Source organism: Phyllobates terribilis, unplaced genomic scaffold (genome assembly GCF_046119375.1).
Source record: "Phyllobates terribilis strain yellow unplaced genomic scaffold, ASM4611937v1 Scaffold_5293__1_contigs__length_52715, whole genome shotgun sequence".
NCBI classification, from domain to species: domain Eukaryota; kingdom Metazoa; phylum Chordata; class Amphibia; order Anura; family Dendrobatidae; genus Phyllobates; species Phyllobates terribilis.
The window spans coordinates 1-52,716 of record NW_027368041.1 but is presented as its reverse complement, the minus strand read 5'-3'; the positions used below and the strand labels follow the sequence as shown (position 1 = coordinate 52,716).

General features: G+C 37.5%; 1 protein-coding gene across 1 annotated transcript; it reads left to right on the top strand.

Annotated features, from left to right (window-relative positions):
* The first annotated feature begins 20,843 nt into the window (after nucleotides 1-20,843).
* LOC141249962 (uncharacterized) lies at nucleotides 20,844-21,248 on the top strand. Its single transcript, XM_073669841.1, has one exon. It carries the CDS (start codon nucleotides 20,844-20,846, stop codon nucleotides 21,246-21,248), a length of 405 nt encoding a protein of 134 aa, XP_073525942.1.
* The last annotated feature ends 31,468 nt before the right edge of the window (nucleotides 21,249-52,716 follow it).

Sequence of the window (52,716 nt, the reverse complement as noted above, 5' to 3'; positions counted from 1 at the left end):
ATACACAGAACACAATATCTGGTCTACGTGTAGTGAGATACATGAAAGACCATATCATTCCATGATAGATTTTCTCCCAATCTTGTTCTCTTCAGGATCTAGAGCAAGTTGAATTGTTGGAGAGATGGGAGTGTTGATTAGCTTGTACTTTTGTTGGGGAATGAGTGTTCCTTCCTTCTTTTGAGGGATTTGAAGACCAGAGAAGTACAAAAGTTCTCGAATCATACTCATCTAAAAATTGTTTCTCCTAAGCTTCTTAAAGCTTTCAACAAATGCAAGATTTATGGATACAAAGATGATATCATCCGCATACACTTGTACCACCAAAACACTATCATTCTTCTTATAAAGGAACAGCTTCTTGTCAGTCAAACCTCTCTTGTACTCGTTCTGTATAAGAAAGTTACCGAAACATTCATACCATGCTCTAGGATCTTGCTTGAGTCCATAAAGCACCTTGTCTAGCTTGTAAACGTGATTCAGATTGGAGGGTTCTTCAAAGCATGGGGGTTGCTTGACATATACTTCTTCATTGATTTTACTATTAAAGAACGTTGTTTTCATATACATTTGATAGAGAATGAAATATTGATGTGAAGCGTATGTGATTGGAGGCATTTCACACATCATAAAGAGTGGGAATTAACATCAACTACATGCCTAAAAGTCCACAAATGGAGCATATTTTCGTAATCCCGACTTCATGAAGCAAAGTGTCTAAATACAAGGATTACGTGCACAAGGGAGAAGACGGGGAAGGCGAGGAGCAAGTGCGCGCTAAGAAGAGAAGAGAAGAGAAGAGAAGGGGCAACTTTGCCTTGGGCGCGACCGTGCCCTAGCTCGCTGACGAGGCCAAAAAGGTCGTTATATCTATCAAAATAATCTTTATAAAACCTCACTAACACCTCTACAAATAGAGTGGAAAGCAAGAGTCAATACCACAAGGAGTCAGGTATTCGATTCTTGTGAAATTAATAAGATCAACTTTATTAATGATAAAAAGGGGGGAAAGTGGATTGATGCTAAGTTACTAACTTAATCTAGGAAAGCAATAGAGAAAATACCTTATTCAGCGGGTATCCACATTACGGAATGGTTGGTTTGATCATAGACTTCCTAACTAATAATCGGGTTCATCTTATCAATTTATATATTACGATTGTCCTAATCCATATAATAGAGTTGCTAATTAAGTCAACTAGTCCTAATAGCACCTTACCTACCAACCTAGCCCTGAAACTATCAAGACTAACTCCTAGGCATTAAGTTCATGAATAGATAGGAAAGTGTATTGCCCTTGGCTCCTATACCTCATTAATCTTCCCCATCCCACAAGTCCAACTAGTCCAAGTAGATATTTGTGCCACTAAGTAGGCAAGGTCTCTAACTAGGATAAACCAGGCCCTGGCTATATGAGAGAAACATGTAAACCTAGGTATCTAAGCTAGATAAACACATTGCAATCAATAACTTAAACAAACAAGAGATTAAAACAATTCAAATAGTATATCTATATTATAACCAAGGAAGAATGACTATAGACCAACCATCCGCATGCTTCAACCTGGAGAACAATAAGAACTCTCTCTACAAACTCTCTAAATTAACTAGAACTAAGCATGAGAATAGGCAAAGCTCAATCCCTTATTTACAGAAGAAGGAAACCCTAGAAATAACCTAAAGAGGCCCAAGCCCGAAGCTACATCAGAAAATAGGTAAAAGGCACAAAGAAAGCCCGCAAATGATAGTTGATCCGCTACTGAAATCCTACGGGGCATGGGTGCTCTTCTGTCGACACGGGCGTGTCCGCCGCTTGTGAACTTGGCACGGTCGTGCCAATGTGGACGCGGTCACGTCCCACATTTTGGAGCCCCGACGCGGTCGCGTCTAAGTGTGCGCGGTGGCATGACTGTTACGTCGCCTTGGCGCGGTCGCGCCATGGCCCATGTGCTCCTACGCGGCTTGTGTGCATTACTTTACTTCGTCCTTTGGCCAACTTCTCTTACGGTAATATGCTTCAAAACATGGCCAGTTCACCTATAAACGATTCTAACGACCACTATTTATTCGTAATAAACGTCGGTTATCAGACCCCCACACTTAAACCTTGCTCGTCCTCGAGTAAGCTGCAGCTAACTCTTGTGCTATCTCAACGAGTTTGGATGTCGTAAATGTGGTGGTCGTCAAATCAACACTTAAGCTATTATGTACCTACAATCATCAAAGGATACGAACGTAACTCTGACTCTACTAAAAATAATGCAAGACTCGATAAAATTGTAAGCTGACTCAACAATAGCATCAATCACCCACCCCCCCCCCCCCCCCTCTAAATTTGAGCTACGCTTAATCCTACGCAAGTGCATGAAAATTGATCCCTAAACTATGCAAAATATGTCTTTATCCAGATAATATATGAAGGATGATAACACAAGATCAAAAATAGGACAAATTCTCAAGTGACATGCTCAAATCCATGAAAAGAATGCAAGATTTCCCACACCACATGAAAGCAAATAAACGAAGTCTTAACTCTAATAAGTCCAATTGTATTCTTATAATGTCCCTTTTCATCCTACTCACACAACGTATTACGCACCGAATTATTCTTTTTAGGTAGAACCTGTCCATTTTATGGTCCATGCTACTATGAAACTCTTTGCTTAATAGGCGTTGGAGGATCGATCCCTTGGTTCTATTTCACACCTTGGGCACCACGTGCTCTTTTGACTTTCTTTTACTTGGAGCTCACTACCTTATTTCTTTCTTTATATTTTTTAATTTTCTATTGTAATGAAGAAGGACGGGAACAAACTCTCAAATTGATATGGTAAAAATTAAAGAAAAGAGGGTAATCATGCAAACTTGGTTTTTGACCTAGTGCATCCTAATCATAAACTACATGCTCGAGTCAAAGTCCTAAAGTTGATCAATTATATCATCATCATATGCAATTGTAATATCAAAGATCAAAGGCATAATAAAAAGATCCAAACTCAACGCACCATTATAGAACTTCACAAAGCATCAAATAAGGGGAAATATGATAACCGACTCCAAAAAATGCAAATAAGGGGAAAACTGAATCAAAAATTTCAAATAAGGATAGGTAAGATGTAATCTCCTTCCCCCGCACTTAAAGTACACCATGTCCCTATTGTGAAGTAGAGGACAAGGATAAAAGGTAGATGTAAGTGGAAAAATACCTCTTTTCTTGGGTTGCCTCCCTAGCCGTGCCTTGATTAAAGTCGTAGGCTCGACTTCATCCGTATCCCCAGAAAATTCAGCAGGTAAAAGATTAATAGCATGGGTTTTGACCATAAATGTTCAACACCAAAGTCAATCAAATTAAAAACACAAGATAAGAAGTTTAGACTCCCCGACAACGGCGCCAAATTTGACGAGGCCAAAATGGTCGTTATGCCTGTCAAAATAATATTTGATTCTTGTAAAATTAATAAGATCAACTTTATTACTGATAAAAAAAGGGGGGAAAGTGGATTGATGCTAAGTTACTAACTTAATCTAGGAAAGCAATAGAGAAAATACCTTATTCAGCGGATATCCACACAACGGAATGGTCGGTTTGATCATAGACCTCCTAATTAGTAATCGGTTTCATCCTATCAATTTATATATTATGATTGTCCTAGTCCATGTACTAGAGTTGATAATTAAGTCAACTAGTCCTAGTATCGCCTTAACTACCAACCTAGCCCTGAAACTATCAAGACTAACTCCTAGGCAGCATTAAGTTTATGAATAGATAGGAAAGTTTATTGCCCTTGGTTCCTACAAGTCATTAATCTCCCCATTCTACAAGTCCAACTAGTCCAAGTAGAGATCTGTGCCACTAATGAGGCAAGGTTCTCCAACTAGGATAAACCAGACCCTAGCTATATGAGAGAAACATGTAAACCTAGGTAGCTAAGCCAGATAAACATATTGCAATCAATAACTTAAACAAACAAGACATTAGAACAATTTAAATAATATATCTATATTAGAACAAAGGAAGAAAGACTACAAAGCAACCATCCACAGGCTTCAACCTGGAGAGCAATAAGAACTCTCTCTACAAACTCTCTAAATTAACTAGAACTAAGAATGAGAATGAGGCGAAGCTCAATCCATTATTTATAGAAGAAGAAAACCCTAGAAATAACCTAAAAAGGCCCAAGCACGAAGCTACATCAGAAAATAGGTAAAAGTCCCAAAGAAAGCCCGCAAAAGATAATTGATCCGCGGATGAAACCATACGGGGCGCGGGCACGTCCGTCGCTTGTTACCTTGGCGCGGTCACGCCAATGTGGGTGCAGTCGCGTCCCACATCCTAGAGCCTCGGCGCGGTCGTGTCTAAGTGTGCGCGGTGGCGCCACTGTTACGTCACCTTGGTGCGATCGCGCCCTGACCCAAGTGCTGCTGCGTAGCTTGTGTGTGTGTGACTTTACTTCTTCCTTTGGTCAAATTCTCTTCGGTCTTCTTCCGAAGCATCGTAATCCTTGTATTTAACCACTTTGCTCTGTGAAGTCCAGATCACGGTAACATGCTCCAAATCATGGCTAATTCGTCTATAAACGATTCTAACGACTACTATTTACGTTGTAATAAACGTCGCTCATCACTCGTGTGGACAAGAAGTGCAAGACGCACAGTGGCACGACCGTGCCTAACAAGACGCGCTTCGCCATTGTCATTGGTGGACGGCGCGACCGCGCCGATAGGCGCAATCCCGATGGCACCAACAGTGGTTTTTAGGTGACTTTAGAGACATTTTGGAAGCACTTAGTCGTTTAATTAAGCATATGAGGCATCGGGACCAAAGGCGACGAAGTGAAGACAAATACGCTTAAGAATGAAGTGCTGAGGATTTAATCTGAGTTCAAATGTATCTTTCTCCCTAATCCTATATCCGATTAAGGTGATTCCAATTCGAGGAGTTAGACCTTGAAGTCTACTACGTCCCCTCCCAATTTGGGCGCAATCGGAGTTGTGAGTCAAAAGTTATGGCCATTTTACTGAACTGTCTCCAGAGAACACAGAGACCGATCCGCGACCGCGGCTCCCTGCCGCGCCCGCGGATCTCCCGGATTAATTATTCCATTTTGACCATATTTTGTAACTCTTTTTCTCTAGATAGTCAATTTGGAGTAAATTAGTATTTGGACCATTCTTATGTAACTCCTAGCTCTTAATGGGTCAAAGAGGGAGTTTAGAAAAGTCCATTTTAGGGAGGAGGTATTTAAGGGGTTCTTAGGTTGATTATCTATGATCTCATCTCATAATCTATTATTTTGTAACTCTCAAGAAAACTCTCTATTGTATTTTGTTTTCTCTCAAATTATGAAGAACTAAAGATCTTTTTGAGTTCACTTTGAAGTTCTAAGTGTTGGTTTTGGCTCTTTGTGGTAAGATTCTCAACCCTCTTGTTCTAATTTGATTGTGGAATTGTTTCTTGATCTCTTGTGCTTTTATCTTGCATTGGTTTTTATTGATTTTTCTAGAGTCATGAACTAGGTTAATTGATAATGATCATATTGCTTGGTTTAGACAATTCTATTTGAAAAGTCTTTCCTTTCGGTAGCAAACTCTATTTGCATGAACTGTTTGCTAGTGCTTATAGGGTAGAGATCTTGAATTCATGTCAAGTATCGACTATTTGTCAATGGTATTGCATGAACCTACTTATCTTTTAGCTTTATGCAATTGTGTTATTAAATCTAGGTATTTCCTAGGTTGTAACTTACAATTAGGGTTTCTAGGACTATTTGGACTAGTTACTAGCTATGAATAAAGAGTAGGACAATCCAATCAAATATTATTAGAACAATTGTTATTAGGAATCTATGATCCACTAACCATGCCAATTGCTTAGAATGGATAGGTGAACCGTTTTAATCTCTACTTCTTCTTCATTACTTGTGTTACTTGTGTTTTCATATTACCAACCTTCCCCCCCCCCCCCCCCTCCCTTTTGCTACGTGAAAATCACATAATAACTTAGCAAGGAAAGCTTGCTCCCTTGGGTTCGACTCCTACTTACCGCTATACTCTATAGTGGGTAGTTTGGATTTCTTTGATAAGGCGAGGCGACTTTAGCCTTTGTCACTTATGAATAATTTTTTTGGAGCATACTCGCAGCAGAACAACCTCGCCTAAAACAGGACGCTGCAGGAGCGTACTACTCCCAACCTGATGCAGCTGCCTCAAGCGGTGATTCTACCACCACTTGCGCAAGGAGTGACCTTCGAACTCAAGCCCGGAGTGATCAAATTACTCCCCACATTCCATGGGATGCCCAGAGAAGACCCCATTATGCATCTAAAGCAATTCCATGACATTTGTATGACGATGAAGCCAGGCAATGTGTTGGAGGAGCAAATCAAGATGAGGGCATTCGGCTTCACCTTGAAGGATACGGCTAGAGCATGGTACTACCACCTCCCTATGGGCAGTATTGACAGCTAGGAGAAATTGCACCGAGAGTTTCTCAATCGCTACTTTCTGGTGAAGAAGGAAACGCGCTGAAGAGGGAGATCGCGCAGGCTGAACAAAAGGAGGGAGAGTCGTTGTACGACTATTTAGAGAGATTCAAAGGGTTGTGCACAAGTTTCCCTTTCCCATGGCTATGAACAGCAGGACCTGGTGTTGTTTCTTACTCAAGGGTTGCTATCTAATGAGAGAAGGATTGTAGACGCAACATGTGGAGGAAGTGTTCTTAATATGACCTTAGAGGACGTGATGGATAAGTTGCAAGACATAGTCGAAAGCACAAGAAGCTTCGGAAGGACGTACACCACAAGGGCTGTCAATGCCGCAAACTCGAGCATAGAAGTATCAAGCTTGGTTGTAGACTTAGCCGAGATCAAGAGAATGCTCGCCAAGTTGGTGCCCACCGGAGAGCAACGCCCACGCGTCTTTGCGGTATTTGTGAAAGTACATGCCACCATTCAGAGGCATGTCCCGAGCTTATGGATGATACAATCGCGGAAGTGAACGCAACAGGAGGATATGGACCTCCTCAAACATGGGAGAATCAGCAGAATTTCCAACCACATTATCGAGACCATTAGGATCAACAAAGGTGGAGGCCTCGTGAACAGCATCAAAAGAATCAAGGAGCTCCGACTATGGAGATGCTCAAAGACTTGTCGAAGATCGTCGCCACTCTCGCTTCAACTGCCCAAAACTCCGACTCAAGGCTGAAGAATCTAGAAGTTCAAATGGGGTAGATTGCGCAGAACCGTCTCGACGTTAGCACAAAACAACTTTAATTCACTACCGGCCCAAACGGTGGTGAATCCAAACCAAAACGTGGCGAGCACGAGTCAGAATCTGAAGAATGTTAGCGCGATGGCGATTAGAAATGTTAAAAACTCCGAAAAGAAGGCGAGACAAGAGGAAGAAGCATTATAAGACCCGACAGAGGCGCATCCGCACGTGGAAATGCACGACTACGCACGCCTTACAGAAGCCGACCGCTATCGCGCATAGAAACACGCGCCCACGCACTCCCTACTGGAGGACCACGCGACAGCGCCACCCAGACACATGACCGCATGTTGACAAAGCCAGTTTCTGAAAGTTTGACGCGACCATGCCCTGACTACAGAAACAGAGACGCGACCGCGTCTTTCTGAGCGCGCCCGTGCCATACCCCCTGCTAGAGAAGAAACAACCAGGAAGGAGAAAAGCAAAGAGGAAGGCCAGATGGAGGAAGAGGAAGAGCTAGACAATCCAAGAGGCGATTTCAAGCTCCGTCGGAGCAACTATGTTCATCCGAATTTCTCTCTTCTCTATTAGGAGAAACCTCAGGCCCCATTCCCTGAAGCATTGAAAGATACTAGGAGGCCAACTGACGATAAAGAGCTATTTGAAATCTTCAATAAATGTTCCATGAACGTCCCATTACTCAAGCTGGTCCTAAGCATACCGCGGTACGCGAAGTTCCTCAAGGAGCTTTGCACAGTAAAAAGGAAGAAAAGGAAGAAAGAAACCAGCATAGTAGCAGCCGGGGAAAGAATGTCTGCAATCTACCAGCAACGCTTGCCTTATAAGTTCAACGATCCAGGTATGGTCATTGTCCCTTGCCAAATTGACAATACTAATTTTGACCGAGCTATGTTAGATCTAGGAGTTGCTATTAATGTCTTCCCATATTCCCTCTGCTAGCAATTGGGACTTGGACCCCTAAATGAAACAAATATTCTAGTCCAATTAGCTAATGGTCGATTATTCGCCCCAGGGGAGTGGTAGAGAACGTGCTATTTAAGGTAGATAGGCTTTTCTTCCCTACAGACTTTTATGTGTTGGACATGGAGAATGATAGAGAGGGTGTACCTATACTGTTAGGGAGACCATTTATGAGAATAGCTTGCACTAAAGTGGACTTATGGAGAGGGACATTATCATTAGAGTTTGATGGAGATGTAGTTAGCTTCAATATTGGCAGTGACGAGGAGTCTGGAGATGAAGCAGCGAGTGTTTTTTGCTATTCAGATAGTGGATCCCGAGAGTGATGTTGACGGGTTAGAGATAGCATTGGCCGATAAGCCCCCCATGCTAATTTTGGAAGGAGAAATGCCTCTTTTTCTTCCACACATATTTCAGGTACTCAAAGTGACGTCTGAGTTACCACCGGGACACTACGTGGAGAAGAAGAAGGATGTGATAGAGATTTTACTAAGAAGATAACATGAATTAAGCAATACTGGATACGGAAGGATGAGATGGCCAAGAGATTGGTCGAAGCAGTTTGAGAGAGAGGTACGTCGAACCAACGACGTTAAACAAAGGCGTTGACCGGGAGGCAATCCGGCGAAGAGGTAATTCATCTTTTTCCCACTTGATTTATATGTGCCCTTGTTTGACAATGAGGACATTGTGTAGTTTAAGTGTGGGGAGAGGGAATTAGCCTCGCATATCCGTGCATTTAAGATTTTGAGTCTGTTTTCCCCTTTTTGTTTAATTTTGAATTTTCAAGAGTCGGTATCCTTAGTTTTTCCCTTGTTTGTGACGGTGTGAACTTCGAAAAAGATGCATGATCTTTAAACTTTTTTACTATGCCTTAGATGTTAATATTTCAAGTATGTGTAGTGAGGATATGTTGGATTAAGTAGAGGACTTAGGCTCGAGCATGTGGAGTATGATTAATATGCACTAGAACCTTATTTAGATTACATAATCACCACCTTTTCTCTAAATTTATCATTATGTCATAATAAATTACTCTCGTCCTTTTTACAAGAAAAAGAAAACACAAAAAGTATAAAGGTAGTGAATTCCAAGTAAAAGAAAATCGAAAGAGCACGCGGTACCCAAGATGTGAAATAGAACCAAGGGATCGATCCTCCATGATCTATTAAGCAAAGAGTCTCATAGCAGCATGGACCATAAAATGGATAGGTTCTACCTAGAAAAACAATAATTTGGTATGGACCATAAAGTGAACGGACCCTACATCCAAAATGTAAAGGTGTAAAAAGTGTATTAGGATAAAGGGAGCAAGAGAAAATGCATGTGGTATAACTTGAGTGAAATGTGTTTGATGGTTGTTTTCAACAATTTTGGAACTTGTGCAGAATTATCATAAGTAGGAAGCATGTTAGGACAAGCTCTAGTTGCTTATTTAATACTTCGTTATTTACATTTATATCTCACTTGGGTAGAAACATCTTCGGTATAGTGTGGAGATTTAGGTGATTGTATTTACATTGAGTTAAACATAGTTCAAATCTTGGGGAATACTCGGTGCCATCGTTAGAGTCTAGCTAGTTAAATTGCATTGCTTTGAATTTTTTGTCTAGAGTCGGAATCTACACCCATTATTCTTTGATTCTAGGTACCATGAGCTAGAAGTTGATCAAGGACCACTCTGGTTGTACCATCCGTACTTACTGAGCCTGCCAAGAGTTAGTTGCAGATTACTCGAGGACGAGAAATACTTCAAGTGTGGGGGTATGATTGGCGGCATTTTGCACATCATAAAGAGTGGGAATTAGCATCAACAACAGGCGTAAAAGGCCAAATATGGAGCATATTGCTGTAATCCCAACTTCGTGAAGCAAAGTGTCTAAATACGAGGATTACGTGCACAAGGGAGATGACGCGAAACGCGAGGAGCAAGTGCGCCCCAAGAAGAGAAGAGAAGGGGAAAATTTGCCCTGGGCACGACCGCGCCCTAGCTCGCGTGGCCAAGAAGTGCAAGGGGCACAGTGGCGCGACTGCGCCTAACAAGACGTGCTCGTGCCCTTGTCACTGGTGGATGGCGCGACCACGCCGACAGAAGCGCGCACGCATCTTCAGCCTTTCCAGCGCCGCGAGAAGTCCTAGTTCTGGAGATTAGTTGGGATTTTTACCTAGTTTTCATATTTCGGGTTGGGATTCCACACACTTATTCTAGGGATTTTCATTTATGTTTAGCTTTGTCATTTTTTATAAATAGGGAAAGCATTGCCTCCTCCCTAATCATCACATTTTCCAATAAACATTTAATATTACGTTATTAGCAATGAGCCATGAGTAATCTCCTAATACTTTGTATGGATGGTTTGAGCCTATTAGTTGATTTAATGTGAGGTTCCTATCCTTGGCTCTAAATATTATAATGTCTCTATTGCTTTAATCTATTGAATTGAATGTACTTTATAGATTCATCACCTAGGATGTTTAGTTCGATTTAATATAACTAGGGCCTGGTTTATCCTAGTTGGAGAACCTTGCCTGCTTAGTGGCACAAATCTCTACTTGGACTAGTTGGACTTGTAGGATGTGGAGATTAATGAGGTATAGGTGTCAAGGGAAATATACTTTCCTATATATTCATGAACTTAATGTTGCCTAGGAGTTAGTCGTGACAGTTTCAAGGCTAGGTTGGTAGGCAAGACGCTATTAGGACTAGTTGACCTAACTAGCAATATTAGTACATGGATTAGGGCAATTTAGAGGACATATAGAAATCAGGAATAGAGATAGAACCCAAATAGAAGGAACCTAGTACCATTGAATCATGCTAATAGGTGACGAGGCTAAAGTCGTTATACTTATCAAAGAAAATCCCAAACTCGAATCCACTAGTAAAGTGGGAAGTAAAGGGTCGAACCCTAGAGAGCCAGAAAGATAGTTTATTTCTAATGATGCAACCAAGTAGTAACCAAATGGGTTTTTTTTATTCTAATAACTACACAATCCAATAAGTAAGCAAGAAAGATGATCGTTGGTTTGTAAACAATTATGGGGAAAAGCTCACTCCTTTAATATCAGCGCATTATTCAAATGGAATGTTGATCATCGAATCCTAATAACTTATATTCTGAATTGGTTAATCCGGTTGTCCTAATCTTTGTTCGTAATAAGCAACTAGTCCAAATAGTCCTAGAAACCCTTATTATGCAATAACCATGGAAATCCCAAGATTCAAAAGCACAATAGCATGAAGATCAAAGATAAGTAGGCTTGTGCAATACCATTGGCAAATCGCCGATACTCGACACAAGTTCACAATCTCTACACAATAAGCACTCCCAAGTAGTCTATGCAAATCATACTCGCTACCTAAAGACAAGACTTTTCAAATCGAATTATCTAGCCTAGCAATATGAAAGATAATAATCAACCTAGTTGGACACCTAGATGAAATCAAGATCAATCAATGATAAACTAAAGCACAAGAGATTGTGAAACAATCCTCAAATTAAACTAAAACATAAGCGTTTGAATTCTCACAACAACCCTAGAACAATGGCTTCAACCTTAGAAGTGAAATACGATGTGTTTATCTAGACATAGCCATAGAAAGCAATGAATAACAATGGAAGATGGTGGGAAAACGAACTAGGGGAGATGAACGAACGATGGAACAAAGGTGAAGCTTCGTCTTGGCTGCGTGCTAAATGTCTACATAGAAGAATCACCCTAAAAACCTAATTTTCTCTACCTTATATAGTCTCCTAATAAAAGGAATAAAAATAACTGAAAACAAATCAAAAGATGTGGAAATAACTAATAAAATACAAGATAACATCTTCAAATCTGAGCATCCGTGTCCGTGTCGCGGTCGAGACCAAGTTGTCGCAGTCAAGATAATGAACCAGTTTTCATGGGTCACGATCGTGACAGATCATATCGGTCGTGTCCACCTTCTCTGAGCCTGAATCACGGTCGTGACATATGGTCTCGGTCGTGACTGTGCATCTCGGTCAAACTTTTGGCTTCTAAAGAAAGTGACGTTCGTAAAATCGTCATAAAGTTTGAATCACAACTCCGATTGCGCTCATACTTTTAGTTCTTCAAGTAGACTTCAATATCTAACTCCTAGAATTGGAATCAACTCAATCGGACATCGGATCAGGTAGAACGAGCCATCTTAACTCAGCTCAACATATCAGCACTTCTTTTCGGCACTTCTTCGGTCTAGCTCCATCCCGATTGCACCAATGATGGATATAAACGGAATCTCCATGGTTGTGCCACTAAAAAACGCTTACGAGCATCCCACGAATCCATAAATGATCTCCAAACCGAATTCCGGGCATACCACTCGCCAAGCACCGAAACACCACTAAACCTAGTCTAATAGTCGCTAGTTAACACCATATAACAAGCTCCGAGCAATAGGTTAGACCAATCATATGAATTTTTCGTCCCATTTAATCAAAGCAAACAAAACAGTTTTCATAATCCCCCAATTAGTTACTTTTCATTAGTTAGTCTTTCCAATATCATAAGAATTGATTACCTTCGGTTCCTTGTAGGATTTGACCCCTACTTGCTACTCTAATTTAGTAGAGGAGTAACGACACATCCTATTAGTAGGCAATGAGCAGTCTAATAGCCTTCATGTGAGAAACTGGTGTGAAGGTCTCGTCATAATCAATGCCTTCTTGTTGATTGTACCTTGAGCAACCAGTCGAGCCTTGTTCCTTGACACAACTCCAGAGTCATATAGCTTATTATGGAGAACCCACCTTGTGCTAATTACAGAATGATCTGAGGGATAAGGAATGGGTCTTCATACCTTGTTCCTTTCAAACTCTAACAACCCTTCTTGCATAGTATCACCCAGTCTACATCCTTAAATGCTTCGTTGATGTACTTGGGTTCCACGAGAGATAAGAAAGCGTTGTTGGAATAGTTGCATTGTGCATCATAATATGAGCCTTGGTAGTTCTCTTTTCTCTGTTGGGAACAAGTCATGTAGTGGAGGTAGACCTGGCAATCGGGTTAATCAGGCCGAGTTTGGGTTAGAGAGTATCGGGTTGGGGTCATTTTGGGTCAGTTAATTTCAAGTCGAACTTTTACCGGGTCAGAAGGGGTCAAGTTATAACAGGTTTAATGTCATGTCGGTTTGGGTTAACAGGTTGGTTAACGTAAAACGATTTCACTTTTTTGTAAGTTTTTTTAAAAAAATTAGGTAAAAAAGATTTTAAATAAAGTAAAATATTTATATAATAAAAGTAAAATAAAATAATATCTAAATTAGTTTTATATTTTTATGCTTATATTCTTGACCAACAGATCGGGTCATAACCCACCAGGTCGGGTCATACTCTGAACCAGAAATTTCTCGGGTCGGGTCAAAACCGGGTTCATGTAAAAATAGGTCGGGTTTATATAACATAAAAACAGGTCATGTCGGCTTTGTGGGTCGGGTCAATTTTTCCAGGTCTAAGTGAAGGGAGCTGGATGAGGAGCAATGTTCTCTTTGATAGGAACACCAGTAAATGGATTAATGATCTTGTCGTCTTCTGTTGAATCTACCAAGTGATCAAAATTAACACTTGGAGAATCTGCATTAGAATCTTCATTAAAGGGAGGGATCAACACATGATTAGTAATAGGAAACTCATTGAACTCCATGTGCACACTCTCGACGATCTTCTTGGTATGGATATTGAGCACCTTCTACGCACTACTCTTAGGTGTATAACCCAAGAAGATTCCTTCATCACTTTGTGCATCAAACTTCCCTAGCTTGTTTCCTCCTACATTAAGAATAAAACACTAGCAACCAAAAGTTCTTAAGTGAGAAATATTAAGAGTTTTGCGTTTGAACAACTCATTGGGAGTTTTCCCTATCAAACGAAAAAGCATCACCCTATTGAGGATGCAACATGCCGTTTTGATAGCTTCAGCCCAGGACCCTTGACGGAGATTACTAGATAAAAGCATGGTTCTTTCCATCTATTCAAGTTTTGTTTTTTCTTTCCACGACCCCGTTCTACTGAGGAGGGTAAGGAGCAGAGATTATGCTCAATTCGGCATTCTTCACAGAATGTAAGAAACTCCTTGTTGTCAAATTCAGTGTCATGATCTGAGTCAAAGGACTTGATAGGAAGATATTTTCCCTTCTCAAACAAGAGAACAAGTTCTTTGAATTGACAGAACACCTCAGTCTTGGATTTGATAAAGATAGTCCATGTGAAGCAAGAGAAGTCGTCGATGAGTACTATTATGACCTTGCTTCCACCAATAATTTGGACATTCATAGGACCACATAAATCCATGTGAATCAACTCAAGGGGTTGGGACGTTGAAACTTGATTCTTGGATGTGAATGATGTTCTGACCTGCTTCCCTCTTACACAATGAGAATAGAGTTATGATCTCTCTTTGTTGATATGTGGAAGACCTCTCACCAACTCCTTGTTTTGTAGCTTATGAATGAGCTCTAGACTAGCATGATCTTGTCTCTTGTGCTAAAGAGAAGAGTTGTCTTTGATAAAGGAGAGGCACGGTTTCTTCTCAAGGTTCAAGAACATAGATGTTTTTGAGCCTCTTCCCTTTAAGAATCAAGTTCCCTTCATCATTGAGAACTTTGCAGTATGATGTGGTGCACCTAACCTCATTCATACCTTGGTCACACAACTGGGAAACACTAAGCAAGTTGAATGCCATTGAGCTCACTAGATTAACATTCTAAACTTTGGCATGGTCATTGAGATTGACATTTCCGATGACAGTAATAGATCTAGTGCTCTTCTTACCAAAGAAAATGTTTCCTCCCTAGAGATGTTGAAGTGAAGACATATCTTTCTTGTTTCCATTCATGTGGCACAAACATCCATTATCAAAATACCACATGTTCTCCTTCTTCACTTCAACCTGGACATGCAAAAATCAAGTCTTTTGAACCTAGACAAGCTTATCTTTTCTAGGTGGAGCACTAGAAGAAGCAATATTAGTGTTCTTATTAGGATTTTCCTACAGAGAGCAAGGATTAGAAATAACAGTTTTAGTAGATTCAACACTATTCTTCTTCTTAGATGAGTTGAGACTCTTCTTCTTCTCATTAGTCATGTGACCACAACGCCATCATACTCTATTATACATAACATGTCCATACTTCCCTTTTCTAGGTCTAAAGGGTTCTTGTTTCCTTAGCTTGCTTCCTTCTCTAGTGTCTCCACTTCGTGATTTCTTGGTATACATAGAAAGAGCATGCTATCCATCGAACCACTTATTTGCCTTTTGGAGCCTTTTGAAGTGCTTGTAGTTAATGAAAAAGAGTTATTCTCCTGGGGGCTCTTTTCAAGAACCTTGATCTTCTCTTCTGGGGACATTGTTCTGTCTTTAAAGGTATGGAGATCTAGGCTTAAACTCTCATTCTTACATGCCATCTCTTCATGAATTTTCTCATGCTCACTCTGTTCTTCACAGGTGTTCTCACGAAGACCATTATAACCCAAACCATATCATGGTTTGACAAAGACAGTTAATTCGCAGTTTTCTTATTTATAGAGAACGGCAGATCTTTAAGTTTACATATAATACCTTCAACCAAATTCTTTGAAGAACTAGAGTCAATATCATGTATAAGAGCCTTAACCTTATAAATTTCACAAGGAATAGAGGTCTTTGAGAACAATTTTTCCTTTTATACAAGTGTTCTCTTAGAATCAGACAAGTCTATTTCTAAATGTTCCACATGCTTACTCAAGTGAGCATTCTCATCATTAAGACATCCAGTACATCTACACAATCGGCTAATCTTTCTTGAAGTTCACCATTATCTTTTCCATATTGCTTAATGATTTTAATTAGCTATTTCTAATCGCAATCATTGAGATGTTCAAGGCGATCATTGGAATCTACCTCAGAAGTTGAATACTTAGCATCCGATCCTCTTGCCATGATGTAGTTTCCAAGTCCAGATCCATTCAAATTGATGTCTTCCTAAGAATCAGAACAGCAAGTAGCAAGTAGGGTCTTCATTTTCTGAAACTTTACTCTAGAAAACGTTTTCCTTGAGGATTTTTGCTCTCTATCTTCTCATCTTCTAAAGAGTTGGGACAGTTCCTTGCTAGATATCCCTTCTCCTTGCATTGGAAACAGATGAATCCTTCGAATCTTTCTTGGAGAAACTTGTTCCGAACTTACTCTTGTAGAACTGCTTTTTGATGTGTTTCGTGAACAAAGTAGTCATCTTGTCCTCATCTTCCTCCTCATCAGAACAGTCATCTTCTATCTCAAGCTTAGCAAAAGCTTTGGAAATACCAGCCTCGATCTTCAGCTCAACTCCTTTTTCATTCTCTTTGGAGAGATTGACCTTGTTCTGTTCTGTTTCGTCGACCACAAGCTTGCCGATGATTTGTGTGGGAGAGACGTTGAGGGATCCGAAGGTGTTTCTCATTACTCCTTTTACTAAGGACAACTTCTTGGCCAGGCCATTGACAATAACAAGGGCCTTGGAGTTCTCTTCAAGCATGACCGTAGTGCTGATGAGTTTAGAACACATCCTCTAAAACCTTGAGAAATACTCTAAGAAGTCTTTGTTTCCTCCATCTTAAAGGAATGATAATCACTCTAAAGTTGAAAATTCTTGCTCGCTTTGAGTTCAGTGTTTCCTTCATGCATTTCCTTTAGAGCATTCCACATGTCATGAGTGTTGTTGATGTGAAGCACCTTGCCCATGTTTTCTCTGGTTAGACCATTGAGAATGTACTGCCTCGCCTCTCCATCGTGGTGTAGTCGGCTGGAGTCCATTGAGCTTCTGGTTTTATAAGATCCACCACACCGTTTCCATTGAGAAAGATGTGTCAGCATTGGTAGTCGTTGGTGCTGATGTAGCTTTCCATTTTTCTCTCCCAAAATTCTTCTTCTCCGGCATTCCTTAGGTGAGCCTTGTTGGTTAAGATACCAAGGAGAACTCGTTTGTGTTTTGGACATCTCTTGTGAGTAGAAACACAATTAGAGCCTTTCTCTTATATCAATTTTTAGATTGGATGTGTCTAACTAAATCTAAGAAACAAATGCTTGTTCCTTAGATGCGGAAAATACAAAGAAACTCACTATCTTTGTCTCGAAAGGATTTTGAAATGCTACGACAAAAAATTTATTTTTCTTTTTTTACAACAAAAAAATTTGTCTGTGATGAACTGGATAAATTCTTCTATGATGAACTGCATAATTATTATTGTTGGATTTATACCAATGAAAAAAAATGGAGGAGCCTAAGGAACGAGTTTAGAGATAGAATTGAAGCCCTAGACAGAGGATCTCCTTATCTGGATGTACTCGAAAAAAAGACTCGATTATGCACGATTACAATAATTAGGAGCACACACAACTTAAATCTAACCCTTAGACTTCCTAATTTTCTATCTCTCTCAATAATATCTCTCATAGGTTTTCACCATTCTCTAAACCAAGAACACTCGATCCATTCTCAGTTTCTCTCTCTTTTACTATTACAATTCGATAAACTGAAATGAAGGATCATGAGACTTATTTAAACGTTCCAAGAATTGTCTTGTAATGTCTAATTTGGGCTCCATGAATTACGCCCTTGATTTGATCTGCCTCCATAAATGGATCAAATCAAAGATGCATAATTAATCATACATGGAAACTATAGGATTATACACATGTTATATAATTTGTTCTTATCCTAAAGCTTTCCTTAAACATAGTGCATTGAAACTCCTTCAGAAATCAAAATACTCAATTGTAACGGCTGAGAGAAGGCCTTCTATTATGTTGACATTTCGTCTTCACTTGGATGGAGGTGTTATTTAGAATCCACTTGATCATTACTTCATGCAATGCACGTGGATGGAAACACTAATGAAGCACGATGCTTGACTTGGTACCTTTGGAGACGTGTTTTGTTCTCTCTAACAGAACATGTTCTCTAACACTTGAACAAGGTGGAATACCATGTTTTCTTCAATCTCCGCATGTGATCTCAATTAATATGCCTGCAAGATAAACTTGACAAACCATGAGATAACAATTTTTTTATCATAATCAAAACACGAAAAAAAAAAGTATTTCTCAATAAGAGGAATGAAACACTGTTCTCTAGTATCACAATGCTAACACGTTCATATTAAGGGTTTATATATGTACATAATGATATTGATTATAAACAACCTAATGAACAGACCAATTACAAACCCCAAATTTTGGCTAAAATCTTTCTAACGACAACTCAAACCCCTAATTTTAGATCATTGTGATCCTTTGGCATGATCCTTGATCATCCTAATGGAAATTTGAACGCCTAATTTTAGCTATTCGAATCATGATTTTATACAAACACCAAATGTCTGCACCAAACTTATAGAAACACCAAATACTTACCTTCTTTGAGTTCGTTTTGTTCTTCTCCAGATTTTGTACCTTATTTTTCGTCTGTGATTCTCCTTTTCACCATATTTTGTACCATCTTCTTTGTCTTTGGTTTAGTTTGCTTTTATTGTCGACTTCTCAGTTTCTTCAGCTTCAGTGTCTTTGATTTCTTCACCTTACTTTGCTCTAGATCTTGTCTGTTCTGTTATATATATAATCCTAAATTCTGTATGTACATTTAAGTGTATGTTAGACTTTGGATTAATGTAAATGGATTGAGGCCCAATAGGGAAACACATGGCTCGACCCACTAGAGAAAAAAACAAATATTCTCCACTTGAGCTCCGCTTGCTTGGACGCAGCATTTGGTGCTGAGTTGACCTAAGTATATAAGCTTGCCTCCATGTGAGATAACCCTAACTCGATCAGTTTACCACCTGCCTCTTCATCATCTGAGAGAGAAACCTTTGAGAGAGAAGACGAAGACATCAACGTCTCTGGTGGACCTCCATTGACATTTCTAGTGGTGACCAGCTTGGTCTCCATTGATAGAAGCTTCTTTGTTGTGAAGCTTCGTGCCTTGAAAGGTGTCTGCATCTCTTTATTTTTTCTTCTGATATCTTTCTCTCTCGATTGTATCTCTATGGTTGATTCTAAAGTACCTAGGGATTAGTTACATTGCTCTCCATTGTAACCTACACTTCTATCCTTTGAGTTTATAGTGGATTGGGCTGAATCTCCTCTCCAGAGACTCTGCAAACATAGGAAGAAATTCTGAACTGCGTGACCAAGATCTTGTGTCCTTATGCTTTTTATTGTTTGGTTGATCTTGCGATTAAACTGTTGTGAAGTGTGATTTGTTGAGTTCAAAGTAATATCATAGTCAGGTTGCTCTGAAATCGCTAGATATGTGTTTCAGCTACATTATTGTTAACGAATTTGTGGTTTCCTGTCTCTTGATTTGATATCGAGCAAGAATACTTTGTTTCTAGGGTTTTTGTTGAAGTTCTTATCACTTATTGTTGAACAATAAGAAATAATCTTCTAACTCTAACCTCTCTGGTTGTTTTCGAAGTCCTTCCTACCACCTCAGTAGACATTAGGACTCGACATCCATAATTTGTTGCTTTTTGTTCTTTGGAATCAACAAGTAAAAAATCCCTTTCTTGTACTCTGATTACTCCTCAGGTACTGAAAAATGGAAGACATAGTGATATTGAAACCGTTTAATGGTAACATTGACTTTGTAATATGGAAACTAAAGACGAAGGTAATACTGACACGAGAGAAGTGCTACATTGATGTCACTAAGGAATGGCCAGACAAGATCACTAAGGCCGAGAAGAAGGCTATGCAAGAACTCTCGTACTCAGAGATCATCATTAGGCTTTCTGACAATGTAGCTCGTTAGGTTTTAAGTCATCTAAACCAAAAGACTTGTGAGAAGCCTTAGAGGCTATCTTTCAATCTAGATCATTGCCTAGTCGTATTTCGTTGCTCTGCAAGTTGTTTACCTTAAGGGTGGATGTGTCTATGATTGTTCAAGAAAATTTTGATACATTCTTGAAAATGACACAAGACATAAAGAGGTGTGATGATGAAATAAAAGAAACGGACAAAGTGATCTTGTTACTTAATTCTCTCCCTCCCGGTTTGACAAGTTGAAAGATATCATTTAGGATGGGAGGGATAGACTTACTTTTTCTCAAGTATGTGAATCCATTTTACAGAAAACTGAATACTTCAAAATATTCAAGATGAAAAATGGACCTAAGAATGAGAATAAGCATGAGGTCATGATGACTAAAGGGAACATAAGAACAAGAAGAGTAATAAGTTTAAGAAAATTAGCATGATAAAGATACTTCATTTGTTAAGTTCTATTATTGTGAAATATTGGGTCATGATGCATATGATTATCATAAGAAGAACAGGAATGAGAAATACAAGGATACAAATAAAAGCAATCCTAATTTCTACAATATATGTCAATATGGTCCTCAATATAATAATGAACTCCTTTTTGTTGCTACTTCTGATGATTGCAATTCATAAATTTTGGACTCTGGTTATACTATGCATCAACTCCTTACAAGCATTTCTTTGATATTTTGCATGGATATGATGGTAGAAAGGTTATGTTAGGTGTCCACTCTTCTCTTAAAATTAAAGGTATATAAAATGTTTCTTTTAGAATGCATGATGGAATAGTTAGGGTTGTCTAGAAAGTTAGGCGGGTTCCTGACTTAAGGAGGAATTTATTATGTGAGGCTATGTTTGATAACTTAAAGTACCAAATCATTACTAGGAATGGTATAAAGGAGATTATTAGAAATAATAATATCCTTATTAGAAGCATAAATAGAGGAGGATTGTACTATGTTATGGCTTCTCCAGAAATTAATGTTTCACATACTAGTAATGATAATGTCATCTTAAGTCAAACTGAAATGTGGCATGCCAGATTAGGACATATAGGGAACTTTGGTTTAAATAAATTGTTTGTAGATGGCCTTATTGATAGAAAACTCGTTGACATGAGTTGTGAATATTGTGTGTTAGGGAAGAAAACCTCTCATTCATTTAGTAACTCTACTTATAAAGCTTCCGTACCTAGAGAATATGTATATTCAGATTTATGGGGCCCTGCTCAAGTAGGGACTATTTTCTACCTCTGATTGACCATTATTCCAGAAAAGTCTGGGTTTATTTGTTGAAAACTAAAGAAGATGCTTTTAAAAACTTTAAAATTGGAAAATCATGGTTGAAGGCCAAACTCACTACAAACTAAAATGTCTAAAAATTAACAATGGGTTAGAATTTTGTAGGATCTTTAATGACTATTGCATGAAAAATGGTACTAAAAGATACTTGACTGTTCCTGGAACCCCTGAGCAGAATGGAACTACTGAGAGGATGAACAGAACTTTGCTTGAGAAAGCAAGATGTATGCTCTTTATTTCTAGAATTAAAAGTTCCATATGGGATAAGGTTGTTATTACAGCCTCTTATCTCATCAATAGGAGTCCATCTTCAATAATTGGATTTAAAACTCCATAGGAATTATGGACAGAAACAAAACCTGACATAACAAATCTCATCCCTTTTAGTTGCACAACTTATGGTCAAACTTCACAAGGTAAGCTACAACCAATGGAATAGAAATGTGTTATGTTAGGTTATCTAGAAGAAGTTTCGGGATACAAATTATTACTTGTTCAACTTGGAAGCTATAAGATAAAGTTGCTAGGTCTATTACATTTAATGGAAAAACAATATTACTTTAAGTCAAGACAAATGTCTTCTAATGAACTTACAGGTACCAAAATCCATGAAACAGTTCTCCCTCCAGGTCAGGTTTGAAAGAAAGGACAAGACCAAAACTTGGTGAAGGTGAGGAAGATTTTGAAGAAATTAATCATTCAGATAGCTAGCTCAATGAAGGTGAAGAGAGAACCAGTGAACAAGGACAACCTAGAAAACAACACAGTCCACCTTACTCCCCAATCAGGTGAGGATGTAAGTCACTCTAACTCCAACAATGCACATGTTTAAGGTTCTCATAATTCAAATTCTGTTAATAATGAGTTGATGCATGAGGACCAATCTGATCTCACTAACTATGAATTAGTTAGAGACATGGAACCTAGAGTGGTCATTCCCAATAGGAAATATGTGAGTAATGTTGAATGTTTTAATTGTTGAGTTTTACTTTAGTGTTGTTGGTATTTTCAAAAATACTACTCTAGAAGTTTATGAACAAGTTGTTAAGAGTAGTCAAGCTAATGATTGACTTAAAGCCAGGAATGAAGAAATTCAAAGTATGCATGTTAATAACACTTGAACAATAATTACCTGATAAGGCAAGAACCATTGACTGTAAGTGGATCTTTAAGTTTAAGGAAGGGAATATAATTAGTGAACCACCTTGGTTTAATCCTAGGTTGGTAGCCTAGGGTTTTACTTAGAGGGGGTGTAGATTATAGTGACATCTTTGCCCTTGTTGTAAAATATAAAACCATGCGTCTTCTTCTTGCTATGACTATTGTATACAGTTGGGAATTAGATCAGATGAATGTTAAGACTACTTTTCTGCATGGTGACTTTTTTGAAACTATATATGAATCAGTCTAAGGATTTTTTTGATAAAACTCACCCTAATCATGTTTGTTTATTGAATAAATCCATATATGGCTTAAAATAGTATCCTAGGCAGTGGAATAGGAATTTGATTTCTTCATGATATCTCTTGGCTTTTCAAGGAGTTAATATGATACTTGTCTTTATTACAGGAATGTTAAGTCCAAGTATCCTATTTATGTCCTACTATATGTTGATGATATTTTACTAATCAGTAGTAGAGATATGTGGTGCTAAAAATGACCTTAAGATTCACTTTAACATGAAGGACATAGATCCAGATCAGAAAATCTTAGGAGTTAGAATAATCAGAAATAGAGCTACGAAGTTGATGTACTTATCTCAAAATGATTATATTGATAAGGTACTAGAGAGATTTTCCATGAATAAATCCAATCCCTCTCTTATTCCTCTAGAAGGACATCTGGAATTATCTAAAGATTTATGTCTTGTTTTAGACATAGATAAGAAAATATGGCAAGTGTGCCTTATGATGTTGTTGTTAGGTCTGTTATGTACTCTATGTTGTGTACAAGACCAAACCTGTCATTTGTTATGAGTGATCTCGGTCAGTATATGTCTAATTCCGGGGAGAAACGTCGGGTTTCTATGAATTATTTGTTGAAATATTCATCTGGTACTTCTAATCTGGGTCTTGTGTACTCTGAGTTTGGTTCCAGGACTGATGTGCAGGGTTTTGTAGATTCAAATTTTGCTAGTAATAAGGACACACGTAAGTCAACTACCTCATACTTCTATACATGGAAAGGAAATTGCATTTCCTGGAAGTCACAACAACAACCTATTGTGGCTTTGTCATCCACTGAGACAGAGTATATAGCAGCAACAGAAGCTTCTGAGGAAGCTATATGGCTTAAAGTATTCTACATGAGATGGATGGTGAGTAGTGTTCACATACTACGTATGTATTGTCAAAGCCATTATTCTTATGTAAGGATCATATGTACCATGAAAGAACTAAACACATTGATGTCCAGTTTCAATTTATTAGAGATAAGATGGAAAATGAGGAATTAATTATGCAAAAATCAAAGTGAGGTTAATCCTGCTGACTATGGTACTAAGGTTTTTCCAGCTAACAAGTTTATCTTCTGCAACAAGTTCCTTCATATCTATGATGTGATGTGAGATGTGAGATGTGAGATGTGAAGAGGTCGATAAAGGAGGGTTGAAGACGCCCCTATCCACATGAATGAACTCTTAGGATTGTAATTAGTACAGAGTCAGGATTAGGAGGGCATTTTTTATATATATATAATCCTAAGTTATGTGTGTATATTTAAGTGTATGTTAGAGTTTGGATTGAGGTAAATGGACTGAGGCCCAATAGGGAAACACAGTGCTAGGCCCACTAGAGGAAAACCATAAGATTCTCTACTTGAGCTCGGCTTACTTAGAACGCGTTGTTTGGTACTGAGTTGACCTAAGTATATAACCTCGCCTCTATATGAGCTAACCCTAATTCGCTCATTTTACCACTTGCAGCTTCATCATTTTAGAGAGAAATCCTTTGAGAGCTAAGATGAAGACGTCCCGGTATACCTCTACCGGTGTTGCTATGGTGACCAGCTTGGTCTCCGTCCATAAGCTTTTGTGATGTGAAGCTTCGTGCTTGAAGGGGGTTGCATCTCTTTCTTTTGTCTTCTGTTATCTTGTTCTTTGGATTGTATCTCTCTGGTTGTTTATGTAGTACCTAGGGCTTAGTTCTATTGCTCTCCATTGTAACCTACAGTTGTATATCCTTTGAGTCTGTAGTGGATTGGGCCGAGTCTTCGCTCCGGAGACTCCATACACATAGGAAGAAATTCCGAACTGTGTGACCAAGATATTGTGTCCTTATGCTTTCTGTTGTTTGGTTGATATTGCGATTAAACTGTTGTGAAGTGTGATGTTGAGTTCATGTTCACTAGCCTTCAATTTGATCGGAGGAGGGGCCTGGATTTCACGATCGAGAGAGCGTTGGGAGGAATGAGTAGGGTTTGGGTTTAGGAATGAACTACCTACGACCCTACCCCTGTTTTCATTATATTTTCCAAATGGACAAAATTTTCCTTCCTTATCTCCCCCTTTTCCCTTTTATATTTCCAACTTCCAGTTCTGGACTTAGGATTTCAGATCCAACAGTGTAAAATGCACACCTAAAATTTACTTCACATCACAAATTCCCTCGAGTTTTACAATGTCAATATTTTCATGTGAATTTTAGGAATTTTTAATCAAGTGATTAAACATATGCAAAAACATATAGGAGTACAAATTGGTTATCCAATCCACATAACATTTGCGTGCGAGTAAAGCGATGTTTAAAAAATATCGACTGAAAGACTTATGATTATTAGCTTTTTAATACTACTACAAATATCAATATGAAATAAAAATTTATATGTTTCAAATTATTAATTATTATGAATTTTGATGCCTTTGTAAAACAATAATTAGAGGATTATAGCAAATAGTTTTTTAAAAGGTTTTTTTTACCAGAATGTGTGAATAGAATTATTACAATCTTAAACCTTAGTATATAGAGCTTCAAACAAAATAAGATAAAATATCTAAAAGATATCTCAATACATCCCTAATAGATAAAATACCGTATTATACTACAAGAGTAGGACTCCTTTTTCTAGTACGTACTAATTTTAAGTCAACTAGAACACTAATTAGTCTTGCTTCCACAGAAAGTTACTTATTAAAGATAGTTGTCACACCCATTTCTTGAAGTGTCGGATAGGACAACGTCAATTTTCGATTCGTTGCACTTATGTGGGTGGGTTGAAATATAAAGGATATCCAACATCTGAAGTATGTGGACATCAAAGCCTAATGTATGAAATCATGAATTTCTCCACCTATTGTTAATTACTTTTGGGTTATAATTATCATGAACTTGTATATCGGACTTTACACACTTGTGTACACAATTAACATATCCCACATGATCGACCCACCAGATTTTGACATGTTATAAGAATCAACTAGGTCGGTGTTTGAAGACTTGGTAGATTGGGATTGCATGCCTTATGGCATACTGCCTATTGCTAATTAGCTTAGACCAATTACCATTATAACTGAGTGTGTGAAAAAAAAAATTATCTCACATTGAAAAATAAAAGAAAGCAAGATCATTGTATAAGACTATAAATTACCCAATCCATTATCATTTTAGTTATGAGTTAGAACCTTATGAGCTTATACGTTCGGTTTTATTCATACTGACACGTCTCATGTGATGTAGTGATCGATTAACTGGACTTTGACATGTTAGAACAGTAGATTTGATATTGGGTTTACACTGGTTTGTCTGGTCTACTGAACCCACGGACTTTGTACTGCTCGTCTGAAATATCTGAAAATATCGTGTTACTACTTTCATTTTCGTTCGGGAAAGTTAAGAACAAAATTATAAAAGAAAGATCAAAAGTTGGATAAGAATCCTTTCCTATTAATGCAAACGTATTCAAAATTGATGGGTCTTTACTCGATGAAATCAGAAGCTTTTCCTCCCTTACTATTATCGTTATTCATAACAGTATACATGGATTATAAGTGAGCTTCCCACCATCAAAATTGACCTAGCCATCATAATCAAGACGGTTACGTTGTACCTAGAAACTAAAATTTTAAAATGAAATGATAAACTCATTATAGACAATTATAGAATTCTAATAATATTATTAGTTTTTCTATTATATGTACATGAGTACACAATAAACTAATAATAAAAAGTTACGTTTATTAAATTATATGAATTGATGCATACACCCTTCACAGCAACAACAAAAAAAAATTTGTGATCTGGTACTGGTCAGAATGGACCCTTAGATTACATAAATGAACGGCCGAAGACTGTTCTTATTTCTAAATCTAACGCTGGGGTTAAATCAATAACCCGTCCCCACATCTGCCCAATTCTTATCCCATGCGCAGAGCCAATCTCACACGCTCCATCAAATCAAAAAAGCGAGGTTAAACATTTCATCTAGTCACAACTTCCCAAACACTACCTGCAAAAATAGAGATCGAGAGAGATTACGAACAACACAAAACCTAAAATACCTCAAAATTTCTCCCAAAAACTACAGATTCAATGCCGAAATCACGAAATGGAAAGCTCGCATTCGACATCATCAGGTAAATAGCATTGTTAATGCTTGTTTGGACCATTTGAGATAAAAATTGTGGTTATTTCGATCAAATCTTTCTCAAATTCATTGTTAATGCTTGTTCTGCAGAATCTGTTCGAAGCGGAGACAAAAATGAAACAATGACAAGTTTGTAATCATCAACAAATTGATTATTAAGCACTTTTACTAATTCGTGTCTTGCTAACTAATCTAATCTCCATTTATAGATATGAGAACAAAAAAACAATGTTTCAAAGAATGATGAATCGCAAGGTATTATGTGAGATAAAAAATTTCATATTTGATAGATTGTGCAACTACTTATATAGCTTTGTGCAGCTAATGTTTGCGCATAAAAATTTATCTCTGTTGTGGTTGCATTCCTCACCTTCTTGTATTGTGTATTATGTTCATATCTACTTGTGAAGGTACATTGATAATTGTACACATACTATTGCTTTTTGTGCACTTACTTCCTTGTTTTGTGCAGCTAGTTTGTGTGTTGTAACATTTATCCCTTTGGTGCATGCATTCTACCCCTTGTTGTGTATTGTGTATTGTGTATTATATTCATATATACCTGTGGAGGTACTTTGATAATTGTGCACATACTTTTTCTCTTTGTGCACCTATTATATTATTTTGTGCAGCTAGTTTATGTGTAAAAACATTTATGCACCTACATAATTATTTGTGCATCTACTTAATTGTTTTGTGCACCTACTTTTATATTTTGTGCATCTACTTAAGACTTATGTGTATCTACTTTTGCATGAATACTTTACCTGTTTTCTCCAAGTCTTTCAATCTTTTGTGCAGAAACATTGTCCATGTTGTGCATGTATTCTAACCAATGTTGTGTATTGTGTTCATATACTCCTTGTGCACTTTGTGCATTATGTTCATCAACTCCTTATGTCATTATGCAAATAATTATGACTTTTGTGCAACATAATTTCATGTAAAGAGGGACGTATCTCACAAAAGAAGAAGCTCGTAAAGAGGGAGGTAACACTACAAAAGAAAAAGATCTTAACGACGATTGAAGTATCTCAAAAAAGAAAGAGAGAAATGCTTCAAAGCCTTCAAATATCGTCTGATGAAGATGATAAAACAGTTAACGAAGGAGAGGAAGATGATGTTATAGAGATAAAGGAGGATCTACCTATATAGTTGAAGTATAAGAGGAGGAGGGGAGTATCAGGAAAAAGAAGCATCTTTATCCATCCCTAAATACACGGTCCTCACCACTTGTTATGTGGAAGGTTATATAGGAAATGTCTTCTCTTAAAAAAGAGGTTGTGCGTAAAATTGGCCTAGTGCAGTACTTGAGTACAACATCAAGAGAATACCAACACGGTTAAGCTACTAGCTCATTAAAAATTTTAATGGAGTGGCTTGCACTCTTAAAATACCTGATGGAGAGAGCATCAGGTTAATAGAATATCATGCTATCACATATCTTGGCCTGCTAGAAGGTAATAAAAAGATTAAATAGAGTTCAAAGGCGCTAAAACACCCGTTGGTTGATGAATTCAGAAAGCAACTACCATATAAAGTTGACAAAGATACCGGTAACATATTCTTAAACCTTTCACAAATATCACTCTGTATGATGTCACTGAGCTTATCAAGAAGAATACAGTGCCAGATGATTGGTTTATCAGGATTTCTTGGTTCTATTCATCAGTGTATTCTGTGAGAGCAACTCGAATGGCAGTGTGAATCTCAAAAATATGTCTCTTCTAGATGATTTAACAGATATGGCATCAATCAATTGGAGTTATTACATGCTGAAAATTTGGTAAAAGATGTCAATGCTTGGGAAGGAGGTTGGTTCAACGGTCCAATCCCGCTGCTTGTGGTATATTTCTTTACATATGCAAACATATTTTGTTGTATAATTAATTGAATACTTACTAATGTCTAAAATACTACAAACTTGCAGCTTGTGTACGTTGATAGGATGGCCATAAACAATGAGACATTCCCGAGAATCCATCTACCAACCATAAACCAATGGGACACATACAGTTTAAGAATAAGGGAGAATGAAGAGATGAAGGTAGGAGGGTTTGGAAAAGGTAGTCTTCACGACTTACCTAACCTGGATGACTCCATAAGCATAGATGACAACACACAAAGAAGACATGCAGTAAGCTTCTTGTCAAAAGATGACAGAGATTTTGGATCGGAGAAGGAGAAATGGATAGCAAAAGTTTGTTGGTAAGTTAATGCATATCTTTGTTGTAAAATATAAATGACTAACATGATATTTTATGTTAACTTGTTAGTGAACATGGTTATGATACTAGTTCAAAGTAAAATGAAAATTTGCATGTACTCTTAACCAATGTGCACGTACAGATTAAGATTGTGCACCTACAGATGGAATGTGTATACAAAATTTCATGTTGAATGTACAGTTGTTCAATGTAGGTGCACATTATCCTAAAGTAAGTGCACATTGTTCGAAGTAGGTGCACATTGTTATATAGATTATGTGCAGTTTGGTTCAAACTAGGTGCGCATTGTCCTAAAGTAAGTAACACATTATTTTGAAGTATGTGCACATTGTTATAGAGTTTAAGGTGGTTTGGTTCAAAGTAAGTGCACATAACATTTACTATAGTTGCACATTGGTTCACAATAGATGTATATTATCTTAAAGTAAGTGCACATTTTATTCCAATGTAGATTAATCGTGTGCCATCAATTCACTATATTTTGCATTCATTTTTGTACTAAGCCCATCCATTCGTTGTCTTCAATAAATCAATTATTAATTATGTATTTTGTTTTTAGGGTTTCCTCAAGACTCATATAGACGAGGCAAGATTCTTGCCCAGTATATAGGGAGTTACATTCAAAGGATAAGATCTGGTAAGGATCGGGGATTGGAGAATAATGTGCTTTTTAACAAGCTTAATGAAGCAATCGATGGAATGCTTCAAATAAAAATCTCACAATCCGAACCTCAGAACTTGGATGATGAGGAAGATTTGACCGAACAACAATTCTGGCATGAGGCCTTCTGTTGCTTAGAGGAGATAGAGAGGACCATAAAGTCCAAGAAGGACTTGAACGCCAACAATGATATACCTCAGTTTTTCTTAGGTAAAGATATAGATGAAGATTCCAGGCCAAATTATGGGTGGGAAGATGGGAGGAGGGATGGAATAAGGTATGAAAGAAAGCACAAACAAAATGTACATTTTAAAGAAACTTAAGAGAAAAGAAAAGGGTAACATTTGTATTATCTCTAACTGCGAGGAATGAGATAGTTCACGAGGATAGTATAGATGAGGTTGAAAGAGGGGATGGGGTTGAGGGAAAAAAATTGAAGATGAGTTGCATGGTATGGGACAAGTTTACGAGCCATAGATAAATGATGATCTTGAACAGGTAAGGCACACGAAACATGTGCAACTACAAAGTCTGATTACAACTAGAAATTAATATGCATCTGATTTTAAGGTATTGTGCATGCAGTTGTTTATTTTTGTGATTGTGTCATATTTCCCAAGAGAATGATATGGATGTGGATGTTCCTACTGAAAAGGTCCAAGACCTTATACGGTCGGAAGAGCATCAAGAACAGAGTGCACGGGTTACTTAGGATGTCAACCCATCCCTATTTGTTGCTCTATTAGATGATAGTATTGTCAACATTTCTAATGAGGCCATAAAAATCGCTGAAATTTCAAAAAAGAAGAATGAGTGAGAGAATGAAATAGATGAGGAAGATATGTGTGAATGTTACACTTACTCTATAATCAATGAACAAAAGCTATAAACCTAGTATCAAAAGAATATCTCTCAACAAAGCGAGTATAGATATGAGTGGTTCGCTTGTTGAAAACCTTTATAGAGTAGCTTTGAATGGACTAACTCTTAGAGAAGAGTAGCTCGATTGACTAGCTTTAGTGTTTAAGATATGCGGAAGTTAAAAACACTTTTAAGCGAGTCTTTTCCCTTTAAGTAAGCACAACATGCTAGAAAGCGAGTATGTTATAAATGCGGAATAATGAGGGAAAGCCACAATAAGAATATTAAATGGTTAAATGAAAGATTCAGCTCAATATGCACAAAGAGACTTAGTAAGGTGAGAACCCTTGGCAATAATACATTCTCGGGATGAAACTCTCCAATATATTGATATCAAAGAATTACCAGGACTTATAACTCTCCACTCACTACACTCGCGTTCAGCTCACTTACAACGTTTATTGCTCTCAAGTTGTATAGATGACACTCGCTCCCTCAGAGATCACCAACTATGCCCCAAACACTCAACCTTACTAACCTGCTAGCTTTCAGTCATGTTGCATCACTCCAAGACACTCAACATACTCACTCCCATGTTTTCCTGATCATGTTTTGTTTGTGCTAGCTAAACTTTCTCTCCCTCTCGGGGTTACCCAAGCTCGTGGAAATGCATACAACTATTACAACTATTTATACAAATCCTAAACTTCTTCCCGAAGTTAGAAAACTTTATACAATATTGTAATAAAGGAGATTACCACCTTGGCAATCCGTGTGACTATACTCCAGGCAGCTCCTCCACAGATTTCCCCTTTTCTTGAGCACCAAACTTGTAACAAATTTCTGCCACGTCGGCGATTCGCTCAACACCACTACGCTTCAATTCGTCCACGCTGGCAATCCACGCTCCTCACTCTCCATAGGTAGAAAACATTCGCCTATCATGAGCTTCACGTCTTTCCCATCATGTGGCACGAATGCTCTCTATGTTGGTGCAGCATAAGCCACCTAGGCAGGTTCCCTTCACTTCATTTCTCCTATCATTGAAGCACTAGATACACTAGCCGACAACGACTCTCTTTGTCTCTCCGTTAGTCCATTACCTTCAACTCTTCTTCACATCTTCACTCTTGAATTGTGATTCTTCAACTTAGAGTTTGTTGAGACAGCTTGTGCTATATCTTCTATCTTTGCAAGGCTCAAAGCTAGTCTCTAGTTTGTTCGCTTGGTCAAAGCGACTCTCTTGGCTTCTTAAGCTACTCTTGTAAAGCTTAGAAAACGAAAGATAGATCAAATGGAGTGTTTAGCATCATCAAAACCAAAGAAGCGATTAGTCTAAGCAAGCTCAAACTAACAAGATATGCTCAACGAGAGGAAGATCTTAAAGAGTAATACCAAGCCAGGGAGGTTCTTCATTCCAACCTATATTACTGTAAGAATTGTCAATTATGTGCAACTATTTTTGTGTATTGTGTAAGTACTTATAATATTTCTCAACTAGTATGTGCATACATATTTTACAAATTTTGTTGGGATTCTTATGATATTTTCCTTTTTATTTAATAAAATTGTTTCAACAAATTCCATTAAGCCAAAGAGACAGACAAGGAAAACAGAAATATCATATTTCAAGAAGGATTTGATGAGCATGCAAAGTCAAATGATGTGAGACTGCATGATATTGATGTGGTAAGTGATGTTAAAATGAAGAATTTATTGCATAGCATAGTTCAACGGTAGTCTAATCCATATATATTGTGCAGTACTTTTTCCCAGTTTGGAGTGAAGAACATTCCACACTATATGTAATCAATGTAAAGAATGGTAGATATGATGTGTTGCATAACCTAAAAACCGATGATATGTCAAAGTATAACAATGTCCCAGAAGATGTGGTATGTTTTTTCTACTAGATGGTGTCTAGTATGTTGAATACCGGGGGAAACAAATGTGCATGTGATTAAACAAATATGCATGTACAGTACACAAATGTGCACTCACTTTCAAACATTTTGCAAGTTATCTGTTAATGTGCAAGTTATTTATTAACGTGCATGTACAGTAAACAAATATGCACTCACTTCAATCATTGTGCACATAAAGTAAACAAATGTGCACTCACTTTAAAACATTGTGCAAGTTGTTTGTTAATATACAAGTGCGGATTATGTATATCAAGAATATGATAGATAGGATCGTACTAGACTAGATTAAGTGTGACAAAAGATAGTTAAAAACGATGTCACACTTACTCTATATCCAAAGTACAAGAAGCTATAGAGCTAGTGTACAAGGATTAAATTCAGAGAGTTAATATAGGAGTGAATTGCTCGTTGAATAAGATAGAGTAGCTTATATCGACTAGCTCTTATAAAAGAGTAGCTCAATAGACTAGCTTTAGTGTTTTAAAGATGCGAAATGTGAAAACACTTGAAAGTGAATTTAAGTCCCTTTAGTAAACACTTCTCGCTACAAAGAGAGTATGTTATATTTGCGGAAACAAAGGGATTTACCACAATACGAACTTTGAATTGTTAGATAAAAATTTCAGCTCAATATGCACGGATATTTGGTAAGGTGAGAACCCTTGGCTCAACTCAAGCCCTGGATGAAACTCACCAATATATTGATTATATAAATAGAGAATTACAATCAATTACAACTCTCCACTCGATACAATCGCTCCCAGCTCTATACAAGATTTCTTCCTATTGTTGCTCTCAAGGAAAATTGACACACTCGCTCCCTCAGAGATCACTAGCTTCTCACCCTAAACACTCTATCGTACTCACCTCCTATCTTTCTAGTCCTGTTGTGTTTCTCCTAAACACTCAACTATACTAACTTCCAGGTTTTCTAATCCTATTGTGTTTTTCCCTGCGTTGCTTCTCCTAAGAGAGCTAGATTGTTTCTCACTCATTGAGGCTCTCAAGTTCATGTGCTAACATTTCTCCTATCACACCTATTTATAGAATTCCAAAACTTATTCTCCAAGTAAAGAAAACATATACAATATTGCGACAAAGAAGATCGCCACGTTGGCACTCCGTGTGACAGCTCCACCAAGTAGGTTCACCATAATTCCACACGCTTATCTTCCTTTCTTGAGCAACAAACCTTGTAACAAACTTTTTCCATGCTGGAAATCCGCTCCACAACATTCCTCACGCTTTCTATTCGTCCAGCTCGGCGATTCGCGTCCTTCGCTCTCCATGGGCAGGAATCACCCACATCCTCCTACTAAGCTTCTCGACTAACCTTGCCTGGCCTGAATACTCTACACACTGGTGCAGGATTTCCATGTTGGACGTTCTTTGAATTCACTTGTTCTGAAGCAAAGGATTCACTAGCCCGTAGCTACTCTCCATGCATTGCGCTAGTCCTTCGCCTTCAACAGTCTTCACTTCTAGGTTGATTCTTTTGTTATGTTTTGTTCGTAACTGCCTTAGCGAGACTCGCTGTCTTTGCAAGCCACAAAGCTAGTCTCTATCTTGGTTGCTTGTGTCAAAGCTACTCTTTAGCTATTAAAGCTATACCTGTAAAGCTCATCACACACAAGAAACATTAAATGTTGTGTTTATCATCATCAAAACAAGAGGAGTGTTTTTGAGCAAGCTTAAACTAACAATTTCCCCCTTTTTATGATGACAAACACTTAAAAAGTGTAAGCACATATATTTTAAAACGTATTCAGTTAGGCTATACGATATAAAATGAAGCTTAAACTGATACTAGACAGATTGACCAAATTTTCTCAAAATCTTGCTAAAGGCACTTATCAAGTATACCTTTATTCCCCCTTAGACCAAGCCGATCCAAATTCTTCTGAATTAGTCGAATAGATTTACCTGTTTTACTTCCCCCTTTTGACATCATCAAAAATGCAAGATAATTCATGCAAAGGGAACTAATAGAAGGAAAGGGAAACAACCAAACTAGTAATCATACATATCAATACATTCAGCACAAAAGAGTAAGGAGTAACCAAGTAGAATAGTGCAAGTTTATAGAAACAAAGACACACTATTATCATTCAAAAACAACAACCTTACACCTTTAGAGAGCTGGGAGGGTCCTACGAGTACTGGCTAATCTTAAAACAAGAAGAAAAAAAACACAAAGAAAAGCAAACATACACAAGCAACAAACACCCTATGCATCACACTTTCTGGTAAGATCCACTAAGTTCTGGACAATGTTGCTTTGCTCTTCTTGTCGTTCGGTTAAGAGTTGGAACTGTGTCTGAAGTTATACGAGTCGCTTCTCAACTGTGGAGTGCAATTCCTGGATAGCATAGACGATACTGGATGAGGATTCGCTGGCAGCGAGTATAGCAGGTTCACAGGACTGGGTTCTAGATGAGCTGGCGGCACGCGGCAGGGACTTGGTTGTCTTTGCTATAAGCTCAGCAGCCTTTTCCATGGTGAGGATGCCGTCGAAGCTAGTCTCAGAGACTGGCTTATAGAGACCCTCATTCTTCAGCATCCTTGCAAAAATATGCGAAAAAGGGAGTGGACTACCATGATGTTCTCTAGATGCAACCATGTGGGAGAACATAATTTGGGTAGTGGTGATTAACTCACCTGGGAGACACTAAACCATGCAGCAGCCAGAAATGGTCATCTGGTCCATGTTGATGTTGCAAGGAGCGATTTTCTTCACTATGAAGTAGTGAAGAAGGCGCTTAGACGTTGAGAGATGCTCAGTCCTCAGAGTCGCTGGCACATTTGGTCCAAAGACTGCCTCCTTTATCGCAGTTGAGTCGCTTGAGTAGTTCTTCTTGTACAAGGGCCCAAAATCAACAAGAGAACCATCAGGTTTTGCATCCTGCCCAATTGCCTTCGCCATATCCTTGACCTTAAAACTTTCCTCGGCATTGTTGAGCCACATGAAGGTGATAGTAGAGGGCTTGCCAGAAGCAGAGGAAGAGTTTGTAAAGCGGGAATAAAATTGCCTTACCAGATCAAGATAGGCTTTGCTCACTTCCGTCTCGAGTTTGTCCCAGTTTTGCATCTTCAACAAGTACCGAAACCTGTCTAGCCCAGAGGCATCCTCAATTGCCTTTAGAATCTCTTGAGGCACAATCAAGGGACGTAGAATGTCGTGCTTCGTAATGTTGTGAGGGATTGGAGGGAAGTCTGGGAGATCTCCTTGGTTTCCTTCTTAGCCTTTTTCTTTGCTTTCTGCTTAACCTCTTTCTCTCCCTTCTTTGGAGGAGTAGAATCAACTTCTTCTTAGGAAAGCACCTCTTCTTCCTCAATTTCTTCTAGCTTATGTTTTCCAACAGCCTTAGATGTGCTTTTCGCATCTTTGAACATCTTATGCTGCTTTGTAGCAAAGGCTCCATCATCTTTGTCTTGAAATGAAGCAGCAAGAGAGGGAGCAGGTTTAGAGGAAGAAAAAACAAGATACCAATCACCTGGTTTAGCCGGAGTTGTGAAGATCTCATATTCAACCTTCTCAATATCAGTGAGCACCTGAGCAACCGTCTCTACAGGATCTATGAGGAGGACAATCTCTTTGACGGTAATAGCGGTGTCGCTTTCACCAACCGCTAGTTTCTCAAGAGATGGATCAGCTTCCTTCTCAGGAGAAGGTGACAGAGGCAAAGAGGGAGAAGGAGTAGCCATTTTCTTTGGAGTCACATGGGACTCAATAGACACCTGAGAGGTTAAGTGTCGGTGCTACACAATTGCCTCTATATCCTCTTTCCTGACTTTCACAAACTCCTCAAGGAGTTGTTCCTTGGTAAGACTGGCGAGAGGTGATTTGTCAGCCATTTTAGGAATGAGGAGCTTAGGGTTTGTGAGAGTGTTTGCTTTGGCCTTTTGAGGGGTCACTTGTGAGAGAGTTGGTGTAGTGAGAGGGAATTCGGTAATAGTAGAGAGAGAATATGATAAACACGGTAAAAGTATTTTGGAGTGAATACCGGTGTTCATATAGACTCTTTTTCCTTCCTTTGTAAGATTCGTATCAATTCCTGAGATCTCACAACGGCTACTCTGCAACAGCTGGATTACAACGGCTATATTCAAATGGATCGAAACACTGAGACGGGCAAGGGCTACATGCAGACTTGCTTTATCTGAAGCAATTTCCCGAATGACAAGTGTCTCTACAAAATACTCGCTGGAGCAACCATCGACGACTCGCTGGCAGCTACTATGTCGAGCTGTGAAGTCTAAGTGTGGATTTTCTGAATCCATTTAGACTGGATCACTGATCCACGTAGCCTTTCTGAATCTACTTATTTACTATATCGCATGGCTACATGTCTAGACTTCACTTTTAGAGTCGAGACTGAATAACTTCCTCGTTAATCAAACCTTTTTCACTAAGTAAACTCAAAAGCGACTCAGACTTCTTGGGAGCAACTTACACAAGTGCTTGATCATGCTTAGGAGTGTAAAGCAAGTGTATATATGCACTCAATGTATCATTTAAGCATGTAAAAGATCAATAGGAAATGTAAATTTCACAATATGGGATATAACACACTCGCACTCAGTATATAATGTAATTAAGCGTATTTGCATAAGAGGAATATTGGCTTTACACAAAAACGAATACTTCCTTTTGTGGAGTTAATCATGGGTAAGGAAGCATTACATTAATTTTAGACAAGGGATACCGTAGGAATGGATCATTTTTTAGGCATGTAATAAGGCAAGAAGACGATCACCATTCTCTATTTGTGGCACATAAGAAGAGCGTGTAATTTGCTAAGACTATAATCAATAGCTTTCATACATATACTACCTCAGCTAGATTGGCTTATATGAAGATAAGCATGATAAACAAGTAAGAAATCAACACAATCCAACTAAAGTTCCCAAAGTAGAATTAAAAAGCATAATTCATAGTCAAAGTATAGGGGAACTTATAGTGCATCTCTTGTTCTTCTAATATGATAAGAAAGAAAACCGAAGAGGCTAAAGGCTCATAAAGATATCCATGTAAAACGCCTTTAAAAAGATGAATTGCAGCTTTGGCTCTTCTGGAAGTATTAGTTATGGTTAAGCGAGTTGAGTAAAAGAATCGCTTGAATCTCCAAAGACTCGCTTGAACCATCTTAGTCTCGTTTTGACAAAATAGATGTGAAATGACATTGAGGGAGACTCGCTTTGACCAAAGCTAGTACTTACACCACATGATATACATCTCTTGAAAAAAAAAATGAAAGAGATGTTTATTAGTTATGAACCCACTTGATTTCTTCAATTTAGCATTGAAGGAGATAGAAGACTCCTTCTGCTTATCAAGAATGAGATTAGCTTCTATATCTTTCATTTTTCTTTCTACTATGCATCCTTTACTGCAAGATCAAAATCAAGTAAGGTGTTCCCAACGAAGTGTTGACTTCGTAGGAACGTTAGAGCTAGCGATTCCAGAACTGGAAGGTAGAACCTTCATGGAACTCGCTCAGAAAATTCATCATCACATAGACATGGCATAGGACAACGTATACCTTGGTGAGATAACACTCAATGTGCTCGTGCTTGTTCATATTTGGCTTTTAAGGGCTTTGTACGTACATGCAAGGTCTTAGAAGACGTGCTTGAAGCAAGCTTGTCTATCTTAAGACTCACTTGAAACAGCTTATCCTCAGATATAGTTAAAACAGACTTAGAGGAATAAAAAATGCTCAAATCAAGTTTTTCTACAGATTGACTTGCTTGATCGATTACACCCGCGGATATAGAGAGGGGGTGTTGGAGAGACAACCAATATAGATTATGGTTAAAGAATACTTACCTCAACTTCATGTTCAGGAGCAGGTTCTGGAATAGGTTGAGTGATTGTGAAGCAATTTTCAGGATCTTCTCCAACGTCGACTTCATCATCAGAATCGCCCCAGAGAATGACAAAGGCTTTTCTAGGAGGTGTTTCAGATTCCACCTTGTTCTTCTTTTGGATCTATCCTTTCACTTGGACAATCTCTGGAAAGATACCCTCTACCTGAACACTTGTAGCATGTGATGCTCTTGAGGTTGAATGGTTTGTTGTCCTTTGGATCTTTGTCCTTGGTAGTGATGCCAAACTTTTTCTTGAAGAATCTCTTTACTAGATTAGTCATCATATCTACTTCCTGGTCTTCTTCATTTTCAGATTCGTCATTGTCTTCGACCTTCTAAAGTACACGAGTAAGATTGAGAGTGACTCCTTGGGTTTCCCTTGATCCTAGTGACTCCTTTTGGTCCTCGGCTTCTTGCACTTTTAATTTACCAGCAAGCAGAGATACAGGCAAACCTTTTATTTCTTTCGTCATTAGCATTATTTGTTTAGTTGTGTCAACTTAGAGTTAACACCATGGATAAAAGGGAGAGTGAGTTCCCAGGGTTCTACCTTGAGTCCTGCGGAGGACATATTATCACATAGAACCTGGAATCTGAAGTGATAATCTGAGACATACTCGCTTTCTCCCATTTTGAACGAATGGAAGTCCCTTTGGAGCTCGAATCGACAGTTGTTCTTCATATCCTCACTGTTGTTTTGCATATTTATGATAGCATTCCACATTAGCTTAGCAGTGGGGAGAGACATGATTTTGTCGATGTCCTTGCAAGAGAGAGCATTGAGGATGAGTTGCTTTTCCTTGGCATTCTTCTCGAGCGTAGCATACTCAGTTGGTCCCCATTTGTACGTGTCAGTTTCTTCAGTCATTTTTTCTTCACCTTTTTTAATGATTCTCCAATATTGATAGTCAGTTTGTTGGATATAGTTCTTAGTTATCGTGAGCCACCATTCTAGTTCACTGTCAACTATGATATGAGACTTAGCCAAATATATCCCTAGGTTAAAAGATTGTTTTTCGTTGCCCATGATTCAGACTAGAAAGTAAGAATCAAATCTATGCAAGATTGAGCAACCTGAGCTCTGATACCAATTGTGGATTATGTACATCAAGAATATGATAGATAGGAACATACAAGGCTAAATTGAGTATGATAAAAGATAGTTAAAAACAATATCACACTTACTCTATATCCAAAGTACAAGCAGCTACAAAGCTAGTGTACAATGATCAAATTCAGAGAGTTAATATAGGAGTGAATCGCTCGCAAAATAATATAGAGTAGCTTATATCGACTAGCTCTTATAAAAGAGTAGCTCGATAGACTAGATTTAATGTATTAAAGATGCAGAATGTGAAAACACTTGAAAGCGAGTCTAATTCCCTTTAGTAAACACTTCTTGCTACAAAGCGAGTATGTTATATTTTCGAAAACAAAGGGATTTACCACAATACGAACTTTGAATTGTTAGATTAAAAGTTCAACTCAATATGCACAGATATTTGGTAAGGTGAGAACCCTTGGCTTAACTCAAGACCGGGATGAAACTCACCAATATATTTATTATATGAAATAGAGAATTAGAATCACTTACAACTCTCCACTCAATACAATCGCTCTCAGCTCTATACAAGGTTTCTTCCTATTGTTGCTCTCAAGGTGAATTGACAAACTCGCTCCCTCAGAGATCACTAGCTTCTCACCCTAAACACTCAATCGTACTCACCTCCTAGTTTTCTAGTCCTGTTGTGTTTCTCCTAAACACTCAACTATACTAACTTCCAGGTTTTCGAATCCTTTTGTGTTTTCCCTGTGTTGCTTCTCCTAAGCGAGCTAGACTGTTTCTCTCTCAATGAGGTTCTCAAGTTTGTGCACTAACAATTCTCCTATCACACCTATTTATAGAATTCCAAAACTTATTCTCCAAGTAAAGAAAACATATACAATATTGCAACAAAGAAGATCGCCACATTGGTAATCCGTGTGACCGCTCCACCAAGTAGCTTCACTAGAACTCCACACGCTTATCTTGTTTTCTTGCTTATCTTGTTTTCTTGAGCAACAACCCTTGTAACAAACTTTTTCCATGCTGGCAATCCTCTCCACACCATTCCTCACGCTTCCTATTCGTCCAACTCGGGGATCCGCGTCCCTCGCTCTCCATAGGCAGGAATCACCCACATCCTTCTACTAAGCTTCTCGACTAACCTTGCCTGGCCCGAATAATCTACACGTTGGTGCAGGATTTCCGCGTTAGAAGTTCTTAGAAATCACTTGTGTTGAAGCAAAGGATTCACTAGCCCGCAGTGACTCTCCATGCGTTGCGCTAGTCCTTTGCCTTAAACAGTCTTCACTTCTATGTTGATTTTTTTGTTCTGTTTTGTTCGCAACTGCCTTAGCGAGACTCGTTGTCTTTGCAAGGCATAAAGCTAGTGTCTAGCTTGGTTGTTTGTGTCAAAGCTACTCTTTATCTATTAAATCTATGCCTCTAAAGCTCGTCACATACAAGAAACATTAAATGTTGTGTTTATCATCATCAAAACAAGATGAGTGTTTAAGTTGAGCAAGCTTAAACTAACAACAAGTTATCTGATCATGTGCGTGTATAGTATACAAATGTGCACTCACTTTCAACATTGTGCTCCGTATAGTTTTATTATGTGCACTTTCAACTATTCAGTTGTGTTATTCAAATCTATGTTTTTGAATTTTGCTTTGCAGATGCTATTATTCAGGAAATATCTTGCTAATCATGGTTTAGATGATGCATCAAACAAAATTGAGATATCACAACTTGCACTTCTCGAAATAACATGGAGAGATGATAGAAACCATCATGATTGTAGTATATGTATAATGAGGCATATGGAGATGTACTTCGGGAATGGAATGGAAGATTTTGAGAGCGGGCAGGTTCGTGGTGAAGACATACAAATAGTAAAGTTGAGGGTCAGATACCTTGCAAACATTATATATAGCAGACTGAATGAATTGTGAACGCATGCAGAGGGGATCATTAAAGACACATACAATGCAAAACAGGCTACTAGGCTTGCTACACCTAAGTACAAGTGATTGTGTTCAAGTGACTGTGTTCTAAACTATACTTTATGTGGAAGTTTATGCAGTTACTTCTAAAAAATATCAAAATATTTATGAAAGATGTGCTTATGTTAAGAAACACGTGTCTATGATTTTGGTTGTAAATATAATGGATATTGTATAATTGTGCAAAATAAAAATGGAAAGTGTGCACGTATTTTGTTAGAATGTGCAGTTTTTTCTTGTGAATGTGCACATATTTAAAAATACAAAATATTGAAAAAATAGATTGACAAAATAAACTTGCAAAAATTCTTTAAGATACTTATGAACAATGAATTTGAAAAATGTGCACTTAGTTTGTTGGAATGTGCAGTTATTTCTAGTGAATATGCAGTTACTTTTGCACAATATACATGAAAATCATATAAAATACAGAAGTGCTGAAGGGAATTTACTTCAGCATTACGTCCATAAATTATATATTATAAGCTTTCTTAAACATATATGTGCAATATATCAAACTGTTTCAAGAATATGCAACTAGTTACATAAAAATGTGTATCTGTAATAAGCTTTTGTGCACATGTAAAAGTAGAGAAATGCATATCTTCTAAATCTTCTTTTTCTTTGCTTTTTTGCATGTTCTTATGTTGTGGCCTGGCTTGTTACATGATTTGCATACCCTAGTTTCTTTATATGATTGGACAATGATTTTCTCCACAATACCTTTTATATGTCTCGCAGGTGGTCTGCCTTTGGTCTTTGCTTTAGGAGGTGGATGGATATCTAATGTTGTTGGTATAGGACCAACAAACCTCTCCAATGTTCTCACGGAATCACTGGCCTGATAAAGTGGAAATGGAATGGCATGTAATGAGACTTTTCCTCCTTCAACACCCGGATTACCCGCTTGAGAGACTCTATATCATCATCAATTACATTAACAAGTGAATGGAACGTGAAAACAAGTTCAGATATTAAAGCTTTCTTTTCATCAAACTCCACACCTCCCTTAAGAATTGTCTCATTGATATCAAAGATCGCCTTCAGTGTCGCCTTTTTTGTCCAACGAGACAGTATTAAAGTATCTGACATAGACTCCTTATGAATGCTCTTAAAGGCATAAATCAAGTGAGAGCAAGGGATACCATAATTTACAAGCTTGTTACATGAGCAAGTGAAATCATCAATTGATTTTAAATGCTCCATAACAAATACTTGACTACTAGAGATCTAACTACTCATATGAATGTAGTTAATGCCAGCTTCTTCATCTTTCTAGAAGTCAGAAAGGTCACAATGGAACGACACATCATAGATTTCTTCTTGGATTTCATAGAATACGTTTATCATAAATACATTTGCACACTGCTTATTCATAGGCATGGGTCTTGAGTGAAGCGGAACAAATAGAACAGTCGTAATCTAACTTCCTTTGAGTGTGATGTTGAGAATGTAAAGTGTTGTCGAATTGAAGTAGGAAAATAACAAGTGATGAAGAGGAACAAATAAAATTGGAGAAGAAGTTGTTCTGACTTTCAGACCTTGAAGTAGTCCTCAAAATCCCACCCATTTTCACAGAATGGAAGAATGTTGGGATCCAATAGCTACTTAAACCATACAGCGTGTCGAGCCAACTGTTGTCCTGAAAATTAAAATCACATATTATGGATTTCCATCCATCTTCAAACTCTGGCACAGTCAATTGATCACTCCACACAACCTCGTTAAATCTTTTCCTGGAGGAAAAGGTAGACACATAAAAATGAATGTATGTGCATATGTAATAACAACACGTGTATACAGTAAGGATGCAAGCTACAAATGTGCAGTTAGAATATATGTATGTGCATCTATATGAGTGTAATGCATGGCTACAGATTATGGATAATTGTATGTGCGGCTATAAAAAGAATGTCCAACTAAAATAGATGTATGTGCATCTAGGAGGGTTGAAAAGTGCAAGTATTATTTATGAATAATGAAATGTACAACTATAACAACGAATGTGGATGCGTGCAGTTAGAATATAGTTATGTGCATCTATATGTGTGTAATGTGCAGCTGCAGGTTATGCATGATTATATGTGCAACTATAACAACGTATGTGCAACTAAAATAGATGTATGAGCTACAAGAGGGATGAAATGTGGATGTACATTTAATGAATAATGATATGTGCAACTATAACAGCAATGTGCAACTAGAATACGTACATGTACAACTAGTGTGATTAAATGTGTACCTATAGATTACGATTGTGCAATTAGAATAAATAAATGTGCTCTAGAAAAGGATGGATCGTGAACATGCAGCTTATGATTGTGCAAGTAAATAGTAAAAAGTGCTAACCTAAATTCATCGGTTTTTTCGCATCCACTTTGACCTTCACATGGACTTTAAAAATTATATGTCACATGCAAAAATGATGAACTCCGGTACTAAAGACCTTCTCAGTTGCACTCTTAACGACACCATCTTGATCAATTAGAATTATGTATGGCACACTACCAACTGCTTTCTTGAAATTCTCAAAAAGCCAAACATAAGATTTAATATCTTCATGAAGGAGTAATCCAAAATCAAATGTAATTGATCTCTTATGATTGTCAACACCAGTAAATGGCACAAAGACCATATCATACCTGAATAGAGAAAGGGGGAGCATAAGACACATGGAGTGCAAATTTAATTAAGAAAAGGTGCACATATATGTTACCTATTAGTCTTGTAAATTACATCAGTTGAGACAACATCACCAAAAATAGAGAAATTCATTCGACAAATTGGATTACACCAGAACAACCGACATAACTCACTGGAGTCGTTGACATAATAATCAAAGTAGAATACCTCACACCTTTCCTTTTTATGAGACAAGCTATCAATTACCATTTGACCATCATAACCTCACATATAAGCATTCAAATCACTGCTAAAGTTTTTGAAATCAATTAGCGTAGCAACAACATCAGCATAGGAGCCCAGGGAATTCTTGTATAGCTTGTGTGCCTTGCTCGTTCCAATTTTAGATTTCATGCAATTGACTATGAAATCCTGATGCACATAAGAAAGCTTCCTATTATTCCTAAGAAAGTGTCTCTGAGAGGGAGGAACCATAGTATGTGTATTTCGTTCCTCAGAAGTATTAACCTTGTAACCATCTTGGCCTTGAAATCCAAAAGCAATCATAGCATTGCATCCACATCTATTAGTGATTATCCTCCTTTTAGTAACATTTCATCAGTATGAATTTCATCGTCGGGTCCTTTATGTCCTTCCCTACTACAAGTTACATATGTCCAAACAACAACCCCATAACCATTGCTAGATTTAGTAATAGTACTTTTTTGAATATTAAAACCGCAATTATTTGCATACAAAACATAGAATAGCAATGCGTGATCGAGTGATTCAAAGAGTTAACCCACAAGAAGCTTTATATCTTCACTAATAGATGGTGTGTAGTATTTTGAATTTCCAAGAGATAAGGATAGAGTGGAAGTGGAGTCATCACTAAATCCTACAAACAAGTACACCTTAATTGTTAACTTGTGCATCTATAGTAAGCATTTGTGCACATAATTTCAACCACTGTGCACCTACAGTAAAAATTTGTGCACTTAATTTCAACCATTGTGGACCTACAATGAACAAATGTGCACATTGAATTTCAAGTGCACTTACTTTCAAAAAATGTGCATGTATAACATAATCATGTGCAAATAAATTCAACGTATGTAAATGAAAATACTTCAATGAAGTCCAGATAACATGTAGAGCACATATTATTGCGTAGAGCCAAAAAAGCATAGGGAGATGAAAAAAGAGAGATTTTTAAACTTGAATCCATGATCAAAAGCTACGAAAACTGTCGAATCAACCAAAAACACACATATCAATGACCTGAAACACCAAATCAATATGAAATAGAGAGATTTGTAAACTCGTTAACCTCAAAACATGTGAATGAAAAAAGGATCGTCCAAAAAGGGTAAGAGATGGTCAACAAATTACAATATTGATGTAGAATAAAGCGTTCGAACGTCTTCAATCTCGATAGAATGAGAGCAATAGATGAATTTTGCTAGATGAATAAGGAACGATGAGGAACAATGAGAGAACAAAGATCTTTAACCTGCACGGAAAGAATAATACAAAAAAGGAAGGGAAATCAATTAGCGCGAATAAAAGGAAGGGGGAAAGAGTCACGAGCTTCACACGCCGATTCAAGTAATTAGGAAGACCAAAATGGACCGTTGATTGAAGATGATCGAACAGTATGTAATCCAGTCTCAATTTTAATCCGTACAGAAATTCAAACGTAACACTTTCCCAACTTTTAATAATTAATTTTCTACTTTTAATTCTAATTGTACTTCTGTAAAACCTAGTAATTTACCTTAACAACAATATTCTATAATTAACAATATAATTTACAGACTTCGTATTAATACATAAGGTTAGTTAGGAGACTTATATTGGAAGTATATGAGTGAATTTTTAATTTTTTTGCTGAAATTATCTGAGCATTTAAAGGGTTTGTTTGTCTAGATTACATTTTCAATTATAATGATGCTTTTTGAAATAAGGATTTTTCAATTCTTGGATTTCGTGAAAGAAATTTCTAGAAAAACAACATTATAATGTGTTTTAGGCGAACAACATTTCTTAAAAAAATCTCATTATAATTAAAAATATTATTATAATGAATTCAAGCGAACAAGACCAAAGTCTTTTTTTTAGAAGGTTTATGATCATAGGTTTCTAAAATCAAATGATCTGCATATTTTAATTTTCTGGTCATTCATTCAGTTATTTGTTACTCCCTAAAACACTTTCTTCTTTGGGTGGAACCACTCACATTTTCTTCAATTTTAAAACGAATATTGTTGCAAGGAGTTCATACTGAAAGTGATATAAGTATACTCCATCTGACTCATTTTCCTGGTAATTACAAATTCAAATTTAGTATTCGCGAGTTGGTCGAGACCCAACGTACTCAACTGCGCTGTGATGGTTACATTTCCTAATTAAGTTCCTTCCTCGTATTTCCCAAACAATAGTAGTTCAAGAATCGGGTTGTTGAAAGACGTTCACATTCAACATGGACTATACTATATGTTGGACCAACCGAGCCCTAATTCAACCCATTAAACTTCCGAGTGCCTGCCAACAAAGTCATCGTTGTTCCCTTCAACAACAAAAAACAAAGTCATCGTTGTCCCTTCAAAAAAACGAAGTCATGTTCCTTAATTTCACTCACATTTACGCGAATCTTTTGTGTCCAAATTCCATAGTGGAGTACTTCCCCTCATATAAAAAGGTATGAAAACTATGGCTCCGTTAATTTATAATTGTCCATTTAAAAAATTTCACTTATGGAGGAGATTTTTGAACTACATTACTCTCCTATAAATTTACATGCATACAAAAAAGTAAAAAAAATAAAAGCAATAAAGTAGCCTCTGGGGTGTTGCTTGAGTGGTTGGTAGAGAGGAGTAGATCCTTGTCGTGGTAATTTCGTCCGGGTTTGAAACTTGTTGCCACAAATTGAGGACATTCTGGATTTAACCATGCTAAAGAGTGATGGGCTAGCTGCCTTATAGTGGGCTCGCTAATAGCGGTTCGACATCCTCGTTAGCCCCGACAAAAAAGGCAATAAAGGAAGGGCAATTGTGAAAAACTTTAACCAAAATATGTATATGGACAATTTGAGATTTACAAGAACAAGAGGCTAAATAGACAATTATAATTAAATGGAACTATGGGACTGGATGGAGTTTTTCGGAAAGAAAAAGAGAGAAAATAAATGTTGGTCATTTTCATAATAAAATACATAGATCTTAATTTTATGTTGAAATATTGTTTTAAAATTTACATGTTGAAAGAATAGAAAGAGAAAGTTTCATCTTATTTGAAATACTGCCCCAATATTGAGAACACAAATATTTTTCTAAAAGAGTTGTCAAACTAATTTATAATGTATTACTTTCTATAAGAATATTTTAGAAAATGACTAATGACATGAAAATGATCTTTATTCATTAGAGGTGTACATCGAATTGGTTCCGATCCGAATTTGGATTAATCAAAAATTCGAATTGACATATGTGTAATCCGAAAATCTGGTCCTTAGAACTGGATTCGGATTGATCCAATTCCCGAATTTTATTTAAAAAACAAATTAATACCAAAGTTAGAACACATGTCAAGATGCTTCCAACACTACTAAAAACAGCGTTTTAGCGAGCAAAATTAGCGACGAACGCGGAATTGCTTGCTAAATATGAGAAAGTCCACAATTAGCGACGAAATTTAGCGACAAAACTTTTTTCGAAGCTAAATTTTGGCGGGCGGATATAGCGACAAAAAATTTGTCGCTAAATTTTGGTGGGGCTAAATTAATTAAAATAGCACAAAACATTTTGTCTCTCTCAGTACACAGACGCGAGGCAGCAAAGGCGAACGGCGAAAGGGAGCGGCGGCGCGTGCTAGGGAGGACGACGGGCGACGGTGAGGGTAGGTCTGCCTCCTTTCTTCTTCCTCCTTAGTCATTCTTGCTTGTTAATCACAAATTGGGGGAAAATTTGGATAACCTAGGTTTTGTTTGAACTAGTTTGATTCGGAGCTTTCTTCTCAAATTAGTCTTCTCCTAGCTTTATACAACGTCATAGTACTATTCCATCTTGATTTTGATTTTGATTTTGAGTGAATTGATGTTGTATGAATTTTTAGGGTTGATTTGAGAAATTGTGCATTTGAGAATGTTTTGTGAATGTTGTGTGAAGTTGTGAAATTACGAATCAAATATGAATTTGTCGATATGTGAAATTGGTGGAAATGCGAATTTGTAGAATTAATTGCGATTTGTTGAATTTGGGGAATTTGGAAAATAAATTGAATTTGTGAATTTGTGAACTATTATAGGTTTTGTTTGAACTATTATAGGAATTTGGATAACCTAGCTTTTGTTTGAACTATTATAGGAATTTGTGAAATTGTGAATTTGTGAATTTCCGAAATTGTTGATTTGTGAATTTGGCTGAATCAATTGCGAATTTGTAGAATTTGTGAATTATTTGTGAATTTTTTAATTTGTGAAGTTGTGGAATAAACTGAATTTGTGAATTCATGAACTTAAGAAAATTTGTTTCTATGAGTTATTTATTGAATTTATTGGTCCATTAATAGAACTTCTATAGTTATATACAGGTTCAGGGATAATAAAACAATTCGAAAAATGAGCTGAGATCGTAGTTGGATGTATAATAGAATATTAGGAGATGGCATGCTCTCATTAGAGTTTGTAAGTCATCTTGACAAGTTCGTTGAATTTGCTATGCAACATCCTGAGTGTATGGACGGCGATCGGATGAAGTGTCCATGTAGTAAGACTACATGTCAGAATACGTTTTATCGAAGCGTCGATGAAGTGAAGTTACACGTCATGACTAACGGGTTTGTGCGAGAGTATTTTGTATGGATTCATCATGGTGAGAATGGTTTGCAACAACCGTCTGAAGAGTTTGAGTATGGAAATGTGGAATACAGTTCAGTTCAGAGAATGGTTATTGATACAGCTAGGCCAGGAATGTTTGGAGAAGAAGGTGTGAATGAAGAAGCTCATAAGTTTTATGATATGATGCGTGCAGCTGAACGAGACATATGACATGGTAATAAGAAACACTCACCTTTGTCTGCAACTGTTAAGATGTTAGAGATTAAGTGTCGACAAGAGGGTCATGTTATTTGATATTGTTGAGTTGGAGTACCCAGCCTTGCCAATCAAGAGGGTCATGTTATTTAAATGTGATTGGTTCAATCCAACACCAAGTGTCGGTACGACAGTGCATCAGAGCTACAATATGGTGGATATTAATCATAGAAAGAAGTACAACAAATATGAGCCATTTATTTTAGCAGAACAAGCTGCTCAAGTCCATTACTTACCATATCCAAGCAAAAGACGAGATAAAGTAAACTGGTGGGTTGTGTGTAAGATAAAGGCGCGAAGTGAACTTGACATGCCAGAGACTCTTGCTTCCGCTTTTCAGGATGACGTAACAGAATATCATCTCATTGTCACGACATCTGCGAGGCACCCATACTTGTTGATCCAACTGATGGAGCAGAAGAAGTTGAGATTCCATCATCTTCATCTGAGGAAGATGAAGAAGTTGACATTCCATCTTCTTCTTCAGACGAAGATGATTCTGATTCAAATTATGAACAACTAGGATGATGAGTACCTAGTATTGTTGTAATGGACATTAGATTATGAATTTTGATGAAGAACTTTATATTCCACCATATTTATAATTTGAATCAGAATCAGAATCTCAACTTCTTCTGCTCACGATGAGCCACGTTCTCGAGTACCTAGTATTGTCGGAACATGTTGGTTATTCGAACAACTATTTCTTAATTACGGTTCACTTTTATAATGTCTACATCTTTTCGGTATTAAATAGGTTTAACAGGAAAATAAATATATACTAATAGGTACGTATGTGAAAAAAATTATCAAAAATAGCGACAAAATTGATGTATTAGCGACAAAAAATTGCTCGCTAAATGCTTGAATTATGTGTGTTTTGCTCAAGATTTAGCGACCAAATTGATACATTAGCCACAAAATATTGCATGCTAATTGCTCGAATCATATATTTTTCGTCAATGAATTAACGACAAAATGTATGCATTAGCGTCAAAATATCGCTTGCTAATTAGTGACAAAATAATTGCAAGCTAAAATTGCATGCTAATTAGGCGTTGGAATTTCGACGCTAATTCGACGCAAATTAGTGGAATTTGGAAGGCGATTTAGCGACAAAATTTGCACGCTATTTCGACGCTATTTGCGTGTAAAAAAAATCGTCGCTAAATAGAATTTGCGACTAAGGTGTTACCGAGAATCCGTTAGTGTCGAAAATTAGGGGATTAGCATCGAAAAATTTCGACGCTAATATCCTGTTTTTTAGTAGTGCAAGAACAAGCCAAAATAGTCAAATTAAGTAATACATTATACATGAATTAAACAAGCAGGGACAAAGCATAGAAGTTTAACAAAACTAAGATCTCATAAATAAAAGCTTCAATAGAGAGGAGGAGGACAAACCATATAAGGCAAGGGAAAACACGATGAGGAGGTGGGGCGAGTAAAAGTTAGCGTTTTGGGAGCGCGTACTCGAGAGTGGAGATAGCGAGGGAAAACGCTTAGTTGCATACTAGTCTACTGGAGAAGGGTTGGTTTAATTATTTTTTTCTTCAGATTGGTTGGATTAATCCGAAAATTTGCGGATTAAACCGATCCGATTAAAAAAACTGAATTGTTAATTTTCATGATCTGAAATCCGATCCGAATAGAATGGATTAGATTGAATCGAATTACAAAATTTACGGATCAAATTTTCGGATTCGGATTTTGTACACGCCTCTAATATTCATTTTTCTTCTCTTATACATTTCTGAAAAAATGATACAAAACGGCGCTAAATCTCACAAATTTGACGTTCCATTATTTCCTTGCACACTGGCATTATATATAAGTCATATGCTTAAAGATTACTTTTTATATTATCATGTGGATGCACGTGGTTGTGAATTTTTTTGTTGATGATATCACATATTTTAACGTTGTGCACTTATTAAATTATAGCCATGTATGAATTAAATTTGGATCAAATATTAGGTATACCGTAAACGTATGACATATGCATGTAATGACATGGTATATAGTCATTTCTGTATAACATAGACATGTTTGTTTGTGTGATCATGATAACTACGTACATGGAAATGCCACTAGACAAGAAAGCCTGTTCCGATGGATCAAACCCGATAATGGGTGGGTTAAATTTAACTCCGACAGAACGGTTAGGAGTAATGGAAATATCATTGCAAGCAGGGGGTCTACGTGACTACATGGGCTCTTGGATAGGTGGTTTTGGACACAACCTTGGAAATAGTCCCGTCCCGAGGGTGGAGCTGCGGGGTATTCTGGGAGGTTTCAAGTTCGTTTGGGATAGAGGGTACTGCAGAGTTGTATTCGAAACCGACTCGCTCTTGGCCTTTCAGCTCATCACCAATGGCGTCTTGAAACACCACCCCCTTTCTAGCCCGGTATTTTAATGTCAAGACTTTCTTCGCAAGGACTGGACTACCCAGTTCTACCATGTCTTCAGGGAAGCTAATTAACTCTGTAGCCGACTCCCTCGCCTCCCTCACCTTCTCTTTATCTCTCGGGAGACATGAGTTTGACAACCCATCTGTGGAAACCGCAACTCTTTTGTCCCTTGACTCTCGGGACTTCGGTACCCCGAGGGACATACCCTTGTAGTCCCAATCATTTTAATGCATCCAAGAGCCTCGTCTCTTTTATTAAAAAAAAACTACGTACATGTATAACTTTATCCAATATATAATTATTGATTCATTTATTATCAAACTATTTTTTATTTAAGTACTCCTATTAACTCAAATTAGCACATGTTTTATCGGTTATACTCTCTCATTTAACACTTGTTTTACCTATTATGCTCTCTCACAAATCTGGTGTAGCCAAATGACCATTCTTCTCATGTGAATCACCTCTTATACCCTTCAATATTTTCCAATATTTAGTGAGACGTATTCATACATGTCATCATGGAAGCCAAAATGTTGAAGTACTTGTTGTATAAAGTATAAACGACCACTAAATTTTATCGTACGCCTTCTCTAAATCCAATTTTATGGCAACCTATCCTCTTCGTCCATTTTTATTTTTATGGAAAGAATTAAACATCTCATGCGCTATTAATATATTTTATCTTGTATCAACAAACGCACCTTGTAAAGGGTGGATTATACGAGGGAGGAGTGTACCTAGCCGGTTGGCTATAATTTTGAAATAATCTTGTACGAAGTGTTACACAAACTGATGGGACGAAAATGGTTAATGGTCGATGGGCTTTCCGTCTTGGGGATTAGTGTAATAAATTCATGAGTTGCTTTGTTTTTTGGGTAGAAAAAGATAGCCTATGCTCAATAAATTAGGAAAATCCAATTACACGTGCACCAGACGGGAGGAACCAACTCACATGGCATCGTCCGGAATCAAGCTAACAACAACTCCCGGAGGATCATCTAAGATTACAACACCTAAGGAAAAAGAGAAAGAAAAAGAAGCAAGGGCATCCGCAACACGGTTAGCCTCACGAAAAACATGCCGAAATTGGATAACCCAATCTCTGCGAAGTAAGCTCTTT

What these genes read in the sequence shown, in the direction of transcription:
- LOC141249962 (XM_073669841.1), top strand. Translation starts at nt 20,844, where the DNA reads ATGTTTGATAACTTAAAGTACCAAATCATTACTAGGAATGGTATAAAG.